Source organism: Colobus angolensis, unplaced genomic scaffold (assembly GCF_000951035.1).
Source record: "Colobus angolensis palliatus isolate OR3802 unplaced genomic scaffold, Cang.pa_1.0 Scaffold2, whole genome shotgun sequence".
In the NCBI taxonomy this organism is placed as follows: domain Eukaryota; kingdom Metazoa; phylum Chordata; class Mammalia; order Primates; family Cercopithecidae; genus Colobus; species Colobus angolensis.
Window position 1 is genome coordinate 2,236,637 of NW_012115154.1, and position 72,089 is coordinate 2,308,725.

Sequence of the window (72,089 nt, forward strand, 5' to 3'; positions counted from 1 at the left end):
GACTTTAGGCTCGAAGGATCTGGCCCAGCCCCTCTTCACCCCCCTTTTGCTCCTAGATCCCAAACACACATGTGAATGTCCATGTCCAGACAGAGGCAGAAGGGACATTGTATTTTTCTCTCTGGGCTCAGCAGCAGTGTTCACAAATAACACTGAGTAAAGACCTTGAACAGGAGGTGAAAATGGGAATGGGAGAGAATAATCTGGGTGTCAATAGCAAAGGTGGTGCTCTGTGAGTAGCTGATAGAGGAAGGAAGCGAACGGGGAGAGCTCTCTAACATTAGCCTTGGTGAGGTAGCTGTTTTCTCAAATGTCCAATTTTCAACAAAAGAGCAAAGGCCTACAAAGAAACAGAAAAGTGTGACCATAGTTTATTGACCCCTGCCTAAATAAAAGGGAAATGAAGTTACTTTCAAGTAAATTTTATTTGCAGACCCCTTCAACACTCATCATTCACGACAGTATTTTATAGATGCACAACAATTTCTTTAATAAACTGAAATTTGCTAAGATTTAAAGTCAAATGTGGTTGGGCGCAGTGGCTCATGTCTGTAATCCCAGCATTTTGGGAGGCTGAGGTGGGCAGATCACTTGAGGTCAGGCATTTGAGACCAGCCTGGACAACACGGTGAAACCCTGTCTCTACTAAAAATACAAAAAGCAGCTGGGTGTGGTGGCGTGCACCTGTAATTCCAGCTACTCAGGAGGCTGAGGCAGGAGAATCACTTGAACCCGGTAGGTGGTGGTTGCAGTGAGCTGAGATTGTGCCACTGCACTCCAGGCTGGGTGCCAAAGTGAGACTGTCTCAAAAATAAATAAAAATTCAAATGTACTGGTTTGTAAACCTTTATTCCTATTTTTTTAAATGGCAATATTATTTGTCTCCAACACTGTTCTCACTGTGGATGAATTATCTAAGCCTGGATACTCTAAAACTGCTTCCATAAGCAATTCCAGCACCCCGAGATACAATTTAGCTGGTTCTAGGACTTGAACGGATTGAAAAAGGAGGCCTACTCCTCTACCGTCTGCTTTCTTCTCAACATGTTTGCTTTGCTCTTTCCTGTTTAAAAAATATCCCCACGGATAAAAACAAAAACCAGCAAACAGGGAAGGGCTGGACACAGTGGCTCACACCTGTAATCCCAGCACTTTGGGAGGCCAAGGTGGGAGGATCACCTGAGGTCAGGAGTTCAAGACTAGCCTAGCCAACATGGTGAAACCCCATCTCTACCAAAAATACAAAAATTAACCAGGTGTGGTGGTGGCACATGCCTGTAATCCCAGCCACTCAGGAGGCTGAGGCATGAGAATCATTTGAACCTGGGAGGTGGAGGTTGCTGTGAGCTGAGATCGCACCACTGCACTCCAGCCTAGGTGACAGAGCGAGACCTGGTCTCAAAAAAATAAAAAAATAAAAAAAAAGGAGGAGGTTTTTTCTTTTCTTTTGCTGATAACAATATCCTCTCAAACAATGTCTTATTTTTTCTTTGAATATATCCTAAAAAGGTCAATGATTCCTTTGACTTTTCATTGCTTTGGTTTGGCCAATAGATCCAGTCTTCATAATCTTATCCGTCATTTCCATTTCTCTCACTCTCTATAGAATCCTCTGCTTTACTTTCTCAATCCCTGCTACTCTGCTTTCTTACCAGTGAGAATTCTGCTTCTGCTATGGCCACCATGCCTCTACCTTTCTTCTCTATCTTCTAAACTCCTCCTGCTTCCCACAGTCCCTGGAGAAACCGAGATCCAGATGTCTTCCTGCTTGGTGAGCAGGCCAATCTTTAGAGGGCATTAAATGAAGCTTCTATAGGAAGAACTTCACTTCACTGTGTGTGTGTGTGCATGTGTACGATTGTGAAAGAGTACCTAGTGCAGCACTGTTACAGAGGGCATGAGCAAGTGGAAGAATCGCTAGTGGCTGCACCCTGTAGCATCCTGCGGTCACTGGGCAAGTTGATACAACCTAAGGCTTGTTTAGCCATGTACATGCTATAGTCTGACCTCGTCCACTATTGTTCTTCCTTGAATGTCATTTCTTTCTCTCTTTCTTTTTTTTTTTTTTTTTTGGCCTCAAGTGATCCACTCACCTTGGCCTCCCAAAGTACTGCGATTACAGGTGTGAGCCACTGCACCTGGCCTCATTTATTTCTTATAGTTTGTCATGAATGAATTCTAGAAATTGTTCTGGTGCTTATATCATGCAACACTTATTTTCTTTGTACCAAGAAACCAAGGGATTAACTATCATTTTTTCTGAATGTTTTACAGCACTGCCTATACAATCATTTTCACGTGAAAAAGAGTCTCACCAACACAGAAAACACTCGGTCCCAGTCATCAGTCGCCCAGGTTCCAATGTCAAACCCACCCTCCCTCCAATCCCTCAGGGCCGCAGGTAGACCAGCACTTGATGTCTGATCCTAACATGGAAAACTTGCTCTGCTGATGTCGAATTCCTTGCCTTACCTGGCCATGGATCCAGCTGTTTCTCACTCAACCCATTACCCACAGAAGAATGTTTTATCTGCCTTAATTCTCTCAATCAGTTTCTTTTGTGATTCTTTGGCTGGTGTCTTTAGTTTTTTTAATTAAAAAAAATTGTTTCTTAAATAATTTTCAAAGATGTGAGTTTTTTTTTTTTAGAATGTGAGTTATTCTTAGCTTTTAAAAATATCGTTTCTTTTTTTTCTATAGCTATAAATAAATTTTTTCCAGCTGCTACCTGCTCGGAAATATCAGATGGGAAAATCTCCCAAGATCTCTGCACTGTGATATACAGAGTGGCTTTCTGATATATCCAACTGGGATTGTGCTCTTAAAATTTCAATATGTCCATTTACAACATTCCTGTATGCTCTAGAGGACTGATTTATTTTGTTCTGATTATGCAAGGACTGCAGAGTTCCATTGAACTTGTAGCCAACATGATAGCGACTGCATCTCTCATAAGGAATTAATGTAATTTTCAGGGGTTCTTGACTTGCTTTAGCAACATGAAAAAATAAAGAGTAACAGTTCTTTTATTTCACCCTTCTTTGACTCTGATTATGGACTGCTTGTGATATACTTTTAGACAACTTTCTAAAAAAAGTATATCTAAAAGATATACTTTTAGACAACTTTCATCATCTTTGTGGTTTCACTTCTTGTCTTAAAAAGAAACACCTCCATTGAGCAGTTATAGACAAGGCTGGTATTCAGCTAGCATGTGCCAGTAAGGCTATCCTGATCGTTAAAACTTTGAGATACATTCCTTTGTACTGGTAAATGGTCTCTTCTCTGAGTACTCTGTGCATGATGACTAGTGAAAAGAGAAGCCTCCACATAGTACTATACTCATTGTTAAATATTTTGAGTATCATAATCCTCTAATGACTTTACTTTTTAAAATATCAAAACCCCTTTTAATAATCCACTTCGCTGTGACAAATTTGGTGGTAACACAATTTACTGTTGGCTCCTGTCCTCCCCCTAGTCCTGCTCTCAAACAGAAGCTGATGAAAATTCTTTTCTTGGGATTGGTGAGGGTGGAGCCGGAGGACCATGAAGGAGATGACCAGGTTGGGCAGGGAAATCGGAGGCAGCTAAATCCTCTTCAGGTATGAAGGAGAAATCAAGACATTCTGAGATGAAAGAAAACAAAAATAATTTGTTGCTAACAAACCTATCCTAAAAGAATAGTTGAAGGAAATTATTGAAACAGAATGGAAATGATAAAAGAAAGAAACCTGAAGGATCATGAAGGAAGAAAGAAAAATGGAAAGAGTAAAAATATGGAATACTACGCAGCCATAAAAAGAATGAAAACCTGTCCTCTGTAGCAACATGGATGCAGCCAGAGGCCATTATCCTAAGTGAAATAACTCAGAAACAGAAAATCAAATATCACATCTTCTCATTTACAAGTGGGAGCTAAACAATGGGTACACATGGACATACAGATGGCAACAATAGGCACTGGGACTCCAAAAGGGTGGGGAGTGATATGGTTTGGCTGTGTCCCCATTCTAATCTCACCTTGAATTGTAGCTCCCATAATTCTCACGTGTTGTGGGAGGGACCTGGTGGGAGACAATTGAATCATGGGGCACTTTCCACCATACTATTCCCATGAGTAGTGAATAAGTCTCACGAGAACTGATGGTTTTATAAGGGGTTTCACCTTTTGCTTGGCTCTCATTCTCTCTTGCCTGCTGCCATGTAAGACGTGCCTTTCACCTTCTGCCATGATTGTGAGTCCTCCCCAGCCATGTGGAACTGTAAGTCCATTAAACCTCTTTTTCTTTGTAGATTACCCAGTCTCTGGTATGTCTTTATCAGCAGCATGAAAACGGATTAATAGAGGGGGCAAGGTTTGAAAAAGTTCCTATTGGGTACCATGTTCACTATTTGGGTGACGGGTTCACTAGAAGCCCAAACCTCAGCGTCATGCAATATGCCAGTGTAACCAACCTGCACAAGTACCCCCAGAATCTAGAATTAAAAATAAAATAAAATAAAATACATTGAACTGAATAAAAATGAAAATATACCATATCAAAATTTGTAGTATGCATCTAAAACAGTGCTGAAAGGGAAATTTATACCACTAAATGCCTACATTAGGCAAGAAAAGTCTTAAATCAGTAAGCTCCTATCTCACGAACCAGAACAAAAGCAAAATAAACCCAGATCAAGCAGAAGAAAAGAATAAAGAGCAGACATTAATAAAAGTGGAAAAAACAGTAAGGGAAAATCAATAAAACAGGACTATCTATTTAGTAAAAACAGATGAAGATAATATAGTTTAATACAAATTACCAATAATATAAATGAAATAGGGGATGAAACTACAGACTCCTTGAATATCAAAAAGATAATAAGGAAATACTACAAACAACTCTACATATGTAATTTGACAATTTAGATAAACTCATTTCTTAAAAAACACAAACTCCCATAACTCACGCTGCATGGCATAGATAATTCGAATAACCCTATAAATATATTAAGGAAATCGAAGAATTAGGTTGAATTAAAGAATTTATAATTGAATTTGAAAAAGAATCTCCAAGCCCAAATGCTTTCACTGAAGACCCAATTGCTAACAGAAGCATTCACACCAATTCTATACAATCCCTTCCAGAAAACAGAAGAGGAAGGAAAACTTCCCAGTTCGTTTTATGAGGCCAATATTACCGTGATACCAAAATCAGACAGACAATATAAAAAAAGAAAACTGCAAACCAATATCACTTATATACGCAAAAATTCTTTTTTTTTTTTTGAGACAGAGCCTGGCTCTGTTGCCCAGGCTGGAGTGCAGGGGCTCCATCTCGGCTCACTGCAAGCTGAGCCTCCCAGGTTCACGCTATTCTCCTGCCTCAGCCTCCCAAGTAGCTGGGACTACAGGCGCCCGCCACTGCGCCCGGCTAATTTTTTTTATATTTTTAGTAGAGACGGGGTTTCACCGTGTTAGCCAGGATGGTCTCCATCTCCTGACTTTGTGATCTGCCCGCCTCGGCCTCCCAAAGTGCTGGGATTACAGGTGTGAGCCACCGCGCCCGGCTGCAAAAATTCTTAACAAAATATTAGACAAAAAAGCCCAGGACTAGACAGATTCATAGCCAAATTCTACCAGTTGTACAAAGAGCTACTACCAATCTTACTGAAACTATTCCAAAAAATCATAAGGAGGGATTCCTTTCTTACTCAGTTCAATGAATTTTTAATTCCCTTTAGAGTTCCCTGTAGATCCACAGATTATTTAGAAGTGTGTTGTTTCATTTCCAGATACTTACAGGTTTTCCTGTTACCTTTCTGTTGTTAATTTCTAGTTTTATTTCATTGTGGTCAGAGACATACTCTATATGATTTCAATTTTTTTTTTTTTTTGAGAGAGAGTCTCTCTCTCTGTTGCCCAGGCTAGTGTGCAGTGGTGCCACCATAGCATGCTGCAGTCTTGACCTCCTGAGCTCAAGCAACCCTCCTGCCTTAGCCTCCCAACTAGGTGGGAATACAGGTGTGTGCCAGTACACCTGGGTAAGTTTCTTTTTTTGTAGAGATGCGGTCTCATCATGTTGTCCAGGTTGGTCTTAAACTCCTGGCCTCAAGTGATCCTCCTGCCTCAGCCTCCCAAAGTACTAGGATTACAGGTGTGCCCAGCCTCAATTCTTTTAAATTTATTGAAATTCTTCTGTGGCTCTGGATACATTCCACCTTGGTAAATATTTCATGAGCGAATAAAATTCAGCAATACATAAAAGATGTGTGCACTGTGACCAAGTGGGATTTAATCCAGAGATGCCAGGTTGGTGTGACAGTTGAAACCAACAAGTGAAATCTATCATAATAATAGGCTAAAGAGGAAAAATCAGAATATATAAATTGATGCAGGAAAAGCACTTGACAAAGTCCAACACCCATTCACAATAAAAGTCTAGGAATAGAGGGTACCTTCCTCAACTTGATAAAGCACAGCTACAAAATATTTACAGTTAAAATCATACTTAGTGGTTACAGGCCGAATGGTTTCTCTCTGAGAATAACAAGGCAAAGGTGACTACTTTAATCACTCATTTAACATAGGACTAGAAGTTCAAGCCAGAGCAATAAAGCAGGAAAATGTAGTAAAAAGAATACACATCAGAAAGAAAGAAATCCTTACCTGCAGATAATATTATGATCTACATAGCAAATTCCCAGAAATCTAGAAAAGAAAAACTCTTAGAATGATTAAATGTGTTCATTAAGGTCTCAGGTATCAAGATCGATACAAAAAATCAATTGTATTTCTGCATACTAACAATGAGCATTTGGAAACAGAAATTAAACTACACTCACTCAACAAAACGAAGTATTTAGATGCAGATCTTTTAAAAATGCGCAAGACTTACATCTTACAAGTGAAGAAGAATAATATAATAAAACTCTAAGCCCATAATATACCCACTTTAAAAACAAAACATTACTAATATATTTAAGGCCCATTTTGTATCCTTTCTAATTATATTTTCCTGATTTCCCACCCTTTATTCTCAGTTTAGTTTTTTATCCTTCCCATGAATCTTTTACACTTTTGGTATATATGTGTCTATTCCTAACAATATATACTGTTGTTCTCCATGAGTCAATACTTCATGTTACACTACATATATTCAGCAATTAACTTTTTTCTCAACATTATGTTTGTAAGATTAATCCACATAGATTTAATTATTGTAGTTTTATAATTTTCATTGCTATATAATATTACACTGTAAGAATATACGGTAATTTATTCACTTTTCTGTTGGTGAACACTACATTTGTTTCCACATGTTTGTTATTATGAAGGATGCAGCTAAAAACATTCTTGTGTAGGGGTGGAATTGCTGCATTATAGGTATACAAATATTTAACTATCAGATATTACTATAATGGTTGCTGTAATATGCTCTCACCAACACATAAGAGAGTGCTCATTTTTTCACATTTTCCACAAGTGGCATTAATAGTCTTTTTTTTGCTAATCCAATAAATGTTAATGTAACTCATTGTGGTGTTAGGTGTTTAGTTTGAATTTCTCCAATTGTGAAGTAAAGTTGAACATTTTAAATAAGCTTATTGGCCACTTATGGTTCTCTTCTGTGAAATGCCTGTTTACGTGTTTTGCCCAATTTTAAATTGAGTTATTATCTTTTTCTTATTGATTTGATGTATTTATATATTCTGGTTAATAATTCTTTGTTAATTATGCATATTACAAAGATCTTTTTCCAGGTAGTGACTTATCTTTTCAACTTTTAAAATGTTATATTTTAATGAATAAAAGTTTTTTATATGGTCAACTTTCTCAATCTTTTTGATTTGTACTTTTTACATCTTATGAGTTTCTTTTTTATCCTATTGTCATAAACATAATCTCAGATATTTTTCTAAATTTTTGTTAAGTTTCGCTCTTCAATTTAGGCCTATATTTTACTTGGAATGAACTTCTGTGTATGATGTAAGATAAGATTGAATTTTTTTTAATTCCAATTGTCGCATTACTCTCCCTCCTAGTTTGTAAGACCTTCTCTCTCATAGATTGTTTCCCTAAATGCTTGGATTTATGTTTCAAATTCTACAAATGCCTCAGTTGGAGTTGGTTAGAATTACATTTAATTCAAAAATTTGAGGAGGCTTCTCTTTTTTTATGATACTTGCTCTCTATATCTATAAACATTCTCTATTTATGTAGGTTTTCATTAATTTCTTTAATAAAATTGTATACTTTTCTTCATAAAGGACAAATGTATCTTTAGTGAGATTTATTCCTAGATGTGTTTAATCTTGGTTGTCGTAAATTGAATGTTTTTAAAGGTTATATTTTCTCTGTCTGGTGTATAAAATGCAATTCATTTCTACAGATAACCCTGTGTATTAATTCTGACAATGTACTATAGATTATTTCAGGATTTCTATGCAGATAGTATAATAAAAAATAACAATGTTCCCTTTCTTTCCATTCTTGTTATTATTTTCTTTTTTCCTTTCCTTTCTTCTTTACTAAGCTGCACTGGAGACAACTTTCAATACAATGTTGAATAGAAACAATGATAACGAGCATCCTTGTCTCACATCTGCATCTGTCTAATGCTTCACTATTAAGTGTGAGAGTTGCTGTAGATTTCAGGTAGATAAACTTCTTTGGAGAAAGAAGTTTCATTTTCTTCCTGGTATACTAAGAGTTTTACCATGAATAAGTATTGATAAGAGAGTGTTTTCTTTGTAGGGTACAAAAATTTGCAGTATGTATTAATTCAATCATATTAATTGTATTATTCAAACCATTTATTTCCTTTTTCGTTTTTTCCTACTTATTCATACTGATAGGTCAAAAAACTTCTCACTGTGATAGGGTTTCTGTTCCCTTCTCTTCTTTCCTTTCCCTTCTTACCTCCCTCCCTTCCTTCCTGTATTGCTGGATGGTTGTAGAAAAGTCAGTGGTATGTAAGAAATGCTTACAGAAGAATCAGAAGTAAATACCATACAAATAAAAAGCAAGGAGGGGTAGGAATATTACAATCAGACAAAGGAGAAGTCAGGACAAAAATCATTCTATGATACATAAAACACCTTTTACATTAAGTCAGGTATATCCCATTATTAAGGTATAATAACAGTTATAAGCCTTAATGAGTTGAATAACATGACATCAAAGTATATAAGGCAAAAAGTAAAAGAAATGTAAATTACTTTCTATCTGAATGACAGTACTATCATTTATAAAACTAACAGAATTGCTTATTAAGAGTCTTGTGATGATTAAACTAGATAATGCATCTATGGTGAGTATGAATACTTCAGGCCACAAACTTTTAATTTGAAGTGCAAATCCAAAGTGAAAGAATTAATCTTATTCTCAGTCAATTCAGGACAATCTCAGTTAATTCACAGTTTCTCCTCTCTTGCATTTTACTTTGGATTTTATCCAATTTCCAGGGGCTTGTGGGGTTTCAAGGCATCAGGGGAGACATTAGGTTCCTCCCTGAATTCATGAGAAAGTCTTGGGTATTGTCTATTTGCCAGAAAGCATGCCTGGCTGTGGCTGTATCCCCATCATTCTGAGCTCTCGAGGTGTGTCAACAGTCTTCTTCATGGAACTTTGGTTCCCTTCATGAAAGCACATAATAAATCAACTGCTCCCTGTGCCAAGAGTCAGGCTCAGCCCTTCTCTGCCTTGACACACACCTGGTCTTCCCCTGACTAGGGGAAGACATATTGAGATGCGGACATATTGAGAACTTGGTGAACCTGATGCCTGGTAGAGCTTTCTATGGTAGAGCCAGGCAGTGGGCATGAAAGCCCTTCCTCTCAGAGTCCCACACTCAGATGAGATGTCTATGGTACCCTGGTCCCTGAGGTTATGCCTCCAAAGTAATTGTTCTCAACCTGGTCTGCATATCAGACTCTTTATAAGCTCCCAAAATACCAAAGCCCACTATCCAACCCAAGCCAATTAAATAAGAATCTACGGGCAGGGAAACTCAGGCATCGCATTTTTTTTTAAGTCCTCTGAGTGAGTCCAACGTGCAAATAGATTTGAGAACCGCTGCTCCACAAGGTTGAATGGGGGCTTTCTAGAATGATTTTGTCAAATTTTTTAACTTTTGGCCTTCAGCAGTTTATGAGTGATCATATTAACACACCCTCATTAGCATAAAGTATATTATACTTTTTTAGAATTATTAATTTGTTTGTTGAAAAATATGTTATTTTACTGATTAGGTTTACTATTGTTCAGAAGCTTATTTTTTGTTAGTATTTCCTTCTTAATTGAACCACGAATTGTTGGCTCATGTCTTCGTTACATTTTTATTCCGGGATGTTAGTGTTTTCTCTTATATTTTTGTGAAAGTGATTCAACATTAATAATAGCCTATTCAATATTAACTATGTGGTTCCCATTTGTTATAAATATCCATCTCAATTTGTTATTGGTCTTCATTTATTTTAAATAGAGAAGTTTTTAACTCTATATTTTCCTATGTAGTGTTTGCTTGTGTATATGCACAAATCCTGTCTTCCACAAGCAGCACAGTCCAGTGAGCTTTCTGTGATGATGGAAAGGTGTAGAAATACCTACATTGTCCACTACGGTGGTCACCAGCTCCGTGTAGTTGTTGAGCACTTGAAATGTGACTTGTGTGACTGGGAAACTGAACTTTTCATTTTACTTGTTTTTAATTAATTGAAAGGTAGATAATCACATGTGACTAGTGACTACCACAATGGACAGTGCAATTATAAAGGGTTTATCATGATAGTTTTGTGCTTTTTGATCCAACAGTCATTTTGAGAGTTTTCTTCCTTATAAGTTCTAGTTTTGGTGAATTACAATAAAGAAATAAAAGTTTGGCTTATATAGTTTATATTTCTAAATTTTATTAATGTTCTTTGTGCCTTACTATAATGTGCTCAATTTTAGAAAATCAGTGGAATTGAAAAGAAAATCTGTGATATAAACTTTTGCTACATCTACTAATTCAGTTTTACTGATTATGTTATTTAAATTACCTAGACACATCCTCTTATTTTTATCAACTTGTTCTGTAATAGACGGTGTGGGATTTCAGTACCTAATTGTAATTGTGTTTCAGTCTCTTTCTTCTTATATATCAAATAGTTTTTTGTTATATAAATTTTGATGTTATGTTAATCAGCTCATAAATGCACAGGACTATTATACCATAATTACAGATTTCATCTTGTTTCAATGGAAAAGAGTCCTTTTTGTTTCATTGTTGTATTGAATTGTTTTTGCTTTGAACTTTCCTTTGAAAATATCAGCGCCACCTGTGCTTATTTTTATTTGCCTTCTATACCTATCCTTTCAATCTTATCTCTTCAATGTAATTTAATTTTGGTCTCACTCTTGATCTTCTTTAACTCAATTCAAATCTTTCATTTCAGTTGTAGAGCAAAACTATTTTAATTTATTTTTCATACTAAGTTCAGTCCTACTTCTACCATTTTGTTTTATATTTTTTATTGAGTTTGACACTGATGGTTTGCTATTTCACTTATTAGTTTACACTTTTTGCTATACATTTTTTTGCTCTTTTCATTTATAGTAATTTGAAAGGTATATTTTTCTCTACTCTGATATATAACATAGTATTGACTGTTTTTCATTTTTCCTTATCTTTTCCATTGCCACAATTATAAGTTTAATTAGAAATTACAGACTCAGTTTATAGAATCCCATCTCCATTTTTTTCAAATAAATCTTTAAGAGCTATTTTGACCTTATATTCAATATGTATGTTATTGCAATTCTCTCTGAACTTTTTTAGTAATTTAAATGTTTACTACCAATTGTTTTATATGATGACTGTCTCATGGTCAAATTCTTGATCTAAAAGCCAGAAAAGAAAGTCAGGGGAAGCGAGCATTTTGGAAAATACACAGTAATAGAAGAGTCTGCTTGATTTCTGTATTCCAGCAGGAGAGATGAGAGGTGAGAAATGACAGAATTTTTTTCTTTGCATTTCTTTTGCTATTACCAGGATATATATCTTTTTTTCTGTTATGCTCAGGATACTGTGCTCAGTGGAAATACCAAGACTTTGGCATATAGACTTAACTTTAGATGTTATTTCTACTACCAGTTACTCTTGTTATTGTTGAAGCTTTTTCCTGGATTTTATCAAGCTGTTGTCTTTCACCCCCTTGACAAATTCATTGAATGAGAAGTTTAGGATAGGTAGCTGCCAATATGCTACCATATTAACCAGGTTTATCTGCACTCCAATTTCTAGAGAGCACTAAGTTTTCAAAAGTTCATAAAAATGTGTGTATTTATGTATTTTTATATCATCTCATTCCAAAAATCTTTGAGAATATTTAGCAGTAAATTCAATTCAATTAGATATAACACAAAAAGGGTAAGGATATTGGGGCAAAAAGAAAGAAAAATGTTTAATATATCAAATGCAAGCTCTAATTGTTAGAGTCACAAAATTAAGCTTCCTAGTAGCCAAAGCAAAGAAAGAAGCGAGCTCCATTCCACAGTAGCAAGACTCATGGTGACCCCAAGACCGTAAGTCAAACAATTGCTCAGAAGCAGCACAGCTTTTCTTGATAGTGACTTCAGAGACTTTCCCAATTCTCCCAAAGGGGGCAATGGTATGAAGGTATGGACCACCCTCTCAGTAGCTTATAGGCATTAAATACAGTCTTGAGTTTGACAAAGCCACTTCTATTCCTTGTAATGTCCTCTAATGTAGACTATAGAATACGAAATCACAATTCTCCCTACCCTCACCAAAGGCGTGATTTGACAGATGTGTCTAACTATGTAGGAAGGTATTATCATAGAATTATTCACTGTGGGAGACTGCTCTCAGAATTCCTGAGTTCAAATCCTGGTTCATCCCTTTTAGGAGTCTGACTTTAGGCAATTTACTCTGCTCTCTGTTTCTTCATCTGTTAGGCTCGGTCATGGAAGGACTGATGGTGGTGTCATTCACAGAATGGCGGGGGACGGGGTGCGGGAGATGGATGGGGGCATATCATGAATCAGGTTGAACAATATCAGGCAGGCCTCTAGCCTCAAGTCCTCAATTCCCTGTGGCTGCATCTTGGAAGAGAATTAATAATCAAGTGGTGGAAAATAGAAGGGAAAAAAAGTATTCCATTGATTTTAAGAGGGCATTTTTCACATTTTAATATCTCTAAACTCAGGGCACATTTAAAAATTGATGGCATTCCATGGCTGAACTGGCAGCATTGTTTTTCTTTCTTGGTGGAATAGAAAATGATGGTGTATATTACAATGTACTACATCCCAGATTCAATAAATTAAGGTGGCAATAATTATTATAAGAGACCAGCCGCTCCTCAGGGGCAGCCAAGGTCTGTCTGGAGAGGTGGCATGGATCTGGCTAAAGTTCTGGCAATCCAAGAGGACCATGTCTGTCCAGTTAGGGTGCCGTCAGGTGAGAAGGTGTTCAGCAGAAGCACAGTTCTCTTATTTTAAGAGGAATCCTTCCTAAGGCTAATCCTTGCTGCCATTTCCAGCATCCTCGTAATGATGAAAAGGAACCAAGGATCTGCATATAGCAGAAAACTCCTTTTGTTTTCCAGGGAAAAGAGTCAGCCACAAATACACATGAGCTGCAGGTCAGAGGAAGGCAGGGAGCAGGTCGACAGCCTTCCAGGGGCCTCTCCAGTACCATTTCCCTATGGTTATATGTTTTTTTCACCAGTCAACCAGGACTGTGGAGGTATCATTGCCAATGGATGCTTTCTCTGACCTTTCCCTCCTATGCTGTTGGCAAGACTGGCCCCAAATCCAACGGGAAGGATATCAGAGACCACCGGGTTTGAGGCACAGAGAAACTCATAAAAACGTGGGAGAAGCAGAACTAGCTACACCATACCTGTTTTGGAAGAGGCTACATCTACCTTCAGGGGAAGTTTATACCCCATTCCCCTGAACTGTTCATGTAAAGTGCTTGTCAAATGATTGATGCTCCATATAAACATGAGCTATTTTTCCTTTTATAAGTTTGTTTGCCCAGACAGGTTTGGAAGGTACGGAAGATCTATTAGAAAATCCCAGAAACGCAGCTCTGCATTTCATGGTGCCTGGGAATGCACGACGCGGGGGGAGGGGAAGACCTAGAAGCGTCCCTGTGGGTTGAGAGATCCATGCACCTTGGTCTGCCCTTGGCTGTCTCAGTTTATGTCTATTGTCCCAGCAAAATTATTAACAGAGGTCCCTGTCACCCTCAAAAGTATTCTCATGCAGACAATAATTTCATGATCACTCTACGTGTGGGTCATGTGAGTCCAACTTTCTGTTTTGTTTCATACACGTGATAAATAATTTAAATGTAGAGAGATTAAAAAATGAAATCAGTAACATATTCAAATGCTTGAGAACAAGAATTTCAAACCCAAGAAATCAGGAATAAATAAAAACACACACAAAAAATAAATACCATGGTATAGGACATTTCTATATTAGACTTGTTAAATGTAGACACTTGAGAAGTTAAAAGAACTATTCTGATGATCATTGAAAAGTCAGGAAACAACATGTGCTGGAGAGGATGTGGAGAAACAGGAACACTTTTACATTGTTGGTGGGACTGTAAACTAGTTCGACCATTGTGGAAGAAAGTGTGGCGATTCTTCAAGTATCTAGAACTAGAAATACCATTTGACCCAGCCATCCCATTACTGGGGATATACCCAAAGGATTATAAATCATGCTGCTATAAAGACACATGCACATGTATGTTTATTGCGGCACTATTCACAATAACAAAGACTTGGAACCAACCCAAATGTCCATCAATGACAGACTGGATTAAGAAAATGTGGCACATATACACCATGGAATACTATGCAGCCATAAAAAGGACGAGTTCATGTCCTTTGTAGGGACATGGATGCAGCTGGAAACCATCATTCTCAGCAAACTATCACAAGAACAGAAAAGCAAACACCGCATGTTCTCACTCATAGGTGGGAATTGAACAATGAGAACACTTGGACACAGGAAGGGGAACATCACACACCGGGGCCTGAAGTGGGGGAGGGATAGCATTAGGAGATATATCTAATGTAAATGACCAGTTAATGGGTGCAGCACACCAACATGGCACGTGTATACATATGTAACAAACCTGCACATTGTGCACATGTACCCTAGAACTTAAAGTATAATAAAAAAGAAAAAATAAAAGAACTATTCTAAACCAACAGTTCAAAATAAGTATTTTTAAGGTATAACATTAAAACATGTAATAATAAATCTTAAAGGACAAAATAGAGAACCTAAATATTTAAATAGATGAGTTGCACAATAGGATGAATATAAATAGAAAACAAAAGAATAAAACTAGAATGAAAAAAACTCATTAAAGCAATACATAGCTGTATGTAATACACATATATATGTTTATATTTGTAATATATTTATAGATATATAATATTTATCTCCTTACCAAAATGAATAAACCAAAATCTAAAAGAGAAATGGGAAAAAATGAAAATTAGGCCTTAGCTAAAAGTCTGTGAATAGCAACAACTCTTAAATTCTGTGGTCTAATGGTCTTCTCACAGTGCGGTGCCCAGGCAATGTCTGTGGCGGGGGGAGAAGAGGTGTGAGGGTACCTGGAAAATGTACCTTCCTTCCTCTCCCAAATCACATCAAATCCTCTAAAACAAACACTTCTCATAGCAATATTGGTGAGGCATTGCATGCATATTCATACATGTGCCATTTAGATTTCCAAATGCATAAGCATTCTATGTTATCATTGTTTACTTTTCTGAAAAAAACAAACCTTCCCTAAAGAAGTTGATTAATGAAAATACCCCAATCCCAAATGCTGTTAATAGCACAGGGTGTTGTTTAGAAAGATGATGAAATTAACACATGAAGAACAGCTACTCAGTACAAAAATCAGTGTAGCACCAGACAGGATCTGTGCTATTACTCTTTTTAAAAATCATATGCAGGAAGTTTTGTCAAACAAGAACTCTGAAAAATGAGAGCAATTTGATTAACTAATTACAATGCTTCCATCAATCAAAGTGGCTCCACTAAGGTCATATACAACTTGGTTGCATTTAAGAAGGGGAAAAGTCTGCAGTTATATATTTTCTCTTGTTTACTAACATGTAAAAAACTTCAGGGTTTTTATTAACCCAGGCAGTTGTTGGCATGAGAGATTAGTTTTTGCAATTTGATGAGGTGCATTCCACAGCATGTTAAATTAGAATCCCAGACACTAAAGCCCCAAATCTAATTTTCACCCTGGTTTATAAGGTTCTCTTGAAAATTCTATTCTATTATCCTAAAGCATGCCTCTAATTCTTTAACTCCTATAAAATACCATGCCAATTATAAAGTCAAAATATTCTGAATTGCCACTGTGGAATATTTAAATTTTTGTATTTACTGGATCATTGAGCTTAGGTACAAAGCTCCAATCTATTTACCTAAAATTGCAGTTCTTGTAAAGTGCAGCAAAATTCTGGATCTAACTATGAATTCTGCAATAAGGATTTGCCTGAGTCACTCAATTTGCCTAAATAATAACTACACTTGCTTGTTCTTGGGCAGGTCCTTAAAAAACTAATCAGTATACGGCTCAGAATGCCAGAGAATGGAGGGAAATGGAGAAAAAAGGGAAATGGAAGTCAAGATAATGGAAGGTGAAGGATGCTGGTTGATTTCATTGCACCAGTGTTACAACGTGACTTTCACTTATGAAACTGAGCTACAGATGAGAGTGTGAGCATTTCCAGTAACTTTCCCCAGGACATTCTTTGCCCAGATCACCAAAGTGCTTGCTCCCTCATCTTCTCAGGTCTTTGCTCACACATCAACGTCTCAGGTCCTCCCTGATCATCCTATTTCAACATCTGTCTGTCTAGAGCCCCCACCTACACCCCACATCTTTCTCTTTCCCTGCTTCATTTGTCTCCAGAGAACTTTTCAACATCTAACATTTATTTTAATTATGTATCTTGTTTACCATGTGTTTCCTCTTATTAAAATGTAAGCCCAGAAAAGTAGAGATAATCTCGATTGTAAATTTCTAGACTGTGATTACCTTGTCTTGTTAATAGGACATGTTGCTTGATGTTGCTAATTTTTGAGCTTTATGAAAATTCTATCATTCTGTTTGTTGTCTTCTGAGTCTGGCTTTTTATGCTCAACCTTATGCTTTTGAGATTCAGCCTTGTTGATGGCTGAAGCTATAGTACATTCATTACTTTTCCACTTTTCCATTCTCTTGTCAACAGCAATTTTAGTCTTTCCAGTTTTTTGCAAAGTAAGCAGTTCTATTATGAAAAATCTTATGTATGTCCGCTAGTACACATGTGAAAGAGTTTTTCTATGGGTATATCCAGGAGTGGAATTTCTGGTTGCAGGGTAGACAGGTCTTCAGCCTTAAAAGATAAATTGAAGTTATTTCCCAAGTTGGCTCTACCAATTTGAGCTACACAGCAGTATATAAAAAGTTTCTGTGCATACACTCTCTGTCCAAACTTAATATTTTCTGGCTTTCCAATTTTGGCCAATCTGATGAATGTAATGTGATATGTCACTTTGGATTTAAAATGCATTTCTTTAATTATTAATGTGATCAAGTATCCTTTCCTGTTTAGTGACCATTGGGTGTTTTCTATTCGGTGAAATTCCTATTTTTGTAAAATATTGTTCATGCCTTTTTTGCCTGTTCTTCTATTTAGTTGTCTTTTCCTTACTGATTTTAGGAGTTCTTTCTGAATGCTGTTTTTTAATATTTTATCTGTTGTATGTGCGCAAACATGTTCTCCTAGTTTGTGGCTTAATTATTATCCCTTCATCTTTTTCCCCCTCTCTTCCTTGTCGCACTTTCCTCTGGAATATCTATGGATTTGGAACAGGAGGAGAACCCATTCATGTCAACTTGATTCATCACATTATGCAGAAATTCCCAATAGACTCTTCCTTCCTCTTAAATTTTCCCATTCCTAGCATTTTTGGTAGCCTTTCCTAGATAACTTTGCAAAAAACAAAACAAAACAAAACAAATAGCTAACACCTCTGGTGTGCAAATTATTCCTTTTCATTATTAAATTGGGGAGTAAAATAACTATTTTTATTTCTTCCTTTGAGTACCATTTGGAGTTAAGCCATTTTCCAATATTCCTCCATAACCTTAACTAACTGAACACAATGCATAATTTATAGGTAATTTGACAGCTGCTACAATGCTTAGCACATTTTAATGTCATTTGTTTCCTGGAATTATTTGCATAAATGATATTGTAAGAGTCAAATCTTTCTTTTTGTTCTTAATTTTTCCTTCCACTAAGCTTTCAATTTTGCATGAATTTAACATTAAATCTATAAAGATTCTTGTTCCAAGATTAGATCTAGATTCTTGGTCAATGATAACATTTGTAAGAACAGGGACTCTGTTGATTTTGCTCAGCAATGTGCCCCTGGTACCTAGCATCTTATCTGGCACCTAATAGCTTGCCCAATATATACCTGACTAATGACTTAGGTAAAGTATACAGCCACAAAATTGTCTTTAAGAATCTTAAATATTTGTACTCTATGGACTAATATGTCTATCCCTAGGTATATATTCTAGGAAGGAAATCTGATCAATGCAGACATATTTACCTACAAAGACGTTTGTGGGATTGTTATTTATAGCAAAGTAAGTTTGGGCCAGGCACAATCCCAGCACTTTTGGAGGCTGAGGCGGGAGGATCACAAGGTCAGGAGATCGAGACCATCCTGGCTAACACAGTGAAACCCCATCTCTACTAAAAATACAAAAAAATTAGCCGGGCGTGGTGGCAGGCACCTGTAGTCCCAGCTACTTGGGAGGCTGAGGCAGGAGAACGGTGTGAACCCAGGGGCGGAGCTTGCAGTGAGCCGAGATCACGCCACTGCACTCCAGCCTGGGCGACAGAGCGAGACTCCATCTAAAAAAAAATAAATAAATACAAATAAAAATAAAATAAAGTAAGTTTGGAAACAGTGAATGTTAAATGATCAACAATAATGAATTTAAATAATTATGGAACATCCACATAATAGACTGTTAAGAAGTCACAAAAACTCACATTTTCAAAGAATATTAGAAGTGTATACAAAACAGTGCTAAGTGAATAAAACAACATAGAGCTGTATATTTAGTATGATATTAATTTTGGTATATGGCATATAGGCGAAGAAAAAACTGGAAAGAAAAATACTAATATTTTTCAGTAGTTGTCTTTGGTTAGTGAGAACCACCACATCAGAAGGGTTGGAGGCACCTTGAAATTTGTAACAAGGTGTTTCAGCTATGTATTTCTATAGCTTAGCTCAGTGCTTGTGAATTCTGGTACTCAACAATTAAATAATTAGAATAGCCCACTTAAAAATAAATAAAATTCTTCATCCTTCATGGCCCATTTTCACTAACTTGTCATTGGTCATGCATTCTAAAACTCTGTGTATCATCTCAAGTTTCTGCTTGCAAAACAGGGCGTGGGCCATGCCCTCCAAGGGCACTCTGGGGACTGGAAATGGCAGAGGCACCTCACAGACTTTTCACCATCTCCTTTGAATGCCTGCAGACTGTGCTGACAAAGTGTGTTGTGGAATCTGTGCCTTAGCTGCTTGAATTGAACTCAACACGCAGCATCCACAGCAGAGTGTGTGTGTTCTTGTTTGATTTGAAATAGAAATATTTCCATTCACTCTTGGTGGGAGATAGTCAAGCACAAGGCACTAAACATACTGAGCTCAACAATGCTGCCTTCCATCAATTATCTATTATACCATGACTACATTTTGGTTACTCAAGGATGATTTGGGGATTTGTTCTCATTCTAATTTTTTTTTTGTATTACCCATTGGCTGCCAGTGTCTGATCCTGGATTGACTATGTGTGACTCCAGCAGTAGTGACTGTGGGGCCTGGGCTTCCCAGGCCATTCAATTATAGGATCACGTATTAGTCCGTTCTCACGCTGCTGATACAGGCATACGTGAGACTGGGTAATTGATAAAGCAAAAGAGGTTTAATGGACTCACAGTGCCACGTGGTTGGGGAGGCCTCACAATCATGGTGGAAGGTGAAAGGCACGTCTTACATTGGCGGTAGGCAAGAGAGAGAATCAGGACCAAGCGCAAGGGGTTTCCCCTTATTAAACCGTCAGATCTCATAAGACTTATTCACGATCACAAGAACAGTATGGGGGAAACCGCCCCCATGGTTCAATTATCTCCCACCGGGTCCCTCCCACAACAAGCGGGAGTTATGGGAGCTACAATTCAAGATGAGGTTTGGGTGGGGACACGGCCAAACCACATCGCAAGTCCTCTGTCCTGAGAGCCCTAGAGGTCCCCTGGCAGAAATGATGCAGAGGACTTTGGGAAAGTAGGGAATGTGCTCCTGGTTCCTCAGCAGAGGATCACTCTTACCTGTAATCATTCTCAGATAAGACCTTCTAAGATTGACTGATATTCCTGTGGCCACCCAAGAAAGAGAAATTCTCCTTCAGCGTCGCAAGTCAAGGAATGGGCATGGAAGCAGCAGCAGAGACAAGGCGACCCCACAGACCACAGAGGGCACAAGCCATACCGTCTACTTGATAGAGATGGTGGTGGTTGTGCTGAGTCCTCTTGGAATCTAGGAGAATAATAACAGGAAGACAGAAAACTCTAAATTAAGGAGGTGCCCCAATCCTTCCTCCACCTCAAAGCTACACTTCCAGTGTTTCACTGAATGTGATCTGCCTCTGCCATCCATTTTTATTCATTAAAATCCTTTTGCCAAGTCTCATTTCCCCACTCCAAGCCCTTTGTGCTCTCTTGCCTGAGGTAAGCCAGGGTTTGGATCCAGGGAAATGCTCAAAGTTAAATGCCCAGGGGTAGCCAAGGCATTGTTTCCAGGGTCAGGCACCAGAGCTGCAGGGTCACCAGGCTTCAGGGACCACAATAATCAAGAATGGGCAGAAATGCAGAAGCCCCCATTCATTTTTTAAACATCACATTAGCCTCCTGGGTTTCTGTTTGGCACCAGGGAAATGAGGGTGCCTTAGCAAAGGTGGAGCTTGAGCGCTCTACCAGTCTGGCAGAATGAGGGCTAGAAATGAGCTCTTGAAATCAAAGTCTTCATAACAATTCTATGTGCCATTCCTTTCACAACCCAGCTTGTGTTGCAAAATTCATACCCATTGTACTCACAACCTCCGGGGTTGTGGGGAGCGTACCGATAACGAACCTGGGCTTTCCAAAGACTTTAGGGACAAATCCCAAATGACATCAACAAATATGGGAGTCAAAGACTCCCATAAAGTAAGAAGTTTTTTTTTTTTTTTTTTTTTTTTTTTTGAGACGGAGTCTTGCTCTGTCGCCCGGGCTGGAGTGCAGTGGCCAGATCTCAGCTCACCGCAACCTCCGCCTCCCGGGTTTACGCCATTCTCCTGCCTCAGCCTCCCGAGTAGCTCGGACTACAGGCGCCCGCCACCTCGCCCGGCTAGTTTAAGAAGTTTTTTGTCTTCCAGCAGATAACAGCAAAGTGTTAATCTTAGCATTGGCGAAATAGCTTCTGTCACTGTCAGCTGCCTCGGTTTTCTGTTACCCCTAAATGCCATTCGTGGTTTTATATTCTACCAAGTGTGCCTCTCTTTACATAATTAACAACTTCTGCAGTGGTTAATGGATGAGGAGAAAGCTCTCTAAGGAAGCGATCTTAATTCATCCGGCGTCTCCTACAGGAAGACACGCGCTTCTGTGCCAAGTGTAGACATGACATGATGGGGGATTTACACACGGCCTTTATAGAGTAATTTACTAGCAAACTTGGGTGTATATTATTGTAAACTGCTGTATACCATGTGATTACAAGATTAAGAAAGAAGGAGTGAATTGCTAATCTTGTCAGTCCAACTGTTTTCTTTCTTGATAACATTTGCGTTATTACACTTTGGGTGATGAAAGATTGTAATTGGCTGTTGACACTGATTGAAGGAAGGAGACGTGGCTTTTTCAAAAAAGAGAATTAATTAGCTTGGTGAGGGGGGGTAACACAATTCAATCTACAGCTCTCACAGCTGCAAAGCAGAAGTGAACTGTCAAAGAGCATTTTCATCTCTTTCTTTCCCACCTGTTTTTCTCCTTTTAATGGCATCTTTTCCTAGATTTAACACATTTAAAATGGGCCCATGAAAGAAAGAGGTGTAGGGGGTTGGGGGAGCTGAGAAGCCTTCAGAAGAAAACGAAAGAATGTAGCTTTCAGGATTCACAGCAGAAATACTGTAAATGTGAGTGTGTTCCATTTGCATGTGTTTAAGCAATGTTTAAGGAAGACATCACTGACAGATTACGCTCAGCCAAATCTCTTTATGCCACTCAAGTTGTTTTAAACCAGTAATGAACACCTGAGACCTCGTTGCTTGTCTGGCAGTTGGAATAGGATGATCTAGGTAAGTTGACACATCCTCGTTTACTTGGTTGAGTCTCCATGGAGGCTGATTGCATGATTAATGAAAACTTGCTGTCCTACAAGTTACAGTGTATGCTTAAACTGCAACCAGTTCAATATGGCACCTTTTCACCCACAAGAAACCCCAGGTCCAAGAGTTAGGAGATAGAAATGAATGGCTTCTCATTGTTACCCAAAATAACCCCTTGCGAAATTTTTATTTCTGATCCCCACAACTTCAAGAGCTGCTGGTCTAGAAGTTTTAGTTCTCAAGGGAGGAACACTGTCACCAAGGAGTATAACAAAGGTTTAGTTGAGGAGAGAGTTGAGACTGCCACCTGATCACACTTGCCTTTTTATGCCACTGAAGCAGTAGGCAAGAAAGACGATGACTACAGTTGCTGGGGGAATTGATCCTGGTTATCAAGGGGAAACAGAGTTCCTGCTACATCATGCAGATAAGGAATATGTGAAACTCAAGGCATTCCCTGTGTACCTTTCTTAGTACTTGCACGTCCAGTGGTAAAGTTAATGAACACCCTCACCAATGTAGGCAGGAAAGGGACTTTGAGTCTCCATTTTGGGAAAGAATGATAGTATGTTCATTTGCAGGAGGGATAGTCACATCATATTACGAGCATGCTGTTGTTGCTCTCATTTTTCTGTCTGGAAGTTAAACATTATTGTTGAATAGTCCACCACAGGTGTGGACTGTGCTGGATTGCCGGTTGCCAAGTCAGCCGTATTTCCCCATTCATTTCTCCCCTGTACCAGAGGGGCTGGGAGTCTTGGAATCTACGTTTCCCACAGTCTTTGCTGGCAGCTTTCTGGGATTCCTGTAATGACAGGTACTTGAGGGGTGGAAGGCGGAAGTGAAGCAGAAGGCATCGGATTGTTCCTCTGGCAAGTGGGCTTTTGCAGATGTGCCATTTTTTTTTTTTTTTTTTAGAGACAGAGTCTCGCTCTGTCGCCCATGGAGTGCAGTGGCCGGTTTTCAGCACTTTGGGAGGCCGAGACGGGCGAATCAGATGTGCCATTTTATAGCAGCTTCCACTTGTTTTCCTTGACAATTTCCTTGAATGATTGACCCAGCCCCAGTGTGTCTATCTCCTGTGAAAAATAAACCATCAGATTAAGTGACTGGTTTGAGTTTCCATTACATGCAATTAAACATAATCCTGATAAAATCTGTATAAAAGAGATGACTGCTAGTTTTCATTTTCTGACAAAATCACGCATGCAAACACATCTGTAGAGACGAAAGTTTTCTAGAACTAAAAACTGAGCCATAATATAACATGGATCCTTTTTTGAGTGGGGGATATTAGGCGATCCGGTGGATAATGGCTAAAGTATTAAACTCCATTTGTGTCAAAGATACTGAATCACTGAAAATGAAAACTCTTGTAATGATCCTTGTATAATGGTTGAAGGTTTATTATCAAAGGATAATTCAGGGATGACACTTATCCAGGTAGGTGAGATAATAGAATTTAAATGTTTTCTGGGACAGAACTTAGAGAAACTGAAAGACCAATTAATATATATATTAAATATTCTGTAAATTATACCTACTTAAGTAGTATTCATTGATATTTGGATTTAATTATTTTTCTATTCTGTATATTTATTATTGCTGATTAACCTGAAAGTCATATGCTACAGATACCAGAGAAAATGGGTACATTTTGATGTGAACATGTGAGAAGCGGAATGGTTTCAGAGTCCTGTTTTGCTGCTAACTTCCTGGGTTTTGTTTTCTTCTTGCTGGTTGATACGGCTTGGCAATGTGTTCCCACCCAATCGCATGTTCAACTGTAATTCCCATATGTCAGGGGAGGGACCTGGTGGGGGGATTAGATCATGGGGCAGATTTCCTCCTTGATGTTCTCATGATAGTGAGTGAGTTCTCGCACGATCTGATAGTTTAAAGTGTGTGGCACTTCCCCTTCCCTCTTTCTCCTGTCACCATGTGAAGAAGGTGCTTGCTTCCCCTTCGCCTTCTGCCATGATTGTAGTTTCCTGAGGTCTCCCAGTCCATGCTTCCTATTAAGCCTGTTAAGCCAGTGGAAGGTCAATGAAACCTCTTTCCTTCATAAATTTACCCAGTCTCAGGTAGTTCTTTAAAGCAGTGTGAAAACAGGCTAATGTACTACAGAACAGATCATAAGTTCTCAGAGAGGAAACAGGACATGAATTCAAACACATGATGACATGATAACGACTCAAGACTGATTGATGACATTTAGCATATGAAAATCTACACCATGCAGGGACACACAGGGCAAAGGGAGACTGTAGTCCCATTACTGAGATTTTCGAGGTGGCATAATGCAGGGATTTAACAGTATGCATTCTGAAATCAGATTTCACGGGCTCAAATCCCAGCTCCAAAATATAAGAATAATTGAGGCAAGTTAGGAAGCTCATCTGAGCCTCAGATTCCTTATCTATAAAATCAGGATAATTTTCTTGTCAACGATTTTTCATGAGGACTAAATAAATTGATATAAGTGCCTTGCACGTAGTAAATATATGTTTACTATTATTACTATGTCACTCCATTTAATTGCTGGAATGGAACCTATTATTTCAACAATGCTAAAGATTCTGGGAAATCGATACAGATTTATTGCCTTCTTGAAAGGAGTGCTTCATGCAGTAAACTTCATTCAAAGCTATTACAGGAAATAACAAAACTCCAGTAATTATAATCATAAGCTCCCTTGGCTTTAGAATGCATCCGTACATCATGGAGTCACATGTAAAAATGGAGCCATATGCTAATTCCTTGAAGTGCTGATTAAGAAACAATCAGATGCTAAAATAATTTTCATAACATGATTTTAATTTGCAGATAAAGAACATTACTGAAAAGTTCTATTAACAAACACTTGCATAGCCAGATGTGCTTTGTTTTTCAGGAGAAATTTTGACATAAACACATATTCAACTCATCGATATGTATTCATTTCTTATGGCTGCCTGATATAGTTCGGCTGTGTCCCTACCCAAATCTCATTTTGAATTGTAATAATCCTCACGTGTCAAGTGCGGGACCAGGTGGAGATAATTGAATCATGGGGATGGTTTCCCCCATGCTGTTCTCATAATAGTGAGTTCTCACGAGATCCGATGGTTTTATGTGTCTGATATTTCCTCTGCTTATACTTCTCCTTCCTGCTGCCATGTGAAAAAGGATGTGTCTGCTTCCCCTTCCGCCATGATTGTAAGTTTCCTGAGGCCTCTTCAGCCATGCAAAACAGTGAGTCCGTTAAACCTCTTTCCTTTATAAATTACCCAGGCTTGGGTATCTCTTTAGTAGCAGCGTGAGAATGAATTAATGTACTGCTGAAATGCTGAATGTAAGACGGGACAAAGAAATTGGATCTTTGCTGACACCCACCTATGTGCTTGGAGCCTTTATTAATGAGGGACATCTCCACCACTGCATTGTCTGCAATTGTGTTTTGCTGCTAGCCCCAGAATCAGAGTTCTGTGTAGAAGTCTCCTCCATTAATGAGATGATACAATTTGCTAGAGTTGAACTAAACCACAATTTTGTCCCCCAGAAGGTTCTTTACCTTTTTGTAGGCTTGTGGTTCATAACTTCTTAGAGTTCAACACACTCTAAGGCCTTAATGGCTTGAGAGTGAAAGGGCTTCAGAAGCAGTGAGACCATTCCTGCGTGTAATGACAGGCCCAGGGCTGTTTAAGAACATCCAGCCCTGTCCTGATAAAAGAGTAATGCCATTTTTAAAGAGATGAATTGTAACTATGCTATATTTAGTGCAAAATTTCTCATTTGTTTTTCTTTTTGTGTTCTGTACCTGGGGGCTACTGCATACCATGATTAAAAATAGGCTGGGTGTGGTAAACTGCTTTGAAGAGTTGCTTTCCCGTTGAGGTTTATTTAAAAGCAACATATCAAAGACAAAGAGAGCTGGTCACTGCAGCTTACAAATGTCAATGTATTTCTAGCAAGGCAAAGAGGTTTTGAGAGATTTGCTACAGAATATACTGCCACAAACCTCTAAAATTTCCAAAAGTAGGCTGATCCTCTTTACCTTCTGACATGGGAACCGGCCTGAGAAGTGGTTTATTACTGATCCAACTGCGAGGAACTAGGAAGACAGGTTGCTGACAATCGTCTGTAGTAAAATATGCCACTGCCACTTTACAAGGTAAAAATTGGAGAGCTTTTGAAACTGCATACAGGCACTTCAAAGGTAATGGTGATTGGAAACACCTGCAAGAAATGTATCACTTTTATTAAGAAACAATGATGGTACAATTCAAGATAAACCCCAGATGTCTGATGAGTTGTTTCAGAAGGTAAAAAATGACTCTCTATGAGAAATAATGGCAAAAAGACTCATTCAGTTTGGCAAAACATTTTATTCACAAAATCTCCCATTTCTCCTTAACTCTCTGCTCAAATAACTCTTAAGGCTGGAAGCCGATGTTTGATATTTACACAGCTCAAAATCTGAATACCCACTAATGTCTTGTAGCTGTTCTACATACTCTCAGCTTTCTACTCCCTCCTCCCCAATCTTTGTTCTTAAAACCTAATGGTAGTACTGTATGAAGAGATCAGACGAGATGAATAAAATCCCCGCCGTCCCTCCCCACCACATAATTTGTTAGGAAATCCTACTTCTAAAAATCATAGTCTTTTTTTGGAGAATGAGGCCATTCTCTGGAATGAAAGCAACTGGCACAGAAATGACTGGCAATCGCAAGTGATACACAAAGGCATTTTTATTGCGCTGGGGAATAACCACTGCTGCTTTCTTTGGTTCCCAAGAGTCGTCTATGCATTTCAAAAGATATCAGTAAGTCAATGTGCCAAAGAAATCATTACAACTTCTTTCTTAGAAAGTATTAGGATTTCTGCTTTTCTTTTTTCACATATCTCTGGCTCCCTTGCAACTCGCCTCATTTGATTAAAATTGACAAATTTTGGTAGGACGGTTAGTAATTTAAGTAGGTAAGGCTCAGGGGAGGTGTCTCAGTATGATACTAAGATTAGACCGACAGACAGTGATCTCCAGGCATCAGCTTCACCTGCTGCAGCTAACCGTACCAGCTATGGAGAGATGTAAGGGTGGGGCTGGTCACCCCAGGCAGCCTACTTCAAAAACTTTTAAGAATCTTTAATGTTCTATTAGGGATCTCCTTGCACTTTCTTTCTGAGTATCAAATATGCAAGGTGCTAACCACATAATGCTCTTCCCTTCTACCACCAGGCAATCCAGAGAGCCAAAGGTGAGGTAGCAGGCTGCACACTGAGCAATTGCTGGTGTACTTCCTCCCAATGGTCCTTCTTCCTTCTCTTGCTTGGAATGTGAGGAATGTTTCCCCTTATTTGCTTTCTTGCTAACCAGCTGATAGAGTGGGAACAGGTATCAGGAACCTTCAGGTTTCCCAGAAACGTGGGGGAAGAAGAGATCTTGGCAAGCATTTATTTGTTCATGTAACATAAGCCAGACCATATGCCAGGGGCTGGCGATACAGAAATAAGACATGATCCCTGGCCCCTCTCATCCCTGGAATGTCTACTAGGAGGAAGCTGCTGGAAAAAGACAACATGTTACAAAGCCAAGAGGGGCCAGTCTCCCATTCCAGCTTGGTACATACTGAACACATCTGAAGCTTATGACTAGTTCTTTTGCTTACAAATATTGTTTAGACATATTTTCAAACTTTACGCCAATCAATAATAAGGAATGGATTTTATCTATATTGACAGTTCTTTCAACCTTAAGAGTGAACTGCCACACGTAAGATTCAAATATTTCAGAAGAAAGCTATTGAGATCAAAATGCTTTGGTTATCTAACAAGGGTGGAATGACTTACAGTGCTATTTACTCCAGGCAAAGAAAAACAAAATACAATAGACATAGGATCTTGATTTCAATGTGGTTCTCCTCCGTGTGGTGCATTTCTCTGTCTGCTTAGGTCAATGCCAACTGGTCCACCAGTGAACATGTCCATCAGCCCTGAGCTAACTCATTGGTTTATAATTATTCCTGACCTAAGGTGTTTTACTTCCCCTTTCCATAGGTATCTGGCACTGCTGAGTGAAGTCAGTTAATGGGAAGGTAAAAATAGCATAATAAGAAAAGTATTGCTTTCCAAATAGAGAAGGGAATGGTGGTATAGATTCTCAAATAGGGTAGGGAATGGTGGTACAGATTCTCAGCCCCCATTTTGGGCTGTAACAGAATAAACAAACATTTCTGCATTAACCCTTCATGTTCATCCTCATCTACAGATATGGCATTCACATACTCTGCCAGATATTCTTACTATTACAAATGTACCCCCCATATCAATGCGTATAAGAATGTATAACAAAATACGTGCTGTGCAGATATAAATACTCTGTAAAAATCCACAAAAACATCCAGAGGCCCCAAAGAATAGAGGCATAAGCAGATACAAGATCATAGGTCTTTCTTAGCAGAAAACACTGCAAGTGAAGAAACTGGAGTGAAGAAAGTGGGGGAAGGAGTTCGGAAGTGAAATAGAGGAAAGGTGCTCGGGAGATGACTGCGAGATATTTGTTAGAATCCTTGAAAAACATCACGCCCTCTTTCCAGAAGAAAAGAGGTTTACTCTGGGTGGCACAGACCAATTCAGCTTTCATGGTCTTCCTCTGTAGCACTGACCAAATCAAAATACTGCAGCATTTCACTGTGGTTAACTGGATGGAAAGGAGGAAAAAACTAAAAACAAAGTATTTGGATTTGTCTAAATACTTTAGAACTTGAAATAAATGTATCAGGTACATTACAGTTGTTTTAGTTGGATGAAAAAGAAAACAATAAAAAACAAACTAATAAACGTGGAGAAGATAACATGTTTCTAATACGACAATACAGTTTTGGCCAAAGATATGCAGACATTAAGCTAATACAATTCAAATAGCCACCATCTTCTGTTACCTTATCTGTTATACTGTCAGGTTATTCAGCGGGCACACAGATGCACACACACATACATTGTATTTTCTGGCTAGTGTCCTTTGCTATTTGATTTTTGCTCTAGCATAGAGTTTTGGATGTCTTAAAGACTAAACTCTTTGTAAACAAACTATATCCTCATCTCTGAAGCATAAAATTACATGGTCTTGACCCAGAGAAAGAGGAGAGACATTTAATAGACATTTCTCTTCCAGTTAGGTAGGAGTCTGATCTTCAAAATAGTTTGTCCTTTTAATAAAGGTTGAAAAAATGTCCACCCTGGATTGAAAAATCAGTTAACCAAGGGGAACATATTTTTTTTTTTAAGGAGTAGTTTTAAAAAGTATTAACTGGTGTCCATTAGACATATTTCCTTATATTCAGCTGCTAGAGAAAAACCAGTTCCCAGGGGATTTGGGGCTTTCTGCTTCTGTATCTGGTCATCTTGTACGAGTGTTTTAACCTATTCTGTGCCCATGCATGGCCTCCTATTCCTAAGACTGGCTGAAGTATTCACATTGAGATGGACACACATGCTCTAAGACCAGATGCTAATGGGCCCAAGTGCTGTCTACGTACATCAACACATACCCAATAATGAAAACTTGTGATGTTTTCATCAACATAAAATGGGTGTTACTATGTATGTGAGGCTGCATCCTATTAAGAGTTCAGAGACTCCAGATATGTGGTAATCAAGTCGCCTCTAGGGACAGGTTCTTCTATTAGGTGATAAGAAAAAAGTAGCTTTTGTTGCTTTGAAGAGGTTATTTAACACTTGGATATTTCTAGCACCGTCGATTCTGAGGAACTCTACGTATTTCAAAGCAAGTGGCTTTTGATCCTATGAATGGGTTCACTTCTAATTGAGCATCTTTCAGAAGAGCCCATTGCTGGCTCTAGAACACTGTCAATGTCCAGAGCAACACATTATTACCCTGTAAACTCAGTGATTTAGGTGGAGAAATAATATCCACATTTTAAGTATCAAAAACCCGAGGCAGCTTAAATGACTTCTTCTCCAAGCGACCTGGTGACTCTAGGACATTTATTTCCACTGCCGTAGCTCAAATCCATCAGAGAATAGCTCTGGACAGTGGAATAAACATACCACACCATGAATGAGCCCAGGAGACCTGGAGAGCCACGTCTCAGTTTAAGAACACAATGTGTGCACCACACACACACACACACACACACACACAGTCTTTGTCTATAGGCAAAAGGAGAAGTGGCCAGTGAGTTCAGCTGCTTACAGGGGAGCATGTACTGGTATGTAAGGTCCCAGCTAAGTAAAGAAAGGGGATGTGAAAGCGCAGCCACTTCCGTGCCCTTTGATCACACACAGACTACGAAAAGTACACACAAGCCATGGCTCTTGCGGTGCTGGGCAGGGCCATGCTGCTGTCACCACTGTGGCCTAGGTAATGGGCTTCAGGGGTGCCCAGTCCATAACAACCAACCAACCTACCTTCCTTCCTACCTTCCTTCCTTCCTTCCTTCCTTCCTTCCTTCCTTCCTTCCTTCCTTCCTTCCTTCCTTCCTTCCTTCCTTCCTTCCTTCCTTTCTTTTCTTTCTCTCTCCTCCTTTCCTCCCTTTCTCCCTTTCTCTCTCTCTCTCTCTCTCTCTTTCTTTCTTTCTTTCTGAGATAGAATCTCACTCTGTCGCCCAGGCAGGAGTGCAGTAGCAAGACCTCAGCTCACTGCAAACTTCATCTCCCGGATTCAAGTGATTCTCCTGCCTCAGCCTCCCAAGTAGCTGGGATTACAGGCATGCGCCACCACATCCAGCTAATTTTTCTATTTTTAGTAGAGTTGGGGTTTCACCATGTTGGCCAGATTGGTCTTGAACTCCTGACCTCAAGTGATACGCCCATCTCAGCCTCCCAAAGGGCTGGGATTACAGGCATGAGCCACTGTGCCCAGCACAATCTTTCTTTGTTATGAACACTGTGTCTGCTGTGAGATATGCTGCAGGGCTGCCCTAACCACAGAAAGCAATGGATAGAAGCATCTGACTTTCGCATAGAAAAAAAAAAGCAAAATGTGGGAAAGAGGAGTCCCACTAGTGTTGCTCCGGTGTCACTGGGAATCAGCTCAAGGGAACATCTGTTTCCTTCCCAAAACGCGGGAGGAAGTCCAGCCCCGATGTTACCGGTGTCTCAGTTTACTTGGCCACTCCTGGTGATGGTGGTGCCTGCAGCGTCTGACTGATGGTGAGGTGCTGCTGAGGAGGGAAAAGGTGATGGGAGACAAAAGGGATAAGGCCACAGGATGACAATGACTGCTGTGGCAGAGATGCATTAGAACAGCAACAGAAGGGACAATCTTTTCCAAGACCATGGATAGTAAGCCAGTAGTTCATGGAGACTCAGAATTCAATAAACAAGAATAATACTGAATATTTTGGTAAACAAAACAAATAAATGAATGGGCTGTTCAATAGTCCAGAACTGTTCTTTTTTCTATTTTAGGGCTGAGGGGTTTCTATTCAGTCTACACGTGTCAGTATGAGCAATGTGAGAAGTCCCCTCCTCCTGAAGATTTCCTGTTGCATGGCTGGCTCAGCACTGCGGGTAGCTCGGCATTAACAAAAGCGAAAACGGTGGTCCCTCCCTCACGACGACACTGGTCTACATACTCCAGGCAGGCCTCAGTTCTTCTTGTTGTCCTTCTGAGGCTCACTTTTTGTGGTCCCTAGGTTGTTCCACACCTCTGTATACATTAAGGTCCCAATGAAGACAAACAAGGTGCCCAGCCAGTGCCACAGGGTGAAGGGGTTCTGGAAGTACAAGATGGAAAAGATGAGGCTCACAAATTTGCGTAGGGTCACGACGAGCGTGACGGTGAGGGAGGCGCATTCCGTGGTGAGGATGAACACACCCCGGATGCACACGTACCTGGAGGAGTGGAGTCAAGGTAGTTTTCTGTAGACTATACTTGGGGGATCAGTGGGAGAACCTTCTAGCATGGTCCCTGGCTTAACTTCTCATATTCTAAGAAAACATGAAGGTCCACTACGGTAGCTCTGAGGCTCCTCCTGGGGAGAACCTGCAGAACAACTGTCCTGCCATTCCATTTATGGGTACCAATTCGAAACCGCCTAAAAAACTGCCAATTATTCTTATGTTAGAGTCTTCCTATGGTTACAATGACAGGCACCTCCAAGGTAATGACAGAGGGTGACACTCTCGGTAAGGGTGATCCCATTCACCTTTATTTATCTTGCCTCCAGCCCTTCTATCCTCTCCTCCAGAAAGGGACTCTATGGCAAATCAAGGAGCTGACTTCAGAGGAATGAGGTCAACTGCGATTCGTTTTACTATTTCAAAGACATAATTATTTTTATAATGAATGTAAGATCATTCGAAATAACTATTTTAAAAAACGAAAGCTATTTTGAAATTTTTTTTTTTTTGAGACAGGGTCTTGTTCTGTTACCCAGGCTGGAGTGCAGTGGAGTGATCAAGGTTACTGCAGCCTCGATCTCCAGGACTTGAGTGATCCTCCCACCTCAGCCTCTTAATTTGAAATTTCTTTCAGGACTTTGCAGCAGCTTGTGATCACTGGAAATATCTTAGGACACCAAAAAATCACAGGTTGAAATCACAGATGATTCAAGCTATACAGTTTTTTGTTTGTTTGTTGAGATGGAGTTTCGCTCTGTCACCCAGCCTGGAGGGCAATGGCATGATCTCAGCTCACTGCAACCTCCATCTCTCAGGTTCAAGCGATTCTCCTGCCTCAGCCTATGGAGTAGCTGGGATTACAAGCACCCATCATCATGCCTGGCTAACTTTTGTATTTTTGTAGAGATGGGGTTTCACCATGTTGGCCAGGCTGGTCTCAAATTCCTGACCTCAAGTGACCTGCCCGCCTCGGCCTCCTAAAGTGCTAGGATTACAGGCATGAGCCACCGCACCCGCCACTATGCTTCCACTCAGGGCACTTCCTCCCGCTGCCCTGTGCCTTACTGACCTACTGCACCACTAGCACCTCTTCTGCCCTCTACAAGGAGTTCCCTGAATGGGTCTCTGTCTCCAGCTTGCTGCAGAATAAATCCAGCGAAAATCAGATTCAAGTTAACACACTGTTGGAAGATAAGAATGACCATTCCTATGCCAAAAGAACCTGAAGACGACATAGAGGTGACGGCAGAGTCCAAAGGATACTGAGTGATGATGTTCATGAGCAGGTAGAACCACATGATGGGCAGGGTCACTCCAACGCCTGGAATTTCATATAACTCTGTAGAGGTTACAGGAGGATATAGCCACATCACTTTTTAACAGCTGAATTTTTCATGGTTTGAACAGGGTAATACAGACTGAACATAATAGGGACAGCAACACTGTCTTCCTTGCAAATAGAATTGGACCACACATCACTTTACTTGCCTTGACTCCAGTCTATAGCAGCCACTAAAGTCATTAAATTGGTTTCTTAAAACAAATAGTAGTTTTAATTTTTAAGGAAATGCTTTACCATTTGCCTCAATAGTATCTCACTTTACAAAGAAAGACTGTGAAGCACAGAAAAGTTGAGAATGATAAAATGATACAGACAGCCTTAACTACTCAACACAAGAGGAATGGCAGCTAGTAACTAAATACCGTTTGGAAATATGTTCAATCACGCTAGTAATTACAGAATTCCAAAGTAAATAAGACTGTACCATTTTGTAGCTACAAAATTAGCAATTTAATATTTATGTATTTATTTTTCAGAGTCTCACTCTGTCACCCAGGCTGGAGTGCAGTGGCTTGATCTCAGCTCATTGCAAACTCTGCCTCCCAGGTTCAAGTGATTCTTGTGCCTCAGCCTCCCAAGTAGCTGGGACTACAGGCGCACACACCACACCTGGCTAATTTTTGTATTTTTAGTAGAGATGGGGTTTCGTCATGTTGGCCAGGCTGGTCTTGAACTCCTGACTTCAGGTGATTTGCCTGCCTTGGCCTCCCAAAGTGCTGGGATTACAGGCTTGAGCCACTGTGCCTAGCCAATTCAAAATTTATAAATAATATCTTAATCCGGCAAGTTGGTAATGGAACTGGCAGCCACAGGTTGGTGGCAGTATAACTTGGTTTCATTCTTTAAAAAATCAATTTCATAATCCTTATTAAGGGTGTATGAAAGTATGAATACCCATCCTTCAGAATTAATCCTAGTTAATTCCAAGGAAGAAAAAGGTTCTGCACTCATTAAAGTACTATACATAATAAAGGATAACTCTGAATCAAAATCATTCAAATGTCCAATGACGGTACAACGGATACATAAACAAAGGCACTTTCATTAGAGGAGGCATTGTACGTTTGATAAAAATGAAAATCGTAGAGATTATATAGCCACATAAAACTCAGAAAAAAAAAAAACATAAAATTATATCCACCCAAGGATTACAGCTATGTAAGAATCTCTGTAAATAGACATGGTCTAGAAGAAAATCAATAAAAATACAATTAGTAGATGTCTAGGTTGATGGAACTGTGAATAACTTTAAATATACTCTTATGTTAGTTTTAGGCCAGGAGTAGTGGCTCACGCCTGTAATCCTAGCACTTTGGGAGGCCAAAGCAGGAGGATCCCTTTGGCCCAGAAGTTCGAGACCAATCTGGGCAATAGGGAGGTCCTGTCTCTCTTAAAAGACAGACACACACACACACACACACACACTCACTCTTATGTTAGTTTTATATAATGACACTTGTACAGTAAATTTGTAGGAGGAAATAAAATATCTAAGATGAAAGAGAATAAAGACATAGAAATCATCAACGGGTCAGTTTTTTTGTATTACTAAATTGTTTTCAGTTTGAATTATACAGCATAATTTAAGAAATTCTGATATAATGATGCTGAGATCTGGTAAGAAAATAAACACCAATTTTCTTTCACCAATAAAATGTCTCATATATATACACACACACACACATAAAGACTAAGTTTTGGAACTTGGTTCTGGATCAGTGGGCAATGCCAATAATCTGGTATTCTATTGTCTTTGATATACTTAGCAAATATTGAAATGAAAAGGAAGTTAAAAAACGTGATTACTTTTTAATAACTTCAGAGATACACTGAATCTCTGAAAGAAAGACAATGAATATCACTTATTTTGATGGACATTTAGCTCTCTTGGAAAATTCATGGATCTCAGACACTTAATCTCAAGAAAAGCAAGAGAAGGAAAATGTATCTTTAACTTGGAAATGATTCTGAAGAAGTTGAAGGCAGATTCTGTAAAACATTTTATCATAAATGCCTAGCCCTGTGATTTTGAGGAGCATTCTAACAACTAAATCACATGGAATTTGACATTTTAATTTCAATAGCCCTTTGCTGTGTGGGATTTCTCAGAGATCTTAAAAACTGTTGTGTTAATATGAATAAATGATTATTTGAGTAATTCAGAGCCTTACAAACTTTCTTACACACTACCTTCACATTTTTTGGGGGGTGGGGCAAATGGGAGAGGCAACACTATAAATGCAGAGAACAGTCATAACTTCACGATTCATGCCCAGATAGCAAACAAATGTTTACTGAGCACCTACTGTCATTCCACAAAATGCACTTAAGCATTTGAGGTGTGTGCAACATAAAACCTTGATTTTAAAAATGTTTATTTGTTCCTTGTGTGTTCACTGTCTATATAATACTGTTAGTAGATAATCAGATCATAAAGTGATCCCTTTCAAGTTAACTAACAATCTATAGCTAATTTATTAACTGGCCATTTTAAAAAGTGACAGCTAACTTACACTAGAAGCTTGAAACTAATTTTGCTTATTCATCTGCTGCCTATCTCATCTGTAACTAGAAAAAAAACCTTGTCATCATTGAGCTCCCCTCTTGCTCTGCTCCATGGTAGCTTGGGATGGATCTGTGAGCAGCTCTGCCTTTCACGACAGAGAAGGATAAACAGCAGTTGAGAGAGCTGGATGGCTGCCCAACTTCGCAGGGCTCCAGTCTCTGCAGTGTGCTATAAGTATTCATTTGCATTCTCAAAACATCAAACATCTCACATTCAAATGCAAACACACAAATATCAAAGCAAAATAGAAAACTCGAAAATATTCTTTTACTTCATTTGTAAATAATTGAGAAACTCCTGTAAAAGCTTTTGCTGCTGCAATGACTGGAAAGTGGAATGGAGACATTTTCGAAAGGAACACATGATTTGAATAGGATCATGAAAAAGGCCGTGGTCAAGTCAAGAGTAAAACTGAGACTCTGTCTCAGAAACTGTCAGGTAATTCTACTGTCTAACCCCAAACTCACCAGACTTATTGAATAGAACTGCATGGTCATAAATATCAGAAGCCAAGAAGATGAAACCAGGAAGTGGAAGGGCGTGCTGTGGAAAGAAATTGGTCACATAAATCTAAGTGCAAAAACATTATAGAATAATTAGAGTAGCTTTACAATGATTAAAAGTTGTACAGGTTATTTGACAGCAATATAAAGAAAAGCAAGTTAGACTTAAATGTATATGGTGCTTCTTGACTACTTCACATTGTATGGCAGGATATCAACTCCCAAATTATGGTTCTTGCCCTTATAAGGTCTGAGGGTCATCACAGACAAAGCAAACAATGGAGCCAGCATCCTTTCTTCAACAACAGGGAATGGAAAAATTTAACCATATAGTCATTCTGCACAAAAGGATTTGCTAAATATGCAGACACAATTTAATTCGCTTTGATTGATTGTGTCATCTCATGCAGTGAACTGTGACTCAGAACCCACCAGAGCATCCCATCAAAACTGCTTCAGTCTGTGGGTCTTAAAGCCATCTACCAATAATCAACCTTCAACTACATCAGAAGAAGGGGAATAGTTCACTTGGAGTAACATTTTACATCAGAAGAATAGGAATAGTTCACTTGGAGTAACATTTTACAACTTAGGAATTTTCACGTTCCCAGGTTCAACAAGTTGCTTACATTATAAAACAAAGCCTCCTTGGAGTGTTTCCCAAATTGTTTGTAGAGAGTCTCTTGGAATATACCCATCCTTGCGGACATCAGAAGAGCAAAAGTCAGTGCCCCAATACCTAAAAAACATCAGGTTACAAGATGTCTGCACTTGTTCATTTCCAGATGTTTTTCTTGAAGAACATTATTGTTTAAAGTCCTGCAAATATTACAAACTAATTGTAGAACATGTACAACATTGTAAAAAGAAATAAAAATACATTATTACCATCTAGTCCTTTACAGCTTTCTACATCTCCTTATATATTCATTTGTGTACATTTTTTTACACTAAGACAGGATCAGATTGCATGTGGAATTTTTTATCTTGCTCTTTTCATGAGCTTTTGCCTGGACTTTTCCTTCAAATCAGTTATTAAAATTTTTTCAAAAGAATGCTTTTAATGACTATGATATAGATGCAGCATACTTAAATGTATGAGAATGGTTATTTCCAATTATTTCATTATTAAAATCAATGTACATCCTTGTATACAAATCTTTAAACAAATGTTGATATATTTTAGGATAAACCCTCATAAGTGGAATTACTGAGTCAAAGGCTGTTGGACATTTAAAAAATACAATACTTTTTATAAATAAATATATTTAAAAATATATATATATATATTTTTTCCACAAAAGCTGTGTCCATTTATACCCAAATTATTTTTATAAAAATAGTTGTCTTACTGTACCCTCAGCAGCAATGAGATAACTATTTATCATCTTGCCGGTATGATAGGCCAACATAAACAGGTATTGCATTTGGGTTTCAATTTGCACTTCTTTGATTACTAGACTAGTGAGGCTGAACCTAAAATTGTTGGGTAGTACTATTCCTCCCATGAACTATATGTTCACATCCTTTGCACATTTTTCTCATTGGGTATTTTTCTAATAGCGCATGAGGATCTTTCTATGTTACAAACAGCAACCTAAAGGGATAAAGTTTCAAAGCCAAGAAGCAAGGACAACACAGTTCTTTCACTGCTATTTCTCTTCCACTTGGTCAGTCTCAATCTGTTATTGTTATCATTGAAAGCCCCTGGGACGATCTCACCTCCATATCAAAAAACGTGAGAACAAAGCTCTACAGGAGCTGCCTATTTAATTCCACAAAGAGATCCTTGTATTTTTAAAAATTCCCCAGGAGATTCTGATGATCAGTCAGGTTTGGGAACACTGCCATATGGAACAGCTAACCTCTGAAGAAAATAAGTCTTTAGAAATGAGTCCCTCGGAAATTTAAAGAGTCAATTGCTCTAACGTGCCCTTCTCTTGCAGAAGCTTCAACTCCGCAGACAGATCGTGAAGAGATGGATGACATTCAAAGAGTGTGATGAGCAAGTAGACACGCACTTCTTTCTACACCAGTGGCATCCAAGAAAAACACGGATCCATGTTGTAGAACATATTGCCACGAATGTGGGGGCATTTTCTTTTTTTCCTTTCTTGAACGCTAAGGTTCAGAGAAATAGGATCCCAGGTGCCTCTCTTCCATGGCATAATTTGTTTAGCTGAAGCTTCTTGCCAAGAAACATGTCTCTTAGGAGAAAACTCAGCAAACACAACTGCAGAGGCAATTAGCTTTATTATAATTATTGTACTTGCCTAGTAACCACCACACAAATGCCTGGAATCCATCATTCTCACTCAAGCTGGACTGGGAAGTCTAGGAAATAAGAAAATAAACTAGGTACAGAGAGCAGAACTACATGCAAGGCGCCAACATACAAGGGAAACATTTACGTTACCCATTTCCCTCCCCTCTTCTCTTTCAAAATCTTTGTATTACCTAAAAATTTGAATTTTATTAATTGCCCGGTAACTGGGCCCCAATAGCAAGTAGTGAACATAAAATGATTTGTGAGCTTCTTACCACCTGCTTTGCTGACATAAAAGTGCAAATAAATATCCCCACAGACACCAGGGCAATGGAGGTATATTTGAATATACTGTATCTGCAAAAAAAAAAAAAAGAAGAAGAAAAGCACCTTAGGAAAGCACAGATATGAATTTCCCAGTGATATTTACAGTCAGATGGTGCGTGAAAGTACAAATCACTAAAATATGACAGACAGGATTACTTTCCAGCACAGTCCACAGAAGTATGCATATGAATGAATCAGGATACTGACTGGTTTCTAACCAACACTTTTCCTTGGTATTGTTTAGTCTGTCTCCAACACTTTGTTGACCAATCGATTATTTCATCAGGAAATAAAAACAGAAATAGACCAGATTTGTGATGTTGCATTCTGGTCTCAAAGAGTCCAAATGAAAGCCTGACTCAGTCCTTACTAGGATCTGTTGCTTTTCCTGTCTTTAGGAGGCCCAAATCTGTGTCCTAAGACACACTATGCAAGTGGAAGAACAGGCTATCAGGTGCAAGTAGCAGGATTCAATACTCAGAACATAATCCAATCATCTATTCTCTGGGGGAGGCTTGTTTTTTTAAATCTCTGAATGACTTAATGTTGTTTTAAAATGTTGGCATAGTTGGATAAGGGGAAGGATATTCAGATTATAGAACTACGGGGAGTAATAACAGTACCATTTCACATTAGCTAGTATCATTAGCACTCTCTCAGATTCTTGGTGATCAAGCAAAAGTCCTCAGGCAAGGATTAAAAGAAATTTAACTAAGAAGACGAACCATCCCAGGTTTTCTACTCAAATACATAGTATTGTTTTGGTCACAGTACTTTGTAAAAGGCCTGCAGAACTAGCTAATAAGCAGAGAAAGGGACCAAAAGGGCCAAGAAGACCATGTTAGAGAGCAGTTGGGGAGGAAGCAGGTACGAGCGGATGTACGGTAAAAAACAGTGAACCTCTTCAGTTCGGAAAGATCACGCTGAAGAGGTTTACAACTCAGGCCAAAAAGAATAATAAAGGCATGGGTAAGGTGAATATAGATTTGATCTTCAAATCTTGGCATGAGGAGCACACTATGAACTTGAGGGTCTTCTACCCAAGAGAAAAGGAGATAAGAAGTTAATTCACTCTATTGGAAAGTTAACTTATGGAAATTCCTGCTCTATGGGAAAGAGATACACATAGAAAAGAGTCAAAAGGCTTAGACAGATGCAAGATGACACCCTCAGAACAAGTTCTTAAGGGCAACAGATGCTTGAGAAAGACCCCTAATATTTTGGGGCAATACCATGAGAACACAATTCCTCTTATAACACGTTCTTTGGTATCCTTGTTATGAGCCAGAATCAAAAGTTGGAAAAGAGCACAGGCCTGTCCCAAGGCGAATTCCACACTATAAGAAGCATGGTGATCACTTCAAATGTAATAAACCTGACCATCATATGTATATATGTTGAAATGCAGAGAACCAAGAAGAAAGAAAGAAAACTACAGCAGTACTTTTCAAGGAATCCATAAGCCTCAGGAGATAAAGGGTCCATGATATGGAGCGTAGTAGGACAGGACAGTTATTCTTTTCATGACACAGCCTTTAATACTTAAAAACTCTAGGTTCTCACATTCTGAATTGACAGCTACTTTCCAAGCACGTACAGAGAGCTTGGGGCTGGATAACAAATGCATTGAAAAGTTGCCATCAACTTGTATAATTTTGGTCTTACCAGTGAACTTTCCCTGAGAAATTTCCCAAACTGTATGTGTTGTCTCTCGCTAACATCCTTCCTGCTTAGGAGTGAGGGGTGAAGCTCAGAGTGAAGGTGAGAGACAAATACTTTGAAAAAGCATCCCAGGTACTTCTGGTACCTCCTGCTCCTATCCCAAAGAGAGCCATTGGTGATAGTCAGAAAGAACAGCCCTGAACCTTTCCTTCCATCTTGTTGGCTATTTGGGCCTTTGTTAGGAATTTCCTTTTTAATATGTACAACCATTCCTTAGTTCGCTACGCTGTACTGATAAGCATCTTCTAGGGCAGCAGTGTCCCATGGAATTTCTGGGATGCTAGAAATGTTCCACATCTGGGCTCTCCAACATGGTCGCCACCAGCCACGTGAGTCTACTGAGCACTGAAAATGTGACTAGGAGTTTGAGACCAGCCTGGACAACATGGCGAAACCCAATCTCTACCAAAAATACAAAAAAAATTAGCTGGGCATGGTGGCACACACCTTTGGTCCCAAATACTTGGGAGGCTGAGGTGGGAGGATCACTTGAACCTGGGAGCTGGAGGCTGCAGTGAGCTGAGATCGCACCACTGTATTCCAACCTGGATGACAGAGTGAGACCTCGTCTCCAAACAAGGAAAAAAGAAAAAAAAAAAGTGTATGTGACTAATGAAACTGAGACACTAAATATTTAATTTTCTTTAATTTTGAAAAATGTAAATGTAAATAGTCACACGTGGCTAGTGGTGACCATACTGCACAGTGAACCTCTCTATCATCTTTATAAGTTGGCTTTGCAGGTTAGTATGATACTAAAATTCAACGATGGTAAGAGCTATTCATTTCTACATAGAGACACCACAGGTGTTGCCTCTTACCTGGTCAGCTGCTTCAGGACATTGCATGACTGGGCCTCACTGGTAAAGAACTAAGAAAAGAGGTAGATGACCAGAAGCAAACTTATCACTACTTTGGGACAAGGAATCCAGATGACTAGCTTATGGACAGGATATCATTTCCATACACAAAATATAGAAGTATATTGTTTACCTTTTCTTCAAAATGATAATTCCTAGAATCATGTTGGCAATTAGAGAACCCTGCAAAAAGAGACAACAGTAACAGGTTTAGTGCACTAGGAGAAAAACATAATTTGAGATGAATAGCAACATGGGCAAGGGGGAAAAACATGGAATGAAGGAGGCTAGGATGAATAATTAGTAAGATTTAGTTGTTCTTATGACGGCAAAAGTATAAACCATAAAAAGCTATTATGATGGCCGGGTGCGGTGGCTCACGCCCGTAATCCCAGCACTTTGGGAAGCCAAGGTGGGCGTATCACCTGAGGTCAGGAGTTTGAGACCAGCCTGGCCAACATGGTGAAACTCTGCCTCTACTAAAAAATACGAAACTCAGCTGGGCATGGTGGCAGGCACCTGTAATTCCAGCTACTCAGGAGGCTGAGGTAAGAGAATCGCTTGAACCTCGGAGGTGGAGGTTGCAGTGAGCCAAGATCACGCCATTGCACCTCCAATCTGGGCAACAAGAGCGAAACTCCATCTCCAAAAATATACGTATACATATATTTTTTTTAAAAAAAACCTTATAAAGATGACAATGACAATAAAAAGGATCAATTCTCAATATAGTCATTATCAACCCTCCTTATAGGCATGCTTTACATCCCAGGAATACTGTATTTTCACATTTGTTTGAAAAAAATTCGCATATATGTGGATCCATGAGGTTCAAACCCATGTTGTTCAAGGGTCGCCTGTAATTGGTCAGTGCTGAAGCTAGGGCTAGCAGGAATAAATGATATCATAGACTTAGATTTGTCAAAATTTCCATCTACCTAATTTATAAGAGCTTTTAATAAGCTTCTCCCCATTACCTGCACCCTCTACCCCCGACCACTTTTTTTTTTTTTTTTCTCAGACAGAGTTTTGCTCTTGTCGCCCAGGCTGGAGTGCAATGGTGTGATCTTGGCTCACTGCAACGTCTGCCTCCCGGGTTCAAGTGATTCTCTTGCGTCAGCCTCCCAAGTAGCTGGGATTACAGGCATGTGCCACCACTTCCAGCTAAGTTTGTATTTTTAGTAGAGACGAGGTTTCTCCATGTTGGTCAGGCTGGTATTGAACTCCCAACCTCAGGTGATCCACCCACCTCAGCCTCCCAAAGTGCTGGGATTACAGGCGTGAACCACCGCGCCCAGCCCCTGACTAGTTTTAATGGGAAAAGTCATGCAAGGATCTCTCTGTTCTCTAAAAAGGCGACAATCAATCAACAGGTGTTTATTGAAAGTATACTATGTTTTCAATGCTTTGAAGGTCACCTTAATTATTATAATTGCTTTGGAAACTCCCTTTGGGAACAGTACAATCTCACAAAAATCTCAGACCACACGGAAATGTTACCATCATAATTATCAGCCTTTTTTGCCTGGAGTGCTTTGGGAGAAACCCTACCTTCATCAAGAATTTCCCTTTATTATCTCAAGTCTCTGCTTTAAAAAATAAAATCAGAAAAGACAAGTATCTCTTTCATGTTCTGGAAGTAAATGTACTTTTATGAAAGAAAGAAGTAAGTGATAAGAAATACGTTAAATAACATAGCATGTTTGAATATAAAATCAAAGAGATGAGGGAAAATGAAGGCAAAATCTGTTTCCTAGGGAAAATTTAATTTTCTTTTTATTCATCACTCATTAGACCTCAGATGAATAAAAGTAAACCATCCACTTGGAGATTTCTCTTTTTGCCTTACTTTTCAGATGAAAGCCATTTTTGCTCATGCATTCACAAATCTATTCTTCTACCCAAGACCACTTACTACAAGACCCTTCTAGTTCTGCCATATATTCAATCGACCTACGTAACTATACTTTTCAGACGAACATACACACGGGATCCGGCAGCACTTACGGATCTAAATATCATATGCAGGGGCATGGCAATGTTGAGATTCAGGGCATAGTTGTTCACCACGCTCACGGTGAAGAACATGGTCACCATTATGGCATAGTACCTGAAATGCAGACAGAACAGCTCAACAAACAGAATCTAGGATTTCAAGAAAATCAAGTATAGGAAATACATATTTTTGGCTAAAAAGGCATTTTGCATATTTCCTCTGCGTTACAAGATTGCATCGCTATTATCATGCAATGTCAACTACTAAGTAAGTATCAAAATGCTTCACAAAGCCAGACTAACATGGGAAAGTCTGAGTTATAAAATACATTTAAAGAAACACTATTTAATATTTTTCAAGTATACATAGAAACTTAAAATGATTGCATTGGTTCTTTGTAAATAATTTTCATATACCTTGAAGAACTTGCAAATAGCTGATTCTCTCAAATACCTCCTCTATACACTTGTTTGTACTGTTAATTTTCACTGTTTCTAAAGAAAGTATTTGCTAAGTTAAGGATTATTTTCAGCCTAGCAGCTGCTAAATTCTCCCGCATTCTGAACTAGTGGCCTCCAAATTAATGAGGACATGGTTTGACTTGTACAGATTCTTATTTAAAATCAGGGTCTCTGTTTTTTAAAAGTTTATACGTCTTAATAACAGAAACAAAAACTAAAAAAAAAAAAAAAAAAAAAAATCCAGTAACCCTAATAACTTGCAGGGATAAATACAAATGAATAATTATGAACAGATGAATAAACAAATAATTTTACATTTGTATGTCATCACTGTGATCCAGAAAATACATAAGATGCCTTCTATATATATTGGGCTAAACCATATAAAATTGTCAGTTTTATAGGTCAACAAGTTGAATGCCAGAAATTTCATATGACTCAACTTACCATATTCAGTAAGAGAAAAAACAGTATTTAAAATAAATAGCTAAAGAATGCAGGGCAAAGGCAAATAAGTGGTTCCATATTCTTCAGGAAATGTTGATCTTTGAGATTCCCAACCATTTTCCCCTTTGCACAGCTGAAGGATATGACGGCACTGAGTCCTAAGTGATCTTCCCTGAAAGAACCCATTCTGCGTTGCTAGTTAGGTGTGGAGCCATACACCACAACAGGCCAGTCAAGCCAAGGCTAAACTAATACAGTCTGGAGAGTCTGAGGAACTTGACAATGAACACACACACAAAATTACCAGCAACAGTTTCTTCACAGCTTCTAAATAACATACTATCTGCAACTTTATCAGGTTTCTTGCCAAATTTTCTTAGTTCTATCTTGACGAGGTGCCATTTACAGAGAGTTTGTCAAGGTCTTTTAGGACAATTAATTTATTCCACATTGCTTGCCTAGAAATTGTTGATGGGGATGAATGACATGAGCAAAATTTTGATTATGGCTCCACCTACAGAAAATAAAATGGCCACCACACATAGGACATGCATGGGAATATGGCTATGAGGGCAAGATCACAGAGACCCTCAAAGGGCAGGCTGGGGAGTCTGGATGTCATTCAGAACGTCATGGTAACTAAAGAGTGAGGCCACATGGTAAAATGATACTAAGTGAAATGGACAGATGAAGAGGTGCGAGGCAGGGAAGTCAGTCAGCTAGGATGTTATTATAAAAGATAAGGTGACAGGGTATACTTCCTGATCTATGCTAGTGGTAGAGAGAATGGGGAGAGACAGTGGGAAGAGGCGGGAAAGGGCCAGAGGAGTCAAGAAATGCTGGGGCTTTTACTGCAATGTAGATGCTGGTCTTTAGGGGCAGAAAGTTTTATGCAGATACTAAAGCCAATGAAAAAAAGTATCTGGAATATTTAGCATCGCATTGGGAACTTTAAAAGTATAATATTAACAAAATCCAGCCAGATTTTCTATAGCAGGCTACGTAGGAATGCCGCAAAAGAAAACCAACAAAGACGGGCCTTCGCCTTCGTACTTGGATATATTCATACCAGAATGTCGCTCTAAAAGGGAGTAAGTGACACCATCCTACTAAATTCTCACAGTTGGATGGATTACACTTTATCTCGAGTCACTCGCAGCAAGACAGGTGAGTTTTCAATACATTGTTTATCATAAGAACTGCCTTGTTTTCTATTTGGCCCCATTAGTACAATTAGGCAAATTTGAACTAATGGATTACAGGTCTGGCATCAACAAATTTTGATTTCGCTTGCCATCCATTTTCTTTTAATTGAGGTGAAATTCACGTAACATAAAATTAACCATTTTAAAGTGAACAATTCAGTGGCATTTAGTACATTCACAAAGTTATGCAACTACTACCTCTATTTATTTCCAAAAGCCATTCGTTTTTAAAAAGAAACAAGGATACTCCTCTTTTAGAATGTTTGATAACTTTACCAACACAGAAGACAGTACAAAATTTGTGGTCACACTAGGCCTTCTGACTAATCCTATACTAAATAAGAACACACACACATACACACTCTTGTCTCCATCATGGTTATTTTAAATCTTGTGGCAGAAATTTTAGTTTGGAAGTAGGCACCCTGGATTTTCATAACGTATTAAATTCAGAAAATGACTTAGTATTCTACTGATATCTCTGAAATAAATCTTACAAAAGAATGTCTCATACTCCTTTTATACAGGTACCACCTCTTTACTTTCTTAAAAAATCCAAAAGCTAAAAGAGACTGTAATGTACCATACCTTATCGGGATAGCTGGTGGCTTCCTTCCCAAATCAGCTTCAAAGAGGAAGCCTTCCACAGCAATAAATAAAAATTGTGCAAATGTCACAATGTTCCCACATCCTGGATGCTTCCTGTATAGTGAATAGCAAAAGAGGAGGGGAAGGCACAAAAATTGAGATAATACTAAAATGCAGTCTAATTAGAGGGCCAGAATAACAGGGTGGAGGGATTTTGATTACCCACTGTCCTTTATCTCAATGTTCATAGCCTTTGGATCACATATACTTAGCACTGATCTCACAGAGAAGAATGTCAAGCTTTCTTATTTTACTCTTCCTTGCGTGTACCAGGTCATGAGTGAGAATTACTGTGACACATCTGTTTCCAGAACTATGATACAGCTTTCCTAGTAAACTGTAGGAAATTGGTCATAAGTTCTTATTGGGATCTTTGCTTCACCAAAAAGGTCTTTAATCAGGATCCTAGTCAGCTTAGGCAGCAAAGCCCAGAGACAGAACTATGCTCGGGTCTCCCGGAATGTTTATATATCCCTCCTGACCAGAAATCACCAAGACTGCTGTCAAATGAAAAATGAACCCAGTGTTGATGATAGGGACATTACTTTAATGGTAATGGTGCCCAGCAATGGGGCAAAACTTGGTTCTTGGAATGGGGGGAATCTTATTCTTTTTATAATAATAAAATACAAATATACTTACAGTACCTGAACCAGTACACCTGGGGGAGGGATTAAGAAAACAACGTCTAAAAAGTATTCTGGAGGAGACATAATGAATAAAAGACTGAAAAACACTGCCGTAGTCTACTATTCTCCACAACCCTTAACCCCGTGTTTTGAATATATTAGGCACTCAAAAAATGCTTGTGGAATTCAATAGATTCTCTTTAGCGGTCTATGAGATAGTTAGGGAAGACACCCCACATTCAACAGTGATTGTTAGGAACAAATTTACGAAGTTAAAAACTTCCTCCTGACATTCATCTTGAGGTACTCTGAAAACCAATCATTTAAAATGTTCAGGTTTTCTTGAGCGTGTCTTCCATTCAGCTCTGCTCAATCACTGGAAGAACAAAGTGAGCAGTTATCTTTGCTCTCCTGAAGCTTCCAGATTTCCTATAATCCCAATATTCACCCGCCTTCGTATTCTGCGTTTTCATTTTGACCAAAGGCATTTACCTGAAGCTGATGAAGAGAGGGATGTAATTGTATTATTACATATTAATATAATGCTACTTATCAGAAATGACTCCATTCTCCATTGGTGGTGTTAGTATTATATATAAAGCAATGCCAAGATATACAAGTCCTTAAATATACCCATCAGGCACAAAAATAAGACAGCCCAGGCAGGAGCCATTCCTACAGAGCTAGGCTTACTAACTGAAGCGGAACTGTTGCTACTCTTTAAGCTCTGCTGCCTATGAAGGTTTCCTTGAAAACTGCTACCTATTCAATTCAACAAGTTCTCTTTTAGCACTTCTTATATTCAAAGGACAAGGCTAAATGCAGGAATCCATAAATAATCACGTAAGACATTTACCTCATTCAAGGAGCTAATTAAAACCATTAGCCTAAATATGAGCAACAGAAAGAACTTTAACTCTAGATGGTTGCTAGCACGGTGCTCTGGAGTGCGGACCAGCCTACTCTGCTCTTTAAAAACCTGTTTCCCAAATGGTCGGCACGGTGGCTCACATGTGTAATCCCAGCACTTTGGGAGGCTAAGGCAGGTGGATCACCTGAGGTCAGGAGTTCGAGACCAGCTTGGCCAACGTGGTGAAACCCTGTCTCTACTAAAAATACAAAAAAAAATTAGCTGGGTATGGTGGTGCATGCCTGTAATTCCAGCTACTTGGGAGGCTGAGGCAGGAGAATCACTTGAACCTGGGATGTGGAGGTTGCAGTGAGCTGAGATCGTGCCACTGCCCTCCAGCCTGAGTGACAAAGCGAGACTCTTGTCTCAAAAACAAACAACAAAAAAAACCCTATTTACTCAAAGAGGCTCACTCTCCCACTTCTAATTTGATTGGTCTGGGGTAGGACCCTGGAATCTGTACTTTTAAAAGCTTTCCACTTTATTGTCATGTGCAGCCAGGTTGGAGAAATAGCAGTTGAGATGCAGGGAAAGGGTTCAGAGTGTGTGTGAGTGCACGTATCGCTGTGTTTGTGAATGCACAGGTAGTTCTCAGGTGCTGACGCAAGGTTGGGAACCACCATGCTCCACTGTGCTTAAAAGTGCACACTGACATGCGAGATGCTGCTGTGTCACTTGCTGTGTGACAGAAGTGAATTATCTAAGTCTGGTGTTTTTATCTTTAAAATGGAAACCATATAAGTGCCTATCTCTTTGATTTATTGTAGAATAAATGAGTCATCCCTGAAAAGCACTTAACACAGTGCCTGCTACAGAGTGAAAAAGGCAAGTATGATGACCAGTATTCAGGATCTTGCATACTGAAAGGTCTTCAATCTTTAAAAGGTCCTCCCCCTTTTAAAGACATTCCAGTTGACTAAGTTTTCTCATCTCTAAAATGAAACTGATTTCACTGTTGTAGTGAGTATTCAATGAGAAAATACATATAAGCGCCAAGCACAAGACTTAATCCAAAAGAGGCTTAAAAGTTTCCTTCTATGTTCTCTTTAACAAGCTTCGGCCAAGTCAACTAAAGAACAATGATCAAGACCCAATTATGTGTAGAGTTAGGTGGCAGCTTCCGGGGAGCCCCCAACTTGAAGGGGACTGGATCCCTGCCCAAGAAGATGACAATATGAGGGAGCCAGACATGAAGGAGGAGGCCGTCAGAAGCCAGTGCCTTAGCAGGGATGGTGAGGGGACAGACCATGTCCCTTTACCTTTCTGCTCTCCCTTTCGGGTCAGTGACCCACCTTCGCTCAAGCAAGAGAATGAATGGGAGGGTTCCAATGTGATCTAGAATCTTATAATTTCTACGAGAGATAAAAAGAGATTTAAGAAACGATTCACTTTACATGTGTATTCTCTATAGGATTTTTTAAAAGGACATCCTAGTACTTTTTATTTTATGGAGGTGGGTATTGATATGCCCATTTCATTCCATTGCTAAAGACGCTGAGGGTCCCATTGCACTGCGTTAGGTAAGAATCCCAGGGGTCAGTGGCAAAGAAATGGCATTTGCGGTTACCCTTAGCATTATGATTATTACAATTCAGTGGGGTTTGGTATGGGTTTTTAGTTGTGCAACAATTGCCACTAATGTTAGGACACTCCCAAGAGATATTCTACTACCATTTTGAGTCACTTTCCATTTTTTGCTTTTCCCACTCCAGCAACAACCCTACTTTACTTTTTGTTTCTATTTCTATAGAATTTACAAATCTCCCTAATCTGCTCAAATAATTTTTGAAAACTGAACTTATGAAGCCTTTTTGAAACACACTGTTTTATAGCTACCAATGGAATTATTTATTTTAACTTGAATAATTCATTTTAAAACTTCAGAGTAAAAACTTGGATCCCTTAATCTTGTTTTCTTGAGCTCGATTCCTCAGGAATTGTAATCACTAACTGCAAACAGTTTCTCTTACTTTGAATTCTCTTGGCAAAAATTCAAATTTTTATTTAAAAAAGGATGCAACTTTGAATGAATTGGACAGATAGTTTATGCCTTTTGCATTTCTTTTGCTGAATTTAGGAAACGATTTAATTCAAGATCAGGCACTTGAATGAAAAATAAAATGGGAAAAAAAAAGTTTCAGATTGTTTTCCTGATGTAAGGCATGTAATATCTTGCCTAGTTAGCTGGTGTGTGTATATCTTGTTTCCAAGGTAGAATGTAAGCTTCCTAAGGAGGAATATCAAGGCACTCGTCCCTTACTACCTATCTGCTCTGTCCACTGCATTGTGTTTTAATATTGGTCCCAATTGTAGGTATAAAAATCGGAAAGAAAAGCCTAAATTTGTTTTCCAATTTAGGGAAAATGGTTAAAAATGTCCTCTTCTTCCTGCAAGTCACTTAGCATTTATATTTAGTATTGTACTTGCTACTTATTAGGGCACCTAATGGCTCCAAGCCAGCCAATATAAAAAGCACAGTTCCTACGCTATAAAAATTTATGGGCCTTCCACTGTGATGTCCCAAGATAAAGTCACAAATTCCGAGGCCATATCTAGAAAGAACCTTAAGGCCATCTGGTTCACTAGCTCTTATTTTATTGATCTGTAACACAAGAAGTGGAGACTTGTCTAAGCAAATTAGGAAAGGGCTCTATTCAGTCTGGTGCACCATTGATTATTTTAATAAATGCACCTCCTCACCACTTTATGAAAACCCAATGTTTTATGCAAAAAATGCAGATTTACAAAAAAAAAAAGAAGTGATGATTTATTTACAAATTATTCAAAATATTTTAAATAGAAGCTCCTATAATGCATGAAAATATTTTGTAAAATCAGATTTGTCCAGGACTTTGCAGGACCATCTCATAAAAGAAATATATCTGTATTGAAACCAAGTTGTCGGAAAGAATGGGAAGCCCTACAAGTGTGCTTTAGGCTTTACATGCACATCTCACTTCATCCTTCAAAACTCTGTGAAGTTGGAAGAACCATCATCACCATCACCCCCTTTTACAGTTGGGTCAGACTCAGGGAGATCAAGTAATTCAGTCAGGGGCTCACAAAGTAGTAAAGAGAGGATTTAGTTGCTTGCATATTCTCATGTCATACAGCCTTTGGCAAGATTTAATTTAATGGCATATTCAACACAAATATTACCATTATTCCCTGACTTTCATTTCCATGGCTGGCCTGATGAAATCACTTCTTGATATTTTCTTTTTTTATTTTTTGAGACGTAGTCTTGCATTGTTGCCCAGGCTGGAGTGCAATGGTGCTATCTCGGCTCACTGCAACCTCTGCCTCCCAGGTTCTAAGGATTCTCCTGCCTCAGCCTCCTGAGTAGCTGGGATTACAGGTGTCCGCCACCATGCCCAGCTAATTTTTATATTTTTAGTAGACATGGGGGGTCTCGCCATGTTGGCCAGGCTGGTCTTGAACCCCTGACCTCGTGATCCACCCACCTTGGCCTCCCAAAGTGCTAGGATTACAGGTGTGAGCCACTGTGCCCGGCCGACTTTTTTATATTTTCACATCAACTGCTGCCAAAGTGGCCTTCCTTTAAAAGTATATCAGACTTACAGTTGGATACAATTTTTTTTTTTTTGCCATTTTTATATCCCTCACCACCCTCACCCAAGTCAAATAAAAGACCCCTACCCAAGTCAAATAAGAGACCTTTATCAACACTTTCTGTATAACAAAATTTCAAGCTCCATAACAGCAAAACTTAACCCCATACAGAGTTTACCTTAAATAAACTGGTTGCTTCGGGATGACTTAATCAATGATATCCAATAAAATAAACTTCTAGTAGGCACCATATGAAGAACTGGATAACCAAAATCTATGGGCTGCTCAAGTTCAAAACTGGCAGGGAGGTCGAAAAAGGTACTGGACTAGGAGCTTAGATATCTTGGCTCCCATAACTTCTTTGGACCATTTTCACGTCAGTAAAACAGTTGATAATTCTTGACCTATCTTCTGCACAGGATTGTTCGGATGATCAACAGAGATACAAGTTGAGTATCTTTCATCTGAAAATCTGAACTCTGAAATGCTCTAAAAAATCTGAAACTTTTTGAGCACTGATATGATATTACAAGTGAAAAATTCCACACCTGACACCTTTGCTTTCTGATAGGTCAGTGTATACAAACTTTAATTCATGTACGAATTATTAAAAATATTGTATACAATTACCTTCAAGCTAAGGTTATGTGAAGGTGTATAAGAAACACAGATGAATTTGTGTTTAGATTTGGGTACCATCCCTAAAATATCTCATTATGTATATGTAAATATTCCCAAATCCAAAAAAAAAAAAAAAAATACAAAACACAAAACACCCGTTCCCAAGCATTTCAAATGAAGGATACTCAACTTGTAATGTATAGATTCAGAAACACGAGCTAGAAAACACTATAGGTATTGTTTTACTGCCAGGAAAAGGAGGCCCAGAGAGGCTAAGTGACTTGAAGGGCTACACAGCCAGTGGATGACGGAGCCAAGAGTGAAATTTCACAACACAGCTTTTTAGTCCTGGAACCTTTTCCACACCACCTGTTGTCTCTTCTCTAATAGCTTCTATCCACTGAACTTTGCACATTCAAAGCGACCTCAAAGAGCCCTCTCGGGTCACTTGGACCGATCTTCTATATAATTTTTTTTTCTTTTTGCAAGCCACCTCAAAGAGCACTCTCCGGTCACGTGGACTGATCTTCTACATAAAAATCTGTTCTACTGCATCATTTATGTATGCACTCATAACCATCTCCAAGGCTAATAAAGCAAATGCTTTGCAGGACGCCGTAATAAAAGTAAAACTTTCTTTGCAGCATGTACAAAGACTGCTTTATACGTCAAAAACCTCTGCTCAAGTCCAGCCTGTGCCATCTAACACGATCGAAAAAAGAGCTGGAGTTGGATGGGAAGGAAGAGAGAGAGTGGTTTGGTGAAGGAACCTTGGTTCTGACACAAGCTCTCCGCCGACCTTGGACCAGTTATGTGAAAAACTCTTCAGGCTTCAATCAATCCCCCCGAATGTGGAAAAGGGGTGACGACAGTAACACCTTGAGTGTTCCCCTCGCAGGAATGCTTTGAAACTGTTAGGCGGGACTGCGGCCGGTGCGCAGTTCTGGGAAGCAGCACACTCAGCGGGGTCCCAGGCTGCCCAGACAGGACGGATTGTTGGGGGGCTCAGGCCGTCCTGCCCCGGGCTCCGTGGGCGGCGGGGTGGGGCCAGGGCGTGGGCGCGTCCCGGGGGGACCTCTCCTCCGGTTTCCTCCGCCCCGCCCTGGAGACCGGGTGCGGCACGAGCGGGTCACTCACCGGGCCAGGAGCTCTAGGAAGATCACGTTACTGCAGCAGCCTGCGAACACCAGGCCCACCGCCAAGGCCGGGCGCATTGCCGGTGCAGGGTTGGGGGAGCGAGCGCACAGAGTAAGCGCCCGCTTATACCGCTACCCCAGGAAGCCGGCCTCCTGCCTCGCCACAGCGCAGCACATAGCACGGTCCTGGAGAGCCGCTCTCACCCGGGGCCGCTGGGTCTCCCCTTCCCCCGCGGTCAACACCGACGCTGCCACCAAGGAGCTGTAGTTCGCAGTCAGCCTCGGTCCCATTCATCCGAGGGGGCGTCCCAGCCCCAGCCAGACTACATGTCCCAGTATGCCGTGCACCTTTACGTCAGGCTGCGCCGTTCCCGCTTCCGCCAGACAGCTCCGCCAGAGAAGACAGGGGGACGAGGTGCCCGCATCCCTCGCGCGATAGGCGGCCGCGGGGCTTGCTGGGAAATGAAGTCCCAAAGCTGACAGTGTTTATTGCGAGAACGCCCAGAGCGCAGAAAGTAACTCGGCCGCCAGGGTGACAACAAACTTGGCTGGCAGCGGCGGTACTAGAACTACAGAGCTGTGATTGCTTATTGTAGATACCTTCTAGCATCTGAAACAACTCTGCTTCCTGAACTAAGTGGAGGTAGAAATTCATCTGAACTTACCTCTCTACCTCTAGTAAAGAATAGTGGGACTCAGAGGTTCTGAGGTTGAATCTTGGCTCATCAGCGCTGCTGTCTCCGGCAACTTCTCTGAGCCTCAATCTCACCTTTGGTAAAGAGGGGATCAAGAATGCCTATCTCACCTGGAGGTTGTGAGAATTAAAAGATATGATCTCTGAAAAGCCTAACATACTAAGTGTATTGCTTTTATATTTTCATTCTTAATGAGGCACCCAGCGCACTAATTGACTCTGTTAGCAACTCTATTAGCAACTCTATGGTGAGGACTCTTTCTTTTCTTCGCTTTCTCTCTCTAAGAACAAACCTTCCTTCCTAGCTTCCTTTCTTCCTTCCTTCCTTCCTTCCTTCCCTTCCTTCCTTTTTTTTTTTTTTTTTGATTTTAATTTTTTTCACCCGAGACACAGTGCCCCCAGAACATGTACCCCGGGACTTTCTTTCATTCATTGTTGTAATGTACCAGCACTGTTCAGACTCAAGACGGGTGCTCATTAAATACTGGATTTCACAAGTAGTAGGCATTCTATTCATGTTAGTTCTTCTTCCTACTCATCTTTTTAAGGCAGCAGTTCTCAAATTCTAGAATGCATTAGAATTAGTGGAGTGCTTGTTAAAAATACAGGTTTCTAGAGCCCATACACAAGGATTTGGACTTGGTAGGTCTAAAGTGAGACCCAGTAATCTGCACTTGATAACGAGTACCTCAGATGACTCCAGTGTGATCTCACAGCCACGGGGGAAAAAAGCATTCCAAACTATGTTGTAGATCTCGAGGAAGACTTCGGAGTGTTCATGTCTCACAGGAAATAGCAAAAACAATATAACACTCCAAAATCCTACCTAGCTTTGTACCGTGTACTTTGCTATTGCTGTTGGATTATATTCAACGGAAATATTTGATGTGGTAAAATACTGAGCAGTAATGCTAACCTTTTATAGTAGACACTGGGAAGCAGAAAGGAAGTGTAAACATGTTTCCATCAAAAACTAGTCTTGCTGGGTAGATGAAGTGTGCATACCTATTTTACAAATAAAGAGCAGTGGGGCACTAGCTTATGTACATAATATGTGCTTAACAAACACTTGTTGATTGAGTAAATAAGAGTCAAGTCGAATGGCTCAGATTGTAAGTGCTATGAGAATACCCCTGTAAGAAGAAGGAAGTGTGCCTTCTTTTCACCATTAAGATCTGATTGCTGATACAGGCATTTTTGCTGGTAGAAGTGCCTGGACGTTGGCAGTTTTCAAAGCCCCCAGGTGATTTGACTGTGGCCTGAGCGGGGCCAGCTAAGTTTGAGAACCACTGAGGTAAAGGAAGGGAGTACCTTAAAGAGCTAGTATTAAGGATAATAGCAATGGATCATCTTTAAGACTGCACCTCAGTCTAATTGAATCAGAATCACTGGGGGTGGGACTTGGCTATCAGTCATCTTTAAAGCTCTCCAAGTGATTCCAATGTACAGATGTGGTTGAGAGCCACTGCTTTACTTGAATTCTCAGTAATTCTCAATCCTGGCAGCATGATAGAGTCACACTATATATATACACACACATACACACACACATACACACAAACACATATATATACACACACCAATTATATATATATACACACACATGAGTATATACCAGTTATATTCATATATACATATATATACACACACACATATATCTATAACTGGTATATATACAGGTATATAGTAGTGCCAGTTCTACTTCAGACCAAATAAAGCAGACTATCTGGGAGTGAGGCTGAAGCAATGATACTATCTCCACCTCCACTATAGATAATCCTACCAAGGGGAAGGCTGATCTGGATTTTCATCTGGATTTCATTAGAGGAGATTTCTCATCACACAGACCTTCATTTTCCATATATGCCAAGAATTTGGAAGCCCTTAAAGGGTGTTCTAAACATTTCTCATTACATCTCAGATAAAAACCATAGCATGCCTAAGTGATTGAACAAGAAAAAATGGCCTGAGTACTGTAGTACCTGCACAAGTTCTGTATCTTCTTTCCTTCTTCCACATTTCTGTCTTGACCTACTGCAGTGAGTATTAATTTAATGTGCATGTTAATCACCTGGGAATCTTATTAAAATGCAGATTCTGATTCACTAGGCCTGCAGCGTGGCCTGAGATTCTGCATTTCTAAGAAGCTCCCGGGTGATGCTGATGCTACTGACCTGTTGACCACAGTTGGAGAGCAGAAGCCTGTAAAATCGTTAACTCTGAAGACCTCTCTATCCTCCCCTCTGATTTGCTCAGAGAACTTTTGCCAGCAAACCGGTCCTCAGACCAAAATCATGCTCAAAGAAACTAACTTATCTTTCTTCCTCCCTCATTTTAGCGTCAACTATCTTGAAAGAGTAATCTATATTCGTAGTCTGTACTTGTTAAACCTTCAATCAGCTTCTTAAACTACTCTGATCAATGCCAGGATATTAAAAGTAGTCCTGTTTAGAGCCATAATGACTTTTTAATTGTCAAAACCATATACCACAGTCTCACCTTACTTGACCTGGCAGTGGCTTTTTACAACGAAAACCCATTATTTCTGGACATTCTCTTGTCCCTTTGTTTATAAGACATGAGTCTCCTGTTTCTCTTTTGACTTCTCTGACTTACCCTTGCCAGTTTCCTTAATGGGCTCTCCTCCTCTGACCGCTGGGTTCTCCTTTCAGAGTTCCATCATTTATTCCCTCCTCTTATTGCCCTGCACAAGTTCTCTTGGCAATTTCACCTGTGGAACTTCCGCCATTGCCATACGGAACAGTGATCCTATGTGTATGTCTATGGACAGCCCCCATCTTCTTTGTGTCCTCAACCAAAATTTCCAGCGTCTTTGGAATGTTCACTAATATTTCCCTGTAAACCCCTCACCATCAGGGCATACACATTTCATTACCTACCCTCCCTAATAGGCCTTTATTTCTATTAAGAACATTGTACTCTACTTCTTCTCTTTGGGAAAAACCTGAAAGATTTAGGTCTTCCTCTTTTTTCCATGGCACATTTATTTGCTCTTTATATCCCGTTGGTTCCACCTTACAAGTATCTCTAGATTCCAGCCTTTCTTTTCCATTCCCATTGACATCCACTTCTCCTCCTGTAAAGGCCTCCTAACATCTTGATACCTTCAGCCTCTGTGTTCTTTAACCCATCCTTCCTGCTGCCTCCAGGCTGATTCCAAAAACCCCAAGTCTTCACGTCCTGTTGCTATTCCAAGATGTCCGTTCCAATTGTGTAGTACAACATAACAAACCACCCCAAACTGTAGTGATTCAAAGCAAAACAAACAAGGACAAAAACCCAAACACTGTATTTCTCACTCAGGTTCTGTGTGTTGACCGTGCCCAGCACACAGCTACTCTGTCCTCTGTTTGGATTCTCATGCAGTTGCAGTCAGATGTGGGCTGGGGCTGGAGTTCACTGAAGGCTTGAAAGGGTTGATCCCCGAGATGGCAGGAGCAAGTCTCTTAACATGGTGTCTCTTAGGCTGTGCTTGCTCACAACATGGTGGATTCAAGATAGTTGGAATTCTTAAATGGTAACTTATTTCACCTAGAACAAACATTCCAAGATATTAAGGCAGAAGCCATGGTGACCTCTGAAGTCACACAGTGCCACTTGCGCCACACTCTATTGATTCTGTAGGACCAAGCTTGATTCACTGTGGGAGAAAAGTAACAAAATCATCAGTTGCGTCTGTGTGGGAGGAACGTCTTTGAAGTCTAGCTATATACGGTGTTCCTTGATTCCTTGCGTAAAAGTCACACTTAGTAGAAGGCATATAAACATCACAGTCAAGCCTCAGTTTACCTCTTTGGTTTTATCTTCTGTCATTCTCTCTAGAGCTACCTGGGCTCCACTCCCATAAACTCACTCTCTTCTCTGAGTTTATAGTAACTTTCAAAATTCCTACCTGTGCATATGCTGTTCTGTCTGCTTGAACTATCCTTTTCTCTTTAGCCAACTCCTGTTCATCCTTTTACAGCGGCCAGAGAGGACAGTAGAGTGAGTAGATACCTCTACGTTGTGCAGGAGGAAGGTGCCATACTAAGATGTCACTTTTCTGTGTGTAGCTTTTCTTTCCTCTCTTTTTTTGGTTTTGGAGGGGGAGTTTTGCTCTTGTTGCCCAGGCTGGAGTGCAATGGTGCGATCTTGGCTCACTGCAACCTCTGCCTCCAGAGTTCAAGCCATTCTCCTGCCTTGGCCTCCTGAGTAGCTGGGATTACAGGTGCCTGCCAGCACGTCTGGCAGATATAAATATATGTATAAATATATGTACAGTATTTTTAGTAGATAAGGGGTTTCACCATGTTGGTCAGGCTGGTTTCAAACTCCTGACCTCAGGTGATCCACCTGCCTCAGCCTCCCAAGATACAGGGATTACAGGGATGGGCTACTGCTCCTGGCTGCTTTTCAATGAACCATTCATGGCTCCCTTCTCTATAACTCCAGCACTCCTCCATACCCCCACTAATCCATTAATCATGTTGCACTGTAGTTACCCGTTTTCATGTTGGTCTCCCCCTCTAGACTAAGCCTTTGATGAACAGAATCCACAAATAACTAATTTATCTCTAGATCCTCAGCATCTTACATGGTGACTGGTATACAATATGTGCATATACTTTCTATTCAATGAATGAATGAATCAGCTTGACGTAGTCAAATAATTCACACCTCATGAATATATGATATTTTTCAGCTTGACTAATTCTAAAAATGTAAACATCAAAAATGTACTGCTCAGTGAATTTGCATAAACAGTGGTGTATAACCAATAGTCAGGTTCAGAAATAAACGAGTACTAGTATTCCAGCAGCACCTGTGCCCCATTCCAATCTCTAACCCCCTCAAAGGGCAGGCACTATTCTGACTTTCTAGCACCAAAGATAAGTTTGGTCTGCTTTTGCACTTTACATAAATGGAATCATGCAGTATATTTCTTTTGTTTCTGCTTTTTTTGCTCAACATTATGTTGTCAGTTCAGCTATGTTGCTGTGTGTATTTGTAGCTCATTTATTCTTATTGCTGTATAACATTTCCTTGTATGAATAGACTACAATTTATTTGTTCTCTGGTGATGGACAATTTGGCTATTATCAATAGTGCTACTATGAAATATCTTGTACATATCTTTTGGACATTTCTGCTGGATATCAGCATATCAATCAAGGTCCAGTCAGGAGACAGAAATTATATAGTAACTTGAACAAAGAAGTTTAATATAAAGAATTATTAACTAATAGTATTAACTAGAAGATTAACTACTATAAAGGATTAAAAGAATTCCCTACATTATAGGAATAGCAGATACAAGGAGTAGCCACTATGTAAGACTGAGTCAGACTACCCAAGAAAAGAACATATTTGGAAAAAGGTCCTCTCCCCTCCTCCCCAAATGGAGATTCAGCCTTCATTGAAGCGGGTAGGGCTGTAGTCCTCTGGCTAGCAGAGAAGTTCAGTGAGGTGCTGATGAAACTCACTGATGGTCACCCTCTGGGGTCCAGGTGGGGCACTGGCCAGCTCATTGAGAAGCTGCTGGTGGAACTTTTGTACTTGCTAGGAAGCTGGGTGGGACTCTGACAGAATTTTCTGGATACCGGCTGTAAGGATACTGCTGAACTCACCAGGGTGAATGCACCAGGGTGTCCTACATGCTGGCTGAGCACTGCATTAACAACCCGGAGGAAAGCACACCAGAACCAGGAAGAAAACCACCTCCTCCGTCAGTGTCCCTGAAGCCCCCTCTGTGACAAAGCTCCACACTGTGCCCCCAGTCAGAGGAGAAACGTCCACAGGGTCCAGCTCCAGCATCCCAAACAAGGCCATGAAGGGTGTATTTTGAGCGGAGAGGCCATAAATTGACAACTAGAACATCCAGGAGTTTTTTTAGGGGTCATGTCAACTTTGACATTTTGTTTTATCATAAAACCAAAGTTATGAAGTATAGTTATGATTTCATCTCATAGATCTTTTTTTTTCTTCTTTTATTACCCTGAGTTCAGAATTGTAACATTTTTGAATGAATAGCAACTTCTTAGACACCAGCTGGGCTCAACATGTTTAAACCTCTTCACAGTCCTCTTACTTTATAAAGAAGGATCTACCGTTTTAGGAATGTTCATCATCTTTGACCTAGTGTTGTCAGTGGGAAAAGCTGTCAAGCTTGTTCTAAAAGCCATTTCTGTATCTAGTTCTAGACAGTCAGACATATTTTGAATCATTTGTAAAATTCACTTACACAACTTGTTGAGAAAAAATTAAATAATATAACTCTGATGGAATACTGCCTGATAAGTCTCAAATTGCCAGTCCTACAGAGATCTGTCATTTGATTTTTTAAAACCTCTTTTCCATATCTATCTTATGAAGATTATTTTCTCATCTTTGCATTATGTAAATCTTGAGATATTTAGAGCTGTGCACTATAAATATACTTAAGATATTATTCATAGAGTCAAAATATTCTTGTTGTTTGTTTCATAGGTCAGATTCAAGCAATGCCCTGGTATATTAATAGACTTATGAACTCTAACATTTTCAAGGGCATTATTTGAAGATATATTTTTTCAGATTACTGTAATTTGGGAGCATGATGTTTTAGCTAGGAAGAAAACTTTCTTGACCAGAATATTAGTGGCCCAAGGACAAGCGCTTTGTCTTATTAGCCACAGTATCCTCCACATCTGGATGACATCTGGCTTATAGTAGGTGCTCAGTAAGTAACAGCTGGAGGGAAGGAAGGAAGGAAGGAAAGAAGGAAGGAAGGAGGGAGGGAGGGAAGGAAGGAGAGAGAGAGAGAAAGAAAGAAATAGAAAAGAAAAGAAAAAGAAAGAAAGGAAGAAAGGAAGGAAGGAAGGAAAGAGAAAGAAAGAAAGGGAAGGAGGGAAGAAGGGAGGGAGGGAAGGAAGGAAGGAAGAAGAGAGAAAGAAAGAAATAGGAAAGAAGAAAGAAAGAAAGAGAAAAGAAAGAAAAGAAAGAAAGAAAGGAAGGAAGGAAGGAAGGAAGGAAGGGAAGGAAGAGGATCTTTCGAAAAATCAGTTACTTTTTAAGGGACTCATGAAGAAAACAGGTGAGGGTTTGAAAATGGTGCCTGCTATGTGAGAAACTAAGTACAAATAATTACCTGAAGAAAATTTGCAAGGAACTCAAACAACTCAACAAGAAAAAAAATTTTAAAAAGTAGACAAAAGTCATAAACAGACATTTTTCAAAAGATGACATGCAAGCAGCCGATAAGCATGTGAAAAAAATGCTCAATATCACTACTCACACCATTACACTAGTCAGAATGACTATTATTGAAAAATCAACAAACAACAGATGTTGGTGAGGATGCAGAGAAAAGGGAACACTTATACACTGCTGGTGGGAATGCAAATTAGTATAATCCCTATTAAAAACAGTATAGAGATTTCTTGAAGCAATTCCACTACTGGATATCTACCCCAGAGAAAAGATATAATTATATCAAAAAGATACCTGCACTAGTATGCTTATTGCAGCACTATTCACAATAGTAAAAACATGGAATCAATGTAAGTATCCATCAACAGATGACTGGATAATGAAAATGCGGTATAGATACACACACAGTGGAATACTACTCAGTCATAAAGAAGGATGAAATCAAGTCTTTTGCCGTAACATGGATGGAACTGGAAGCCATTGCCTTAATGAAATAATTCAGAAACAGAAAGTAAAATACCAAATGTTCTCACTTATAAGTGGGAACTAAACAATGTGTACACATGGACACAGAGAGTGGAATAATAGACATTGGAGACTGGAAAGGGTGACAGGGTAGGAGGCAGGTGAGGGATGAGAAATGACCTGATGGGTACCATGTACACTCTTCAGGTGATGGGTACACTAAAAACCCAGACTTCACTACTATGCAATATATCCATGTGACAAAACTGCAATTGTATCCCCTAAATCCATAAAAATAAAAAATTTAATTAAGAAAGAAAAAAATAATAATTCCCCAAAGAAACAAACATTAATGCCCATGACTGTGGGGGAGCTCCTGAACAGCAGGTACCGGAGCTCGTTTGTCTATATGCCTTATCATTTTCCCCTTCATTGTTGCTGAGAAGATGTTTGTTAAATTATATTACTGAACTGAGGTGGCAAATCTAACTGAGGAAATGAGACTATTTATACCACCTTTACGCGTGGTGGCTCACACCTGTAATCCCAGCACTCTGGGAGGCCAAGGTGGGCGGATTACTTGAGGTCAGGAGTTCAAGACCAGCCTGGCCATGGTGAAACCCCGTCTCCACTAAAAATACAGAAAATTAACCGGGCGTGGTGCACTCCTGTAATCCCAGCTACTCAGGAGGCTGAGGCAGGAGAATTGCTTGAACCTGGGAAGCAGAGGTTGCAGTGAGCAGAGATCATGCCATTGCACTCCAGCCTGGGCAACAAGAGAGAAACTCTGTCTCAAAAAAAAAAAAAAGAAAAAAGAAAAAAGAATCGTGCCCAAGAATCAAGTTTTCTTGGTTCTTCACCCGTGTCAAGTATGAGAAGTCTCCAAGGTTTTTTTTTTTTTACTGTTCCTCTACCCCCCTGCCTTGTATAACTGATAATATCTTTTTGTTTTGTTTTGTTTTGTTTTGAGACGGAGTCTTGCTCTGTCACCCAGGCTGGAGTGCAATGGTACGATCTCGACTCACTGCAACCTCTGCCTCCTGGGTTTAGCCATTCTCCTGCCTCAGCCTCCCGAGTAGCTGGGACTACAGGCGCACACCACCATGCCTGGCTAATTTTTGTATTTTTAGTAGAGACAGGGTTTCACCATGTTGGCCAGGATGGTCTTGATCTCCTGACCTCGTAATCCACCCACCTCTGCCTCCCAAAGTGCTGGGATTACAGGCGTGAGCCACTGTGCCCTGCCAACTGATGATATCTTAGGGGAAAAAATACCAAACCTATGGGATCATTTAGTTTTCCTACCCCGACTGCCACGTTTCTTCTCTGATTCAGGCATTAGGTGCTTGAGAGGATGTTACTAACCCATGTACCAAGCATCTGCTTTGATCTGCTGTTCCAGGAAGTGAATGCTGCATATCTCAGTTTCTGACAGTTTCAGCTTATAAAGTGATCCCATACAGAGCCCATCTACTCCCTACATGAATCATATGAAGCAGATAGGCATTATTAGTCCTAGGAGAAATATGATTAAATGTATTTTCCAAGGCTCACTGGTGTGAATGCGTGCGTGAGGCCGGGCAGGTAAGGTAAAGTGGGTAAAACTGATTTCTAAGGTAAATGTGTGAAACTGGCCATAAATCACAGGAGTTTCGTTGGGGAATTAAAAAGTGCAAGCTCTGTCTGAATATATTTGAATTTACATTTTCAACATTATTTTTCACTGTGGTAACATGCACGTACCATAACCATTTTGACCATCTTAACCATTTTAGAGTGTAAGGTTCCGTGGTATTAAATACACTCGTACTGTTGGGCTGCCATTCCCACCATCCAGCTCCAAAACTCTTTTCATCTTTCAAAACTGAAACTCTACACCCATTCTACAATAACTCCCCATTCCTGCCTCCCACCAGCCCCTGGAAATCTCCATTCTACTTTCTACCTCTGATTCTGACTCCTCTAGGTACTTCAGATAAGTGAAATTATACAGTATCTGTCCTTTAGCGACTTATTTCATTTAGCATAATGTCCTCAAGATTCATCCATATGATAGCATATGTTAGACTCTCCTTCCTTTTTAAGACTAAATAATGTTTCACTCTATGCATATCACACATTTTGTCTAACCATTCATCATCCACAGACCCTTGGGTTGCTCTACCTTTTAGCTATTGTGAATAATGCTGCTATGAACACAGGGGTACAAATGTCTCTTTGAAACCCTTTCAGTTATTTTGGGGATAGACCTAGAAGTGAAATTCCTGGATCATATGATAGTTTCACATTTAATTTTTTGAGGAACCTCCATACTGTTTTCCACAGTGGCTGCACCATTTTATATTTCTACCAACACTGCACAGGGTTCCAATTTCTCCATTTCCTTGCTAGTACTCACTATGCTCTGTTTTTTGTATAGTGACCATTCTAGTGAGTGCGAGGTGGTATATCTCATTCTGGTTTTGATTTGCATTTCCCTAACAATTAGTGATGTTGAGCAACTTTCCATGTGTGTATTGGTCATTTGTATATTTGTATATCTTCTTTGGAGAAATGCCTCTTTAAGTCCTTCAAATTCACATTGTTAAGACATGGCATACACCAATCTTTGAGCCAGATTTCTTCTCTAGACTGCTGGCTTATGCCCCAATCCTGTCCTAAGTGACAGGGCCAGGAAAAGGATGAGCCAGCTCTTTAACACCCTCATTTGACACCAGCTCAGTCATTCCACCAGCTTACCCCGATATATTACTTTTGGGATTGGTTACATGGTACAAAATTCAAAAGGCCTAGAGGATACTAGTGTAAAATAATTTTCCTTCCCGCTCCTGAGCCCCAGTAATCCACTGCTCCCACTGAAGCAACCAGTGTCACCAGTGTTTTGTACATTCTTCCATTTTCTACAAAATATGTAGTTTTTTCACTCACATGCTGTTTTTTTCCTTAAAAATAGATGTTGGAGAATACTTATATTAGTAGTGTGTTGTTTTTTTTAATGACTGTATAATACTCCACTTATGATTATACCATCTTTTATTTAACTGGTTCTGTTATTGGATCTTTAGGTTGGTTCCCATCTTTTGCTGTAACAGCCAGCACTGCATTGAGTATCATGGTACGTATTTTTGAGTAAACTAAATACATGGACAACTGGCCCTTGCTTGGCTATGAAACTTAGGTTAATGGACTGACACACTTTAGATTTGTAACCATAGCATTGATAGTACAAGCTTTCAAAGAACTCCTGTAGCTAAGGATTCTTCTTTCCAAATCTTCTCCCTATAACCAGATAGTTTAAAAAAAATCCAAACCCCAAATACAGATAACACCAAAGCAGATATTTTGTTTAATACGTAAGTATAATATAAAATGTTATTATAGTATACTTTATATATTGTCTAAAAAGTACAGCCTACAGTAATTCCTCACAGATCCAGTATCATTAGGAAATAACTTATTGCAACTAACCAAGAACTTCCAGATAACATATTGACTTTAGAACTGAAATTTTTTGTACTAAAGTAATTTTGAATGGAGGTCTTCATGCAATCCCCTGCTTTATCAAGTATGATACATTGAATGTTGGCTATCCTCGTTTGTGCACTCAACGCCATGGTTTTGAGCATCCCCTATTGCAATGTGCTGATTCTCACTGAGCCACTGGGTGAACCATGGTCTGAGAACCCTCATACGAAATAGGCCCCGTTTCCTCCAGGAAGTCGTCCGATACCTAAGACTGATCAATGCTCCTCCAGTGCCCCCTAGTGTCCTGTACTACCCCTTGGCCTCTTAACACATTGTATTGAAATCATTTCTTGCTCGTCTGCCCCCACCACACCCTTGTGTATGAGCCAGGGTGCCTCTGTGAAGGCAAGGATATGTTCTTGTCACTTCTATGTACCCAGCTCCTCAAGATAGTGCCTAGCCTACAATAGTCACCCATAAATACGTGTTGAGTGAATGAATGATTGAAGGAACAAAGGAATAAATAGATTCCTATATTCCTTGAGTCTTTCTCTCTGCTTTTTACAGCTTTTATTTTTGTCTTCCTTCACACTGTTGTTCTTTTTAAATTCAGCATGTTGCCCTTGGCCGCTGTCCCCCTCTAACTCTCTGCAGCTTGAGAAACCCAACTGCGCTATTAAGATTGGGTTTAAAAACGAGTAGGGAATGGAGGCCTTTCCAAGATTCAAGTTTGTAGCTTTAGTGCATAATCTTTCTGACAAGTGTTTTGGGAATTCCAAGACATATTTTGTTTTCCTCCTGGCTCTTGGGTTCTGAATGGAGTCGTCAGTCAGCTGATTGCTAGATTTAAAAGTTACTGCTATTTGTAAGTCTACAAAAAATTAGTGAAGAGCCTAGTTATGTGGCCAACACGACACTAGGAAGTATGGGATTATCCATCACAGTGCTTGCACATGGTAAGAGATTAATGTGTATTTATTGATAGGCAAAAGAAAAGCTCAGAGCATGTTCCCCTTGCCCTCAGTAATATCTGATGTATGGAGCAATTGCACAATGCCAGGAATTGTATTCAAGTTATCTCATTTAGTCTTCATAAAAATATAGTGAGATGGGCACTATTATAATATTCATTTCATAGATGAGGAAAGTGAGGCTTAGAGAAATTAAGAGCCTTTCCAAGGCGCTATTAAGTTGGGAGTTTGGCTAACACCCAGATCTGTCTGATTCTCAAAGCCGTAGTCATAACTACTCTACTCCACTGATCCTAGAGGCTTTCAGTTTCATCAGAGAGGCAAGATAAACACAGAGGAAACCACTAAGACTGTTCAAAATACTCCAGTTTGTGACCTGGCCCCTGGTACCTTTCTCCTACTCATCTGCCCACTCTTGCCTGTGCGATCTGCCCTCCAGCCATGCTGGGCCCCTTGCAGCATACTGAGCTCATTCCTGCCCCAGCGTCTCTGCCCGGGCCATTTCCTCAGCCTGGAACACTCTCTCCTGAGGTGGATCCATGACTCTCTCCTTCCTTTCATTTAGTTCTGTACTTATATGTTACTTTCTCACAGAGATCTTTTTGGACCACTTTATCTAAAATAGCATCCCCTGACACTATGTTTTAACTTACTCCGCTTTATTTTCTTTATTTTACCATTACTTAACAGGATATCAATTATCTTTCTATATTTTCGTTTTTATTGCCTGTCTCTTCCACTCAGTAGTAAACTCCAGGAAGCCGGAGACTTTGTGTGAATCTCCAGCACCTAGAACAGTGCCTGGCACATAGTAGCACTCAATATATACTTGTCAAATGAACAAATGCCTTTACTATATATGTCAGTGTTCTTTAAGGTAATTGATATATATTGAACAGCAATCCCATGCCTGGTATTTTACCAGATGTTTTTCATTACAGTATCTTATACATTACTTTGCCACAGCCCTATGGGAGAGGTGTATTATTTTATTTTCATTTTACAGACACAGATAAGGAAATCAAGTTCAGAGAGGTTAAAGAACAGGCTCCAGGCAGCTGGTGGCCCAGCAGGATCCGGACCACAGCGTCTGACTTGGAGTCCATGCTCTTCTCCACTGTGAGTTTGTCCCGGGAGTTCATTCTTCCAGGCCTATTTTTCTTGCAGTGCTAAAGTCTACGTCTCCAAAGCTTTTAGTGGCAAGTAGTTTCCCTTCCATTTTGCCCTCATGGTATTTCAACAAGTTCTAACAGGGTAGAGAAGAAAACTGAATTACAGGCTTTTCAAGCTCCAGTCTAATGTCCACAACATAACCTCACAAAGGTCAGGATACAGGAAGCCTGCTTGTTCAGGATCAGATTTCATCCGAGATTCTTCATATCTCTTTACTTTTCAACCATGACAGATGGCTTATGTGAGTGGTAATGAGGAGTGGTCGGAGGAATGCCAAAGCAAAGAAGGCTTTATGTTCCTGCCCACCCCACTAACATAAGGAAAACTTGTTTCCTAGAAAGAATGTCTCCCAAAGTTTCTGATGACGTGGCAACGGGTTTTGTTCAAGTGCAATTTGTTTGTTTATTTATTTGTTTGTTTTAGATGGAGTCTCAAGGAAGTTGAAGTCATCAAGCCTATAGTGGTGACAGCTAGGAAAGGGAAGGGTCTGCATGCCCGCCCCCAGGGTGCTAAGTTTTCACAAGGCAGCTGGGAGAACCCTAGGCAACTAACTTTTATCCTGCAGTTACTCTGCTACAGGCAACATACTGGCCCTTACACAGATCCCCAAAGCAGGTGTCATCATCCATAATTCGCAATTTTCAAAAAAATGAAAGAGAAGCTCAGAGAGGTTGATAGTTAACCCAAAGTCACACACGTCAGATACACTTTTCTGTTTAAAAGCCTTCGTGAATCTCTTATATCTTTACAGAAAAAGAAATTCCAAACTTGCATCCGGGGCCCTTCACACCCTAACTTCCCAGTCTCATTCCACAGCCCTCCACCTCCTGCACGTGGCCGCGTGGCCCTGCTCTGATGCTTTGCACCTGTTCTTGTCTCTATATCCGATGCCCTCTCTGTAGGGCCACCTGACAAATATCAGCTCATTTTTCCAAATTCTGCCCAGGTGTGTCCTCCCCCTCCAGGAAGTCTTCCAAGCTCATCTTGAGTTAGGGTTCCTTTTTATGAGCTTTGATAGCACCCTGTGCTTTGTGTATCTTCCACGATGCTGCCATTCACTACAAACCCAAATCTGACCGTCACTTCCAGACTCACACTCTTCAGTGGCTTCCCATGGTCCAGAGAATCCAAGGCCAAATTCTGAATGGAAGTGCGGCATCCGATACTCAACCCTCTTGATGTGAAATCTCTTCCCCAACTTTTTCTTCTCAAATTGCATCATCCAGTTTGGTAGCTACTAGCCCCATCCGACTACTTACATTTAAAATATGTGAAGTTAAAGAAAATGAAAAATTCAATTTTTTAGTCAAATTAGCCACATTTTAAGTACTCAGTGGTCACATGTGGCTAGTGGCTACCATATTAGTGTGTTTACTGTGTAGATTTAAGTTATAAAACATGATGTTATGGGGCATATTTAGATAGTTAAAAGGTTGTGATAGTGAAGCAACTTAATATACCCATTATCTCAGATAGATACCTGTGCTTTTTTGTTTTTGGTGCAACAGCAGCTAAAATCTACTCATTTGTCGCGAATCTCATATACAGTAAATTTTATTATCTATAGTCCTCATGTTGCACATTAGATATCTAGACTTGTCCATTCTACACACCTTCTCCTTTGGCAGTGCTGATTTATGGAACGTTGCCATCATTGCAGAAAGTTCTACCAGATGGTGCTGCTCTGGAGCCGTCTATCTCCGCTTCTTGCATCACTTTTGACACTGATAGATTAAAATTTCTTGTTCCTCTGTGCATCTACTTGTGCTATTTCCTCTGCCTGGACTTCCCTTTCTACTCTTGCCTCCTGGATCAATTTTACATATCTCCCAATATAAGTTCAGGCGTTGCATCCTCCAAAAACCTTTCCATGAATCCCGACTGGGCTAGGAGCCCCTCTCTGTGTTCTTACAGCTTCCTTTTCCTACCTCTCTCACGGCACATATCCTCTTGGGTATTCAGCATATCTCAATTGGAGAGGCCATGAGGGTAAACAAGGACCCTGGGCCTTATCCATCTATTTCTTGCTCTGTTGGCTCCATGTAGCCGGAGTTGAGCTATTTTTTCAGCACTAGAAACCTAGTGCCTAGAATAATATTGGTTCATAATGTATGCTCAATAGAAACTTGCTAAATGAATGAATGGCTCTACGTGGGTCAGCAGTAAGATATCCTTGGGAGAGCCTGGAGGTGCAAACATTGACATCCACTAGAACAACAGAGTGTGCTATTAGATCATTCGTCTCTCCCCTCCCCACCTCTTCTCCTCCTCTCCTTCTTCTTCACATTTTTGGATGTTTTCTGCTGTTTACCACAGAATAAAAGGGAAATACATAAAATATCAAGAAAAGACATAAAAATTACCCATCATCCCAACATTGAGAGATGATGATTTTCCAACATTGTTTTATTAGCATTATTAACTTTTATTAGCATTATTATTTTATTAACATTATTATTTTAACTATTAACTCTCTGTCAGTATTCATTGAATCAGTATTGATTGTTCAGTTTTCACTTGGTTTGGCATAGCTGAAAGTTGCACTCAGCAGACGGGACAAGGGACAGTTGGGCAGTGGTGCATGATGAATCTTTCCAACAAAACTGGATAGAGAACTGTGAGGTTGTTCTCTGAAAAGAGCTACTCTCTGAAGGGCTGCTACTAGTTTGTCCAGAAAATGGCCCTTCTTTAGTGTCTTGGCCCAAAAAGGTGGTGAAAAGAAGGTTCAGAAGAACATTGGTTGATTCATAAAAACTATTCAGCAGCTCAACAAAATAGCAATGCTTAACTTTGTCATAGAAAACTATACAGGTTATTCTCCGTTGTCCCTCCAGATTCATTTTCCACCCTCTTCTGTCCTGTTTTGAGCCCTGAGAGTCCCATCTCTACGGAACATGCCACCCAGGTACTAGTCAAGGGATCAGAGGGCAGGAAGAGAGAGAACTCAAGGTCTTTCTTCCCCCTGCTACTTGTCCCCATGGGCGATGGTTCTGGCAATGGCAGCATCTTTCTACCTAGGACCATAATTCCTGATAGGAAAATCCTCTCCCATGAATATTAACTCATGCCAGTTTCCCTCTCTTTGTCCCTTCAGGCCTAGGGTTGTACTGTTGCTAGCCTCTGGAGGTTTAACCATCCTTTATTCTTAACCCTGTGCACATTTCCATAGCCAGCCCCTTCATACAACTTTGTCTAATTAATCTTTTGAATATGTCATCTGTTTCCTTTTGGGACCCTGACTGATGGCAGAGTGGCAAATTACACACTGTCTGCTTTGGGGGTCTACCTCTTCCCCAACTTAATGTAGACATTGATATTTGTGGGCAAGATGCTACAGAGCACGGAGACAGACAGCACAAATGTACCTGCTGTCTGTTTTTGTAAATAAAGTTTTATCGGACCCCAGGCACGCCCATTGATTTACATATTTTCTATGGCTGGCTTTTGTGCTGCAGCAGCAGAGTTGAGAAGTTGTGAGAAAGCCTAAAATCTTTGCTATCTGGCCTTTTAAAGAAGCAGTTTTCCAACCCCTGCTGTAAAACCACACAAAGTCCTCTAGGCTAAATTCATCATTGTATTGCTCTCTATGTCCACAGACTCATGTAGAAAAGTCACACATCCTTTGCCTGTGCTGACCCCACCCTTGACGCCAATGCTGTGAAGTCAGCGTTTTATGGTACATCAGATTGTAGGTTATGGCGCCAGACAGACCTTGGTTCAAGTCTCAGTTCTAACATTTACTAGCAGACCTTGGGCAATGTTTTAGAATTCTCTAAACCAAACTCAAGTTCTTAATCTGTAAAAAGGAAATAATACTACCTCCTTCCCTCATAGCTTTATAGTGAGAAATGAATAAGATTGTGTAATGTAAAATGCTTAACCCAGGGCCTGGTGCATAATGAATGCTTTGAAATTGTTAGCCCTCTATGCACCAAGCCCTGTGCTAAGAGGTGGAAATAGAAATATGTAATACATAGGACATAGTCTTTTGCCTCAAGGAGCTCATAGATATAACAAAAGACAGAGATGGCTTCCCTATAGAGATTTTCTCATGTCCAATTTGGTACTATAATACAGCCTGAACCCTTCCACCCACCTCCTCCTGCACATCCCCACTCCTTTTCAAATTCCTACGTCTGTCCTGTCTAGTCCCAATTGGGCAAATTGCAGAACCTCGTGTTTGGTGGAAAGGTCTTTGATATGGTTTGGACGTTTGTCCTCTGCAAATCTCACGTCGAAATGTAGCTCCCAGTGTTGACGGTGGGGCCTGGTGGGAGGTGTTTGGGTCATGGAGCTAGAACCCTCATAAATAGCTTGGTGGTGTCCTTGGGATAATGAGTGAGTTCTCGCTCTGAGTCCGTGTGTGATCTTGTTGATTAAAGGAGTGTAGAGCCTTCCCTTCTCTTGCTGCTGCTTTCACTATGTGTATGCCTGCTCTGCCTTTACCTTCCACCATGAATACAAATTCCCTGAGGCCTCACCAGAAGCCAAGCAGATGCCAGCACCATGCTTCTTGTATAGCCTGTGGAACTGAGCCAATTAAACCTCTTTTTTTGTTTTGTTTTGTTTTGTTTTGTTTTGTTTTGAG

The 72,089-nt window shown here is 39.8% G+C and overlaps 2 protein-coding genes across 2 annotated transcripts in view; one reads left to right on the forward strand and one right to left on the reverse strand.

Annotated features, from left to right (window-relative positions):
* Positions 1 to 2,616, forward strand: part of LRGUK (leucine-rich repeats and guanylate kinase domain containing) — a 130,271-nt gene extending 127,655 nt beyond the window's left edge. The window contains exon 20 of the mRNA XM_011941220.1: positions 2,275 to 2,616. Coding sequence (XP_011796610.1) covers positions 2,275 to 2,405 — 131 coding nt within the window. The 3' untranslated portion in view covers positions 2,406 to 2,616. The remainder of the gene's footprint in view (positions 1 to 2,274) is intronic.
* A 28,453-nt stretch (positions 2,617 to 31,069) lies between these two features.
* On the reverse strand, positions 31,070 to 53,982 carry SLC35B4 (solute carrier family 35 (UDP-xylose/UDP-N-acetylglucosamine transporter), member B4). Its single transcript, XM_011941221.1, has 10 exons — positions 53,547 to 53,982; positions 46,617 to 46,730; positions 43,927 to 44,029; positions 42,053 to 42,102; positions 39,286 to 39,367; positions 39,018 to 39,078; positions 37,374 to 37,483; positions 36,709 to 36,784; positions 33,597 to 33,672; positions 31,070 to 32,324 (listed from the first exon to the last, which is right to left on the reverse strand). The coding sequence occupies exons 1-10, from the start codon at positions 53,621 to 53,623 to the stop codon at positions 32,078 to 32,080; spliced, it is 996 nt and encodes a 331-aa protein (XP_011796611.1). The 5' UTR covers positions 53,624 to 53,982; the 3' UTR covers positions 31,070 to 32,077.
* Between the last annotated feature and the right edge of the window lie 18,107 nt (positions 53,983 to 72,089).

Bases quoted from the DNA above. Each gene is read 5' to 3' on its own strand.
- SLC35B4 (XM_011941221.1), bottom strand. From the start codon at position 53,623: ATGCGCCCGGCCTTGGCGGTGGGCCTGGTGTTCGCAGGCTGCTGCAGT. The intron at 44,030-46,616 runs GTATGGTACATT...TCTGCATTTCAG, and splicing joins CCACCAGCTATCCCGATAAG to GTACTATGCCATAATGGTGA. The intron at 39,368-42,052 runs GTAAACAATATA...TTTTTTTTGCAG, and splicing joins ATTATCATTTTGAAGAAAAG to ATACAGTATATTCAAATATA.